This window comes from Triticum aestivum, chromosome 5D, assembly GCF_018294505.1.
Source record: "Triticum aestivum cultivar Chinese Spring chromosome 5D, IWGSC CS RefSeq v2.1, whole genome shotgun sequence".
NCBI lineage: Eukaryota > Viridiplantae > Streptophyta > Magnoliopsida > Poales > Poaceae > Triticum > Triticum aestivum.
Genome location: NC_057808.1, coordinates 541,604,071 through 541,676,159, shown reverse-complemented (window position 1 = coordinate 541,676,159; position 72,089 = coordinate 541,604,071). Strand labels below are relative to the sequence as shown.

Sequence of the window (72,089 nt, the reverse complement as noted above, 5' to 3'; positions counted from 1 at the left end):
CATGAATGTAATGTCGGTGAGAAATACGTACTCCCCCAAGTTAGGCTTTTGGTTGTCCTTGAATTTTACCTTAGGGTGCCTTGGGCATCCCAAGCTTAGGCTCTTACCACTCCTTATTCCAAAATCCATCAAATCTTTACCCAAGGACTTGAAAACTTCACAACACAAAACTTTAACAGAAAATCTTATGAGCTCCGTTAGTATAAGAAAATAAACCACCACTTTAAGGTACTGTAATGAACTCATTCTTTATTTATATTGGTGTTAAACCTACTATATTCCAACTTCTCTATGGTTCATACCCCCCCCCCCCCGATACTAGCCATAGATTCATCAAAATAAGCAAACAACACACGAAAAACAGAATCTGTCAAAAACACAGAACAGTCTGTAGTAATCTGTATTAAACGCAAACTTCTGTAACTCAGAAACATCTACCAAAATAGGACGACCTAGATAATTTGTTTATTGATCTAGTGCAATTGGAATCAGTATTTTATCACTTTCTAGTGATTTTTAACAATTGTTTTTGTGAGCAGAAAGTTTCTGACTTTTTCAGCAAGATCAAATAATTATCACCCAAGAAGATCCTATAGGTTTTACTTGGCGCAAACACTAATTAAAACATAAAACCACATCTAACCAAAGGCTAGATGAATTATTTATTACTAAACAGGAACAAAAAGCGAGGAACAAAAATAAAATTGGACTGCCTCCCAACAAGCGCTATTGTTTAACGCCCCTAGCTAGGCATTTTTTTATTGCAAGGATAATTCAGAAAACTGATAGAAAAAATACTATTTTTTCTTTATTTAATCTAAGTAACAGAAAGTAAAAGGAGGGTACAGAGAGTTGTGCTTTCTAACTTCATCCATCTAATGTCATCAAAAGGAATCCACTAACAAGGTTGATCAAGTCTTGTTAACAAACTCATTCCGAATTGCATGAAACCGAAGAATTTCCGAATAGCACTAGGTTACCTCAACGGGGATATGCACATCCCCAACAATAAGAATATCATATTTCTTCTTGACAGTAGGAAGAGGAAATTCAAAACCTCCAATAGTAATAGTTGAAATTTTTCCAATAAAATTGATACTGTGGACTTGAGGTTGTTTCCTTGGAAAGTGTACCGTATGCTCATTACCATTAACATGAAAAGTGACATTGCCTTTGTTGCAATCAATAACAGCCCCTGCAGTATTCAAAAAGGGTCTACCAAGGATAATCGACATACTATCGTCCTCAGGAATATCAAGAATAACAAAGTCCGTTAAAATAGTAACATTTGCAACCACAACAAGCACATCCTCACAAATGCCGACAGGTATAGCAGTTGATTTATCGGCCATTTGCAAAGATATTTCAATAGGTGTCAACTTACTCAATTCACATCTATGATATAAAGAGAGAGGCATAATACTAATACCGGCTCCAAGATCACATAAAGCAATTTTAACATAGTTTCTTTTAATGGAGCATGGTATAGTTGGTACTCCTAGATCTCCTAGTTTCTTAGGTATTCCACCCTTAAAAGTATAATTAGCAAGCATGGTGGAAATTTCAGCTTCCGGTATCTTTCTTTTGTTTGTAACAATATCTTTCATATACTTAGCATAAGGATTCATTTTGAGCATATCAGTCAAACGCATACGCAAAAAGATAGGTCTAATCATTTCAGCAAAGCGCTCAAAATCCTCATCATCCTTTTTCTTGGATGGTTTAGGAGGGAAAGGCATGGGTTTCTGAACCCATGATTCTCTTTCTTTACCATGCTTCTAGCAACGAAGTCTCTCTTATCATAACGTTGATTCTTTGATTGTGGGTTATCAAGATCAACAGCAGGTTCAATCCCTACATCATTGTCATTGCTAGGTTGAGCATCAACATGAACATCATCATTAACATTATCACTAGGTTCATGTTCATTACCAGATTGTGTTTCAGCATCAGAAATAGAAATATCATTGGGATTCTCAGGTGTGTCAACAACAGGTTCACTAGAAACATGCAAAGTCCTATCATTTTTCTTTTTCTTCCTTTTAGAAGGACTAGGTGTATCAACATTAGTTCTTTGAGAATCCTGCTCAATTCTCTTAGGGTGGCCCTCAGGATACAAAGGTTCCTGAGTCATTTTACCCCCTCTAGTCATAACTCTAGCAGCATTATCATTATTCTTATTATTTAATTCATTGAGCAAATCATTTTGAGCTTTAAGCACTTGTTCAACTTGAGTGGTAACCATAGAAGCATGTTTACTAATAAGTTTGAGCTCACCTTTAACTCTAGACATATAATCACTCAAGTATTCAATCATATAAGCATTACGTTTTAATTGTCTACCAACATAAGCATTGAAGTTTTCTTGTTTAACAATAAAATTATCAAAATCATCTAAGCATTGGCTAGCAGACTTGTAACGAGGAATATCACCTTCATCAAATCTATAGAGAGAATTTACCTTTACTACCTATGTCGGGTTATCAAGACCATGTGTTGCCTCAATAGGTGGTAAATTAAGACCATGTATTTCTTCAATAGGAGGTAAATTCTTAACATCTTCAGCTTTTATACCTTTTTCTTTCATAGATTTCTTTGCCTCTTGCATATCTTCAGGACTGAGGAATAGAATACCCCTTTTCTTTGGAGTTGGCTTAGGAGTTGGTTCAGGAAGTGTCCAATTATTTTCATTAGTCAGCATATTATTCAATAGCAATTCAGCTTGATCAACAGTTCTTTCCCTAAAAACACAATCAGCACAACTATCCAGGTGGTCTCTGGAAGCATCGGTTAGTCCATTATAAAAGATATCAAGTATTTCATTTTTCTTGAGAGGATGATCAGGCAAAGCATTAAGTAATTGGAGATGCCTCCCCCAGGCTTGTGGGAGACTCTCTTCTTCAATTTGCACAAAGTTATATATTTCCCTTAAAGCGGCTTGTTTCTTATGAGTGGGGAAATATTTAGCACAGAAGTAATAAATCATATCCTGGGGACTACGCACACAACCAGGATCAAGAGAATTAAACCATGTCTTAGTATCGCCCTTTAATGAGAACAGAAATAATTTAAGGATATAATAGTAGCGAGTTTTCTCATCATTAGTGAATAGGGTGGCTATATCGTTTAATTTAGTAAGATGTGCCACAACAGTTTCAGATTCATAGCCATAGAAAGGATCAGATTCAACCAAAGTAATTATCTCAGGGTCGACAGACAAATCATAATCCTTATCAGTAATAAAGATAGGTGAAGTAGCAAAAGCAGGGACATATTTCATTCTAGCATTCAAAGATTTTTCTTTCAGCTTAGCTAATAATTTCTTAAGATCATTTCTATCATTGCAAGCAAGAAAGTCTCTAGCAGTTTCTTCATCCATAACATAGCCCTCAGGCACAACAGGCAATTCATATCTAGGGGGAGAATCTTCAACATCACTTTCATCAATATTATCAGTTTCAATAATTTCATTCTCTCTAACCCTAGCAAGTTGTTCATCAAGAAATTCACATAGTGGCACAGTATTATCAAGCATAGAAGTAGTTTCATCATAAGTATCATGCAAAGCAGAAGTGGCATCATCAATAACATGCGACATATCAGAATTAATAGCAGAAGCAGGTTTAGGTGTCGCAAGCTTACTCAAAACAGAAAGTGAATCAAGTGCAAAGCTAGATGGCAGTTCCTTACCTCCCCTCGTAGTTGAGGGATAAATTTTAGTTTTCTCGTCTTTCAAGTTCCTCATAGTGACCAGCAGATATAAATCCCAAGTGACTCAAAGAATAGAGCTATGCTCCCCGGCAACGGCGCCAGAAAATAGTCTTGATAACCCACAAGTATAGGGGATTGCAACAGTTTTCGAGGGTAGAGTATTCAACCCAAATTTATTGATTCGACGCAAGGGGAGCAAAAGAATATTCTCAAGTATTAGCAGTTGAGTTGTAAATTCAACCACACCTGGATAAATTAGTATCTGCAGCAAAGTATTTAGTAGCAAAGTAGTATGGAAGTAACGGTAACAGTGGCAAAAGTAACAGTAGCAGTTTTGTAGTAATTGTAACAGTGGCAACGGAAAAGTAACTAAGCGGAGAACAATATGTGAAAAGCTCGTAGGCATTGGATCAGTGATGGATAATTATGTCGGATGCGATCATTCATGCAACAATTATAACATAGGGTGACACAGAACTAGCTCCACTTCATCAATGTAATGTAGGCATGTATTCCGAATATAGTCATACGTGCTTATGGAAAAGAACTTGCATGACATCTTTTGTCCTACCCTCCCGTGGCAGCGGGGTCCTATTGGAAACTAAGGGATATTAAGGCCTCCTTTTAATAGAGTACCGGACCAAAGCATTAACACTTAGTGAATACATGAACTCCTCAAACTACGGTCATCACCGGTAAGGATCCCGATTATTGTCACTTCGGGGTTAGCGGATCATAACACATAATAGGTGACTATAGACTTGCAAGATAGGATCAAGAACTCACATATATTCATGAAAACATAATAGGTTCAGATCTGAAATCATGGCACTCGGGCCCTAGTGACAAGCAGTAAGCATAGCAAAGTCATGGCAACATCAATCTTAGAACATAGTAGATACTAGGGATCAAACCCTAACAAAACTAACTCGATTACATGATAAATCTCATCCAACCCATGACCTTCCAGCAAGCCTACGATGGAATTACTCACACACGGCGGTGAGCATCATGAAATTGGTGATGCAGGAAGGTTGATGATGATGATGGCGACGGATTCCCCTCTCCGGAGCCCCGAACGGACTCCAGATCAGCCCTCCCGAGAGAGTTTAGGGCTTGGCGGCGGCTCCGTATTGTAAAACGCGATGAATCGTTCTCTCTTTTTTTTCTCCCCGAACACGGATATATGGAGTTGGAGTTGAGGTCAGTGGAGCACCAGGGGGCCCACGAGGCAGGGCGCGCGCCTCCCACCCTCGTGGACAGGGTGTGGGCCCCCTAGCCTTGATTCTTTCGCCTGTATTTTTTATATATTCCAAAAATATTCTCCGTTGATTTTCATGTCATTCTGAGAACTTTTATTTCTGCACAAAAATAACACCATAGCAATGCTGAAAACAACGTCAGTCCGGGTTAGTTCCATTCAAATCATGCAAGTTAGAGTCCAAAACAAGGGTAAAAGTGTTTGGAAAAGTAGATACGACGGAGACGTATCATGGCGCCTAGCTCTGAGGCGTCCCACTGTATATTGCAATGCCCAGCTTGCAGGCGTTGCAATATACAGTGTGGCCCCTCAGTGTTAGGCGCCACACCAACACTTAGCGATTTTTTGCCCCCAAATTGGGTGCAAAGTTTCTGTTGCTCTCTGTATAGCTCTTACCAGGCGTGCAACGCCCTCGAGCTAGGCATCGCACCACGCAATGCAACGCCTAGCTCGGAGGCGTTGCACGTCTGGGAAGAGCTATCCAGAGAGCAACAAAAACTGCAACCAGATACAGGCTGGTGTGGCCCTAGCTTCGAGGCGCCACACTATACAGTGCAACGCCTCTGCGCTAGGCGTTGCACTTGGAGTTAGCAATTTTTTTGGCAAACAGAGAACTGTGAAGACAACATATGCACACAGAGTAGTGTGATGACGTGCAGTTGGATTGATAGCAAGCAGACAACTGTGAAGACAACATATGCACAAAGTACTTCACGACACATAGTAGTTCTTAACACATAGTACTTAACCTTGAGGAGTATTTCATACAAACCAAATCAAGGAGGAAATACATAGTACTTCAAGATACATATTAGTTCACAACCAAATTGAGGAGGAGTCCAAAATACATAGTAGTTCACAACCAAATCGAAGAGCATAGTTTAGAGGATAACACGGTCATAGTCCACAAGCAAATTGAAGATGACATAGCTCTATTGCGTAGAGCAAGGCCCCTTCCCTTCTTCTTCTTCCTCTTCCTCCTCCCTTTTCCTTATGCGGTGACCCTCATTAACCACCCTCTCCATGAATATCTTGTCCTCCCTCTCTTTTTTTATCTTCGAATGCCCAAAGTTTCAAGGTTCTTTCTTCAAAATCCTTGAGACGCTTCTTCTGTGCCTCCTCACATTTCCTCTTCAACGCATGCTCCCTAGCACGACACTCATAATCTGCTCTCTCTCATTCCTTCCTCTTCTCTCCGAGCTCCTCTTCCTTCTTCTTCTTTAGTGCGGCTACATCCTCCTCTCTCAGCTTCTTCGCAGCCTTCTCCCACCATCCCGCCATCTCACATTCGCCATCCTTCTCCTCCACTCCCATCATTGTTGGTTTGTTGGGTTGAGAAGCCGCCATACCTACAATGAGTGAAACATAATAGTTAGTAATGACAATAAGAACAAATGGAAGAACATGTACACTGCAACATATTAGTGAATAAGGACAACAAGAACATATGAAAAACAAGAACATATGAAACATTATAGTTAGTGAGCAACTTACGGAAATGGTCCATCAGGTATCCAAACATTCCTCTATAATGACCTTGCCCAAGACCACCACCACGGCCAAGACCATCACCAAGGCCAAGACCATCACCAAGGCCAAGACCACCACCACGAGCTCTAGCACCACCACAGCCTCGACCACCACCACGAGCTCTACCACCACCACGGCCTCTTGTAAGTCCTAGTTGCCTCCCTCTTTGTTGCCTAGATCCTATTTGGCTACCACTTGGTTGCCTTGGCACTTGTTGGCTACCACTTGGTTGCCTTGGCACTTGTTGGCTACCACTTGGTTGCCTTGGCATTCGTTGGCTACCACTTGGTTGGGTCGGCACTTGTTGGCTACCACTTGGTTGGCTACCTTATGTAGCTCCTTGTTGGCTTGTGCTTGCATCATTTCTCTTGGACCTTTTTCTTGTTTTCGCACATTTTCCTTTGTTGTGGCCATGACCTTTGCATTCCCCACAACAGGAGCTCTCACGAGGCTCTTGGAATTGGTCATTGCCCGATTTGCGGCGGCCACCATGGCCCCATCCGTCCATGTCGCCTCTAAGACCCTAGAGGCAATAATAAAGTTATTATTTATTTCCTTATATCATGATAAATGTTTATTATTCATGCTAGAATTGTATTAACCGGAAACATAATACATGTGTGAATACATAGACAAACAGAGTGTCACTAGTATGCCTCTACTTGACTAGCTCGTTAATCAAAGATGGTTATGTTTCCTAGCCATAGACATAAGTTGTCATTTGATTAACGAGATCACCTCATTAGGAGAATGACGTGATTGACTTGACCCATTCCGTTAGCTTAGCACCCGATCGTTTAGTATGTTGCTATTGCTTTCTTCATGACTTATACATGTTCCTCTGACTATGAGATTATGCAACTCCCGTTTACCGGAGGAACACTTTGTGTGCTACCAAACGTCACAACGTAAATGGGTGATTATAAAGGTGCTCTACAGGTGTCTCCAAAGGTACTTGTTGGGTTGGCGTATTTCGAGATTAGGATTTGTCACTCCGATTGTCGGAGAGGTATCTCTGGGCCCACTCGGTAATACACATCACTATAAGCCTTGCAAGCATTGTGACTAATAAGTTAGTTGCGGGATGATGTGTTACGGAACGAGTAAAGAGACTTGCCGGTAACGAGATTGAACTAGGTATCGAGATACCGACGATCGAATCTCGGGCAAGTAACATACTGATGACAAAGGGAACAACGTATGTTGTTATGCGGTCTGACCGATAAAGATCTTCGTAGAATATGTGGGAGCCAATATGGGCATCCAGGTTCCGCTATTGGTTATTGACCGGAGACGTGTCTCGGTCATGTCTACATAGTTCTCGAACCCGTAGGGTCCGCACGCTTAAAGTTACGATGACAGTTTTATTATGAGTTTATGTATGTTGATGTACCGAAGGAGTTCGGAGTCCCGGATGAGATCGGGGACATGACGACGAGTCTCGAAATGGTCGAGACGTAAAGATCGATATATTGGACGACTATATTCGGACTTCGGAAAGGTTCCGAGTGATTCGGGTATTTTTCGGAGTACCGGAGAGTTACGGGAATACGTATTGGGCCTTATTGGGCCATACGGGAAAGAAGAAAAAGGGCCTCAAGGGTGGCCGCACCCCTCCCCTTGGTCTGGTCCGAATTGGACTAGGGAAGGGGGGCGCCCCCTTCCTTCCTTCTCTTTTTCCCTTCCTCTTTTCCTATTCCATATGGGAGGTGGAATCCTACTAGGACTAGGGAGTCCTAGTAGGACTCCACACTTGGTGCGCCCCCTCCTAGGGCCGGCCTCCTCCTCCCTTGCTCCTTTATATACGGGGGCAGGGGGGCACCCCAGAGACACAACAATTGATCCTTGAGATCTCTTAGCCGTGTGCGGTGCCCCCCTCCACCATATTACACCTCGCTAATACCGTTGCGGAGCTTAGGCGAAGCCCTGCGTCGGTGGAACATCATCATCGTCACCACGCCGTCGTGCTGACGAAACTCTCCCTCAACACTCGGCTGGATCGGAGTTTGAGGGACGTCATCGAGCTGAACGTGTGTAGAACTTGGAGGTGCCGTACGTTCGGTACTTGATCGGTCGGATCGTGAAGACGTATGACTACATCAACCGCGTTGTGATAACGCTTCCGCTGTTGGCCTACGAGGGTACGTGGACAACACTCTCCCCTCTCGTTGCTATGCATCACCATGATCTTGCGTGTGCATAGGAATTTTTTTGAAATTACTACGTTCCCCAACAGTGGCATCCGAGCCTGGTTTTATGCGTTGATGCTATGCACGAGTAGAACACAAGTGAGTTGTGGGCGATATAAGTCATACTGCTTACCAGCATGTCATACTTTGGTTCAGCAGTATTGTGAGATGAAGCGGCCCGGACCGACATTACGCGTACGCTTACGCGAGACTGGTTTCACCGTTCGGAGCACTCGTTGCTTAAAGGTGACTGGCGGGTGTCTATCTCTCTCACTTTAGTTGAACCGAGTGTGGCTATGCCCGGTCCTTGCGAAGGTTAAAACAGCACCAAGTTGACAAACTATCGTTGTGGTTTTGATGCGTAGGTAAGAACGGTTCTTGCTAAGCCCGTAGCAGCCACGTAAAACTTGCAACAACAAAGTAGAGGACGTCTAACTTGTTTTTGCAGGGCATGTTGTGATGTGATATGGTCAAGACATGATGTGATATAATGTGTTGTATGAGATCATCATGTTTTGTAACCGAGTTATCGGCAACTAGCAGGAGCCATATGGTTGTCGCTTTATTGTATGAGATGCAATCGCCATGTAATAGTTTTACTTTATCACTAAGCGGTAGCGATAGTCGTAAAAGCAATAAGTTGGCGATACGACAACGATGCTACGATGGAGATCAAGGTGTCGCGCCGGTGACGATGGTGATCATGACGGTGCTTCGGAGATGGAGATCACAAGCACGGTGCTTCGGAGATGGAGATCACAAGCACAAGATGATGATGGCCATATCATATCACTTATATTGATTGCATGTGATGTTAATCCTTTATGCATCTTATCTTGCTTTGATTGACGGTAGCATTATAAGACGATCTCTCACTAAAATTTCAAGATAAAAGTGTTCTCCCTGAGTATGCACCGTTGCAAAAGTTCTTCGTGTTGAGACACCACGTGTTAATCGGGTGTGATAGGCTCTACGTTCAAATACAACGGGTGCAAAACAGTTGCACACGCGGAATACTCAGGTTAAACTTGACGAGCCTAGCATATACAGATATGGCCTCGGAACACAGAGACCGAAAGGTCGAGCGTGAATCATATAGTAGATATGATCAACATAGTGATGTTCACCATTGAAACTACTCCATCTCACGTGTTAATCGAACATGGTTTAGTTGCTTTGGATCACGTAATCACTTAGATGATTAGAGAGATGTCTGTCTAAGTGGGAGTTCTTAAGTAATATGATTAATTGAACTTAAATTTATCATGAACTTAGTCCTGATAGTATTTTGCAAATTATGTTGTAGATCAATAGCTCGCGTTGTTGCTTCCCTGTGTTTATTTTTTGTTCCTAGAGAAAAATTATGTTGAAAGATGTTAGTAGCAAAGATGCGGATTGGATCCGTGATCTGAGGATTATCCTCATTGCTGCACAGAAAAATTATGTCCTTGATGCACCGCTAGGTGACAGACCTATTGCAGGAGCAGATGCAGACGTTATGAACGTTTGGCTAGCTCAATATGATGACTACTTGATAGTTTAGTGCACCATGCTTAACGGCTTAGAATCGGGACTTCAAAGACGTTTTGAATGTCATGGACCATATGAGATGTTCCAGGAGTTGAAGTTAATATTTCAAGCAAATACCCGAGTTGAGAGATATGAAATCTCCAACAAGTTCTATAGCAAAAAGATGGAGGAGAATCGCTCAACTAGTGAGCATGTGCTCAGATTGTCTGGGTACTACAATCGCTTGAATCAAGTGGGAGTTTATCTTCCAGATAAAATAGTGATTGACAGAATTCTCTAGTCACCATCACCAAGTTAGTAGAACTTCGTGATGAACTATGGTATGCAAGGGATGACGAAAGTAATTCCCGAGCTCTTCGTGATGCTGAAATCGACGAAGGTAGAAATCAAGAAAAACATCAAGTGTTGACGGTTGACGAGACCACTTCAAGTGTTGATGGTTGACGAGACCACTAGTTTCAAGAAAAGGGCAAAGGGAAAAAGGGGAACTTCAAAAAGAACGGCAAGCAAGTTGCTGCTCAAGTGAAGAAGCCTAAGTCTGGTCCTAAGCCTGAGACTAAGTGCTTCTACTGCAAAGGGACTGGTCACTGGAAGTGGAACTACCCCAACTATTTGGTGGATAAGAAGGATGGCAAAGTGAACAAAGGTATATTTGATATACAGATTATTGATGTGTACTTTACTAGTGTTTATAGCAATCCCTCGGTAATTGATACTGGTTCAGTTGCTAAGAGTAGTAACTCGAAAATGGGAGTTGCAGAATAAACAGAGACTAGTAAAAGGCGAGGTGACGATGTGTGTTGGAAGTAGTTCCAAGATTGCTATGATCATCATCGCACACTCCCTGTAATTTCGGGATTAGTGTTGAAACTAAATAAGTGTTATTTGGTGTTTGCGTTGAGCATGAATATGATCTGATCATGTTTATTGCAATACGGTTATTCATTTAAGTTAGAGAACAATTGTTGTTCTGTTTACATGAATAAAACCTTTATGGTCATACACACCAACGAAAATGGTTTGTTGGATCTCGATCGTAGTGATACACATATTCATAATATTGAAGCCAAAAGGTGCAAAGTTAATAATGATAGTGCAACTTATTTGTGGTACTGCCGTTTAGGTCATATTGGTGTAAAGCGCATGAAGAAACTCCATACTGATGGGATTTTGGAATCACTTGATTATGAATCACTTGATGCTTGCGAACCGTGCCTCATGGGCAAGATGACTAAAACGCCGTTCTCCAGAACTATGGAGAGAGCAACAGATTTGTTGGAAATCATACATACAGATGTATGTGGTCCGATGAATATTGAGGCTCGTAGCAGGTATCATTATTTTCTGACCTACACAGATGATTTGAGCAGATATGGGTATATCTACTTGATGAAACACAAAGTCTGAAACATTTGAAAAGTTCAAAGAATTTCAGAGTGAAGTGGAGAATCATCGTAACAAGAAAATAAAAGTTTCTACGGTATGATCACAGAGGTAAAATATTGAGTTACGAGTTTGGTCTTCAGTTAAAACAATGTGAAATAGTTTCACTACTCACGCCACCTGGAACACCACAGTGTAATGGTGTGTCCGAACATCGTAACCGTACTTAATTAGATAAGGTGCGATATATGATGTCTCTTACCGATCTACCACTATCGTTTTGGGGTTATGCATTAGAGACAGCTACATTCACGTTAAATAGGGTACCATCTAAATCCGTTGAGACGACGCCTTATGAACTGTGGTTTGGCAAGAAACCAAAGTTGTCGTTTCTTAAAATTTTGGGGTTGCGATGCTTATGTGAAAAAATTTCATCCTGATAAGCTCAAACCCAAATCGGAGAAATGTGTCTTCATAGGATACCCAAAGGAGACAGTTGGGTACACCTTCTATCACAGATCCGAAGGCAATACATTCGTTGCTAAGTATGGATCCTTTCTAGAGAAGGAGTTTCTCTCGAAAGAAGTGAGTGGGAGGAAAGTAGAACTTGATGAGGTAATTGTACCTGCTCCCTTATTGGAAAGTAGTTAATCGCAGAAACCAGTTTCTGTGACGCCTATACCAATTAGTGAGGAAGTTAATGATGATGATCATGGAACTTCAGATCAAGTTATTACTGAACCTCGTAGGTCAACCAGAGTGAGATCCGCACCAGAGTGGTAGGGTAATTCAGTTCTGGAGGTCATGTTACTTGACCATGACGAACCTACGAACTATGAGGAAGCGATGAGGAGCCCAGATTCCGCAAAATGGCTTGAGGCCATGAAATCTGAGATGACATCCATGTATGAAGAACAAAGTATGGACTTTGGTTGACTTGCCCGATGATCGGCAAGCAATTGAGACTAAATGGATTGTCAAGAGGAAGACGGACGCTGATAGTAGTATCACTATCTACAAAGCTAGAATTGTCGCAAAAAGGTTTTCGACAAGTTCAAGATGTTGACTACGATGAGAGTTTCTCACTCGTATCTATGCTTAAGTCTGTCCGAATCATGTTAGCAATTGCCGCATTTTATGAAATCTGGCAAAGGGATAAACAAAACTGCATTCCTTGATGGATTTATTAAAGAAGAGTTGTATATGATACAACCAGAAGGTTTTGTCTATCCTAAAGGTGCTAACAAAATATGCAAGCTCCAGCGATCCATCAATGGACTGGTGCAAGCATCTCGGAGTTGGAATATACACTTTGATAAGTTGATCAAAGCATATAGTTGTATACAGACTTGCGGTGAAGCCTGTATTTACAAGAAAGTGAGTGGGAGCACTACAGCATTTCCGATAAGTATATGTGAATGACATATTGTTGATCGGAAATAATGTAGAATTATTCTGCAAAGCATAAAGGAGTGTTTGAAAGGAGTTTTTCAAAGATAGACCTCAGTGAAGCTGCTTACATATTGAGCATCAAGATCTGTAGAGATAGATGAAGACGCTTGATAAGTTTTTCAATGAGTACATACCTTAACAAGATTTTGAAGTAGTTCACAATAGAACAGTCAAAGAAAAGAGTTCTTGCCTGTGTTACAAGGTGGGAAATTGAGTAAAGACTCAAAGCCCGACCACGGCAAAAGATAGAAAGAGAATGAAAGTCATTCCCTATGCCTTGGCCATAGGTTCTATAAAGTATGTCATGCTGTGTACCAGATCTATTGTATACCCTACACTGATTTTGGCAAGGGAGTACAATAGTGATCTAGGAGTAGATCACTGGACAGCGGTCAAAATTATCCTTACTGGAATAAGGATATGTTTCTCGATTATGGAAGTGACAAAAGGCTCGTCGTAAAAGGTTACGTCGATGCAAGTTTTGGCACTAATCTAGATGACTCTAAGTCTCGGTCTAGATACATATTGAAAGTGGGAGCAATTAGCTAGAGTAGCTCCATGCAGAGCATTGTAGACATAGAAATTTGCAAAATACTTACGGATCTGAATGTGACAGACCCGTTGACTAAAATTATCTCACAAGCAAAACATGATCACACCTTAGTACTCTTTGGGTGTTAATCACATAGCGATGTGAACTAGATTACTGACTCTAGTAAACCCTTTGGGTGATGGTCACATGACGATGTGAACCATGGGTGTTAATCACATGGTGATGTGAACTATTCATGTTAAATCACATGGCGATGTGAACTAAATTATTGACTCTAGTGCAAGTGGGAGACTGAAGAAAATATGCCCTAGAGGCAATAATAAAGTTATTATTTATTTCCTTATATCATGATAAATGTTTATTATTCATGCTAGAATTGTATTAACCGGAAACATAATACATGTGTGAATACATAGACAAACAGAGTGTCACTAGTATGCCTCTACTTGACTAGCTCGTTAATCAAAGATGGTTATGTTTCCTAGCCATAGACATAAGTTGTCATTTGATTAACGAGATCACCTCATTAGGAGAATGACGTGATTGACTTGACCCATTCCGTTAGCTTAGCACCCGATCGTTTAGTATGTTGCTATTGCTTTCTTCATGACTTATACATGTTCCTCTGACTATGAGATTATGCAACTCCCGTTTACCGGAGGAACACTTTGTGTGCTACCAAACGTCACAACGTAAATGGGTGATTATAAAGATGCTCTACAGGTGTCTCCAAAGGTACTTGTTGGGTTGGCGTATTTCGAGATTAGGATTTGTCACTCCGATTGTCGGAGAGGTATCTCTGGGCTCCTTGTTGGCTTGTGCTTGCATCATTTCTCTTGGACCTTTTTCTTGGTTTCGCACATTTTCCTTTGTTGTGGCCATGACCTTTGCATTCCCCACAACGGGAGCTCTCACGAGGCTCTTGGAATTGGTCATTGCCCGATTTGCGGCGGCCACCATGGCCCCATCCGTCCATGTCGCCTCTAAGACGCTTTGTCTTACGTCTACCCCGTTAACAACCTTCAACTCCGGATCCGGCCATAGTTGAACTCCATGGTACTCCAGCCATTGTGATTGGTCAAAGTATGGGTGAAAGCGGGGAGCCCATGTTTTCTTGACCGTCATGATTGAGAACTCTGACTCCCTCACGGTGAGGGGGTGATTGACGTCCACATTCCTAACGCGACCGGCGGTATACAAGTTTGAGCATGGGAGATGAAGCAACAATGGCCTCCCGCAAGAGCAATCACACCGTGTTAACGAGACTTTGAAAGCCCGACCTCCATGTTGGCGGCCATCGTTTGTGGTTCCTCCTGGCTCTTTCACTTCGTACTTCCACTCTTCGTTGTCATATAGTATAGCTTCTTGTGAGTCCACCTTCCGTGATTGAAATTCCAACCTCGACAATACGAAGCAATAGGTTGGTTATTAGTTAATTTTCTACAATTACTAAGTTTTTTTCTTAAAAAAAGAAAAAAATAACGAGTCTTCATCAACCTTGGGTGGGAACTTGTACTTGTACTTGCGCTTGTTCTCACCCTGTATCTGTGCATCCGTTTCCATCGAGTACTTTAGAAAGTACGCATTCCTCTTGTCAAATGTGTTGAACTATTGCCGTCACGGGTAATCCACGTGCACCTTTGAGCACCCTATTGAAGCATTCGGCCATATTGCTTGTCATTTGACCGTATCTCCGGCCATCCTCATCAAAAGCACGTGCCCACTTGTTCCGGTATTGAATGTGCCTATTGAGAAAGTCTTGACCCCCGGGATCAAGTTTTTGTGTGCGAGCTATTTGTTAAACAAAGTGGCGAACCGCTTGTCGGAGAAAGCGAGACAACAATCTTGAACATCATCGGCCAACTCCTTAAGGCCACATGCCCTATAGAAGTTCGAACAAAAGTGCCTCATGCACCATCGATGGTGCAACGGAGCATGCCCGGGAATGTCAATCTCCACCGCGTTAAGAATTCCTGGATGATCCGATATGACACAAATTTCCCTCTGAGCGGCTAACACCTTCGTCCTCAAAAGACGCAAAACCACTCCCAGTTGTCATTGTTCTCCACCTCAACCAAAGCAAATGCCAGTGGCAACACCCGGTTATTGGCATCACTTGCTATCGCAACCAACAAGGTGCCCTTGTATTGTCCAGTCAAGAACGTGCCATCAATGGTGATGACCGGCCTACAGTGTTTGAAAGCCCTCACGCATTGCTCGAACGCCCAAAATGCACGGCCAAATACTCGGACTTTCCTTCCGTCATGAACCGTTGTTTTTTTTCCATGAGGCTCAACCACATGAACCATGTCCGGGTTTGTGGCGGCCATGGCTAACAACAACCTAGGGATTCGGTTGTATGCTTCCTCCCAACTACCATGCAACATCTTAAATGCAGCTTGCTTCGCCTTCCATGCCTTGCCGTATTTCACCTTGTAATGAAAGATGGCTTTCACAAGGTCAATGACATGTTGGATGCTCATTGTTGGAAGTGTGGATATTGAGTTGGAGAGCCTGTAAGCGATGAACTCGGACGTGAGTTGTCTGTGGTCTTGGGACACAACCTTGCCATCCACCCTTTTGCCTCGGCACATGTGAGTTGGCACACAACTCACTACGTGCCAAGTGGGACCCCCTTTCCATGGTCTTGCACGCACAATCCACGGACATTTTTCATCTTCACATGCACATGCAACCGTGTAGCGCACATTGACGTCCGAGTTCACCACCTTTTGTGGACGATAATGCGTAACCGAGTAGCTGTCGAGACACATCTTCAATTCCAAGAAGGTTTCAAACTTAGACCCTTTAGCAATCCCGTTCTTGCCGTCTTCCAAATCACGGTGAGATCTTGGCGTAACCCCAAGAGATATACCTTGGCCACCATCTACCACAGCTTCATCCGTGAGACTAACATCCTTGAACAATGTAGTCCGATGATCCCGCCCGAATACCTTCTCGAAAGCTTCGGCCTCCATCGTGAACTCCTCCTCATCAACTTGTTCACCGGGACCTTCGTCATCCGAATCCGATGCGTAGCCACGAGAATAAGGGATGGAATGGTCCAGTGTCTCTTGCAAATGATATTTGTCGAGATCACCCAAATTGCTATCATGGGGATCAACTTCATTGTCATCGTCTGCATACTCATCATTCTCCTCTTGCAAAGCCTCATTTTGGTTGTTTGGAAACGGGCTCAATGTTGGCCTCACTTGTTGTGTCAAAAGAGGTTCAACAATTTCATCTTGGTTCAAGGGTGGGGGGCTACTAGCAACTAAAGGGGAGGGGTTCCGGTTCAAGTCCAAATGCAAACTTGAATCAACCTTCTTCGTTGCAAATAACTCAAGAGCCTTGTCTAGTGATTCGGCCACCGTCTCTTTGTATGCAACCCAACGTTGCTCCGAGTTGACACGCATTGTCTTCCAACGGATGTGCATTCCAAAACCACCATTATGCCTTCCCTCCAACTCAACGATATCACTAGGGTCCATCCAATTCAAATCTTTCCTCACTTATTCCAAGAGCTCCGCATAGCTAGGACTATTATCAAACACCATGTCAAGCTCATCCGGGTCTGGTTCAATATTGCCTTTCAAGAAGGCGTCTTTGTCCCCACGATGAACAAACACACATGTTCTTCCCATCCCTATAAGCATTCAAACAACACAATGCAACATTTCTTCCATGAGTACTAATCCAAGGATTAACACGGAATACAAACCCTAACATATATATGAAACAACAACCCTAACCCTAACCCTAACCCTTGCCCCAACATGACAAGACCCATAACCTTAACCCTAACATACTAACAAGCCTAACCCTAGCACCAACATAAGAACACCCATAAGAATAACCCTAACATACTAACAAGCCTAATCATAGGAAATTGGCAAACAAACATCTCACATCTCCATACAAATCTCTAGATCCATAAAAGACTAGGGTTTCCCAAAATTAGCAACAAATGAGCAATTTGTCGACATTTCTTGGATCAAAACAAGGGGATCGGAGAAGATTACCTTGAGGGAGGGATTGAGTTCGAAATCCACGGATAAAATCTTCAAATTTGAAAGATTTGGGGGAAGATTTGAGAGGGGGAGAGAGGAGGCAAATCTCGGGTGGGGATGCTTTGGGTGTTGGTGTGTGTGGGGGGGAGAGGGAGTGGGGTAGGGCGGCCAGTCAGCCAACTAGTAACAGACAGTGCAGCGCCTAAGGGCTAGGCGCTGCATATTCATGTGTGGCGCCTAGCTCGGAGGCCCCGCACTGCTGGGTGCGAGCCTCGGGGTTGTCACGCTGGACAGGGGTGCAACGTCCCGGAGCTAGGCGCTGCACCGTAGGGCGTCTGTGTGTCAGGTGCCACTCGAAAAGGTCAGACGAATGAAATTTTTTAGAGGCATTTCATTTTGTGAATTAATTTCGTTCACAAGTCAAAATTGTCAAATTTGCCCGAGTGCGCGGGCTGGGCACGAGCCGGTCCGGTCCAGCCTTTGGCTCGGCCGCGTGGGTGTCGGTGGCCGGTGCGTGCAGTGCCGGTGGCTGGTGAGTGTGTACCGTGTCAGAAAGATGAGTTGATGCATTGATTGACTGTGATGGATTGTCAGCGATGGTTGGTGGGAACTTTAATTTCAACGAGGAGCTGATTGACTGGGGTGTGGGTGTGTTTTTGTGCGCGAGCCAGAGAGGGAGGCTGATCGTGCCACTGAAGCAAGCCTCGTGCGTTGTGTCTCACTGTAGAGAGGAATAATTTCAGATCTTTCTTTTTTGTGTGCGGGGATAATTTCAGATCTACTACTCGAGATAGATAGCTCATGGAATAAGCACAAAGCACATGGCAGTGGGACACCCTTGCTTTTGGTTCCAGCGGGTGGAGAAGTGGCCGGGCGGCCATGCCGGCCGGAGCGCAGAGTAGCTGGAAGACGACGCGTCCTCGTCCTGGCCCGCCGTCGGTTTGCTGGCTCGTTGGGTACATGGGCCTCACCGGCTCGTCTGATGTGACTTTTTTTTCTTAGATTAGAAAACTCAAAAAACCACCCTTTTCTATTTTTTGCAGGTACTTTTTCCTATTTTAAAAAGGGTCATTTTCCAACCCGTGTTTCTTTCCCTTAAGATAAGAAAATGTATTCTTTTTGTCAATGAAATATATATACTTTCTCTGTAAAGAAATATAAGAGCTACTCGGGAAGTCGTCGTGCTAATGCCCCGTAAAACTAGCGTAATATAACAAAAACCGTCGCCGATAAAGACTAGCGTAAATCGAAAGAATCCAACCTGAAGAAACACAGACGTAGATTAACTAAACCAGATCCGAACAAATCCACCGAGGACAAATTCGTCGGAAACACACCTCTACACGCCCATTGATGATGATAGACACATCATCCAGACGGGGGCTAGACGAGGAGAACCTAATTCTATCTCCACGGAGTTGCTGCCGTCTCACCTTTCTGAGCCGGACACAAACCCTAACAAAACTTAAAGGAACATTTTAAAACATAGCCCTCCCGTCGGCAAGGGTCAGGATCCACTACGCCGTCATTGACCTAAGGCCATCGGAGACGAGACGAACCGGCAGCGGCGCTGGCAGAAGGCAGATAAACCCTAAGCTTTTCTTGGGTGAGGAGGCGATTGCGTAAAAAAGTTATACTCTTCATTAGTTGACCCGTCCAGTTTTTTGTTTGTAGCTCCGCCACTGGTTTATACGTAAGTTATCAGGTCAGTGGTACATAAGTTATCATCTTATTTAGACAGAAGTTACTGGGGGATGTTATAACAACATTTTCCCCTCGGGTGGTCAAAAAGTGGTATTTTATTTGAACTCGACACGAGCCAAGTAGTGGGTGAGTTGGCTAATGTGTTAAAGATCTGAATATGAAGTGTTGAGTTCAATTCCTAGCTTTAGCATGATTCTTTTAAGCTATAAAACTACAAGTATCGAAATTGCTAGCGCCGAGGAAAACATATCATGATTAACGCTCACCTGCCCCATGTCCCCATGTAAATTAGCATCGTCATTAAATGCCTAAATTAGGATCCCACAAAAACCGCAAAGATACCGAAAATCAGAAAAGAGGGAAGCGAGCGCGCCCCACGCGATCGGAATCGAACCACAAACGAGTCATTCGGATCTCCTGCAGAATTCCGAGAGTTCGGAAATTAGCTTTGTCGAAAAAATTCAGAAATTAGCTTTGTCCAAAAATAAAATAAAAGGTAGGCAGCTTCCCCAATTTGTTCTTACCACCCCCATGGTGCCTCTTCTTTTGCAGTTCACATGCCATCTCCCGCCGCTATATGCTCCATCCGCCGCGTGACTGCCCCTGCTGCCATCCACGGCTGACCCCGTCTACCATGCACCTCGCAGTCACAGGGGCATCAGCTCGATCCCGCGGCCGTGATGCAGGGATTGTCCCCGACGATGACGACAAGCGGTGGGCAGCAAGAGGATTCCGCACGGCCAGCAACATGGCCTGCGGCCACTGCCGACGCCGATGTCGTTCGGCGAGGCCATGGACGAGTAGACGCGGTGTGGTGCTACGTGGCCGCAGGCGACGAGATCGCTGGGCACCGCCATGGTAGAGAACAACAGGAGGACGAAACTAGCTAACCCTAATTCACTCGATTGTGGTAGTTGCGTACGTACACGCCAATCGGCAGCTTACGATATGTACACGGGAATGGGTTGTTGGGATTGAAAGCCGATGGTAGGCGGGATTCTTGTGCTTTGAGATGGTGGTAGCCAGGTGGCATCCATCCCAGATGGGTCTAAAAGCATCTTCAATAGATGGTCCATATGTAAAAATACCTAACTTTTGGACCGTCTCGGGCCAAAAACGCTGCTCCAACAGACGGTCCATATGCAAAAAAAATTGGATTGCGGCCTCCTCGTGATGTAAAATACAACACCTCGCGGTGCAAATATACATCACGAGATGCATCTAGTCCGAAACCAGCCGCCGCCCGCGAACGCCCAACCGCCATTTCATTTCCTTTCCCGCCCGCTCCCGTCCGCCCGCCCGAAGAACAGCCGGTCGGAATCCGCCGCCGCGACCGCGCAAAACCTCGTCGTCGGCGCCGCCACCACCTCACATCCCTGCCGCCGCCCTCCGCCGTCGCCCCCGTCGCCTCCCCGCCGCCGAATCGGGTGGCAGCCGGCGCGGGATTCGGCCCCTCCGGCGGTCCGGCTGCCGCGGTAGGCCTCCGCCGGGGCTTAGACTGCCGCCGACCACCTCCTGTCGGCTGTGAGCCTGTCCACGGCCGTTGCGCCGGCCGCAAGACCGCCGCAGCAAGCCCTCCGCCCGGCTGCCAAACTAGTCTTCGCCGCCCGCCGAGCTCCTCTTGGCCGGCCTCCAACCTCATTTCTTATCACCGCCGCCGTCCGGAGACGACCGCAGCCGTCAGCAGCAGCCAATCCAACCGGTGGCCATCTTCTTCCACCGCGCGCACAAGGTGTTCAATGGAATTCCCCAAGGTAAAAAAAAATGACAAAACTTGATGATTTAACTTGGGACATGAGTTCCCCAAGGTAAAAAAATGACAAAACTTGGTGATTCCCCAACGTGTTGTTTTGCATCTCCTGGATCTAAAGAACTATGTAATAATTTGATATTGTGGACGTGAATTTTTTTAATGTTATTTTGAAATATGTGCGGTTGCACAGTGGCTGGACAGCGGCTGAACAGCAGCCGGGCGGCTGCTGGCCGGTTTTGGACCATCTATTGGAGTTGCTCTTTTGGACCATGAATTTGGACCATCTGTTGGAGTTGGCCTTTTTCGGAGCTCCAAAACGCACTTTTTGGCGGTCCAAAATTTACATCTCCAGTTTTGGACCGTCAAAATTTGGACCATCTATTGGAGATGCTCTAACCTGCTAGGGAATGAGACCGGCCTCATAGAATTCTTTTGGTAAACATTTGGGAACGGACGACCGGCTGAGCGGTCGGCCAGTCGCGTCCCTCACGCGTATCCAGTGCAGGCCCAGAAACCTTATCTCCTCCATCACTTTTTTCTTATCCAAACGAAGCGCATCTCCTTGCTCTGTTCAATCCCCTCCCCTTTCGCTCCCTCCTTCTTTCAATCTGGCCAGCTGGTGAGAGCCCTCCGCCATAACATCTCCTCTATCCACGCCGGCAGGCGAGGTCGTCGGTGTCGAAGGCGGCTGGGCCTATGCGCTGCAACTGGCCAAGACGGGCAACCGCACGCTCGGGGCGACGGCCTGGCCATGCCCCCCCCCCCCCCCCATGCATATGTTGTCCTCCAGCTTCACGCTACATGCTCCGACGAGGCTGAGCTACAAGCGGCGACCGGTCATCGGAGAAGATGTGAACCGTAGCGAGACATGCTGCAACCAGTCTTGGCGGAAGCTGGGACCGCGTCGTGGCTTGCTGGAACCGGGGGCGTTGAAAGAGCTGCGACGACGCTGACGATGCTGGAACTGGCCAGCTTTTTGCTGGAACCAGCGACAGGAGGTGCTACAACCATGATAGTAAAATGTTTAAACCAACAGCCACGGCCTCCAACATGTTTTTTTTGCTTCAACCAGCCATTGGTTTTGTTGGAACCATTAAACAATTTTGCCGTGTATGTGAGTACAGAACCTTTTTTTTTTTGCCAGGATCACAACTTTTGGTGCGACCGGCGAGAAATTTTGCTTCAACCAGCCATTGTTTTGCTGGAACTAGCGTTTTCCATAGATGCGAGTATAGAAGCATTTTTATCTTTATTGCTGAGATCGCAACTTTTGGTGCGGCTGGCGAGAAATTTTGCTTCAACCAGCCATCTTTTTTGTTGGAATCATCATGTCTTTTTTGCTACCACCTTGTTTTGTTTTTTGCTGGAACCACGCTAAATTTTGCTATCATTATCTTTTGATTTTGCGGGTACCGGCATTTTTTCCGCTTCAATCGAGTAACTGGGGCTGCAACCAACCCGGGGGGAAGGGGGGGGGGGGGTTGCCGTGAATCCTGGCGATGAGATCTAGCATGGAGCGGTAGGGCCGGCGTGGTGCTGTGACCGCGGGGAGGGTGGGGCAGCCGGAGAGCACGGCGCGCGCACCCGACAAGCTGTGCGAGATGCGGAAGGCGACATGTGTTGTGCGAAGAAGGAGCTTTTGGGGTGAACCGTTTTTTCTCATATCCGATGGACTAGACAACTGCCATCTAACGGCCCACGCGTGACGAGCCGATCGGTCGGCGCCTATCACTGCCCCTTTTCCCCTTCCTCCCAGTCTCCCACTTCTCAATGTCAAAATAAAATAAAATAAAAGGTAGACAGCTTCCCTGTTTGTCCTTACCACCCCCATGGTGCCCCTTCTTTTGTACTCCAGTTCGCATGCCATCTCCCGCCGCTATTTGCTCCCTCCACCGCGCGACTGCCCCTGCCATCGACGACGACGACCCCATTTGCCATTCGCCTCGCAGTCTAAGGGGCATCAGCTCAATTCCACGGCCATGATGCAGGGATTGTCCCTGACGACGACAGGCGGCAGGCAGTGCAGATCTGAAGTACATCCACTTCTCCTAAATACTCCCTAATAGATCTGAAGTTTCAGCTTAGCGTCCTGCCTGTGGAGGTCTTAATACTGTATGTTGATATTTTGTTCTTCAGTTTCACATATCAGGAAACAATATCATCTCCACACAAGAATCAGAGAAAGAGTAACATGACACAGTTTTTACAGTTCAAAGGAAAACACAGCTGAACGGAACTTCAGCAACTCGGTACAGACCGAACCAACAACCCATGCTCAAACCGAACTGTTCTTTTGTGCACTCACACTTACGTTGGAATTGGTGAAATCATAAATACAATAATGCCGCTTACTAAATACGAGTCTTTGGGATTGGGGCCATACTTAGTTTTCAATTCCCTTCAAATTTCTCGGTGCTGGTAGCAAGCCAGGCCACCTCACACTTTAGGCACCGAGTGAAATCTATCAAGTTTCAGTTGGATTCCATCAAACATTTGTTGTTCTTGTTTTTGCTATCCCAACACGAAGTTCAAGACGAAGGTATTTCCACCGTGGCTATTCCATTGTGGCACCCAACCACCATCCTACACAAAGCAATATATCCATGTTACAAATTTCAACTGCGTCGCGTCGCCAAAAATTAAAGACGATATAATTGACCGTGACGCAAAGTGATACATGTATGGAGAACAGTATACAAGAGAGCTGTTAGTTTAGTTTACTGCAATATCCAGCAAAGCTTTTGAGCTGTTGAGAATTTCATTTTCTTCAAGTAAACAGAAGAAAGGACATACAGTATCAGTATGTTCATTACCTTCTCGAGGCCTTTACATATCCAAATGCAGAAACTGCGCCAGGTTAAAACCAATTATGTTCTCGATCCTGAAAGTTAGGTGAACTCACACTGTCAAGAAGCTCAATCGAAACATACGTACTACATGCTAGTCCTATATGTAGAAGAAGATATATAGAGCTGTTTGACAGTGAAGGTGAGGACAGTACTTGTAGGTAGTGGAGTTCCATAGACTGAGAGTGCCGTCAAGTGAACCTGTAATCAGCAGCGGAAGCTCGGGATGCAAATGGACGATAGTGATACGTCCTCCGTGCCCTTCTAGCCTTTCAACACATCCAGCTTCCATCTCCAAGTTCCAGATCTGATTCAACAAAAACCCAAAGCATTGTAACATAATGAGATGTGTGGGTGACAACATCATATTATTGTATATATTCTTAAATTGCACACCTGTGCAGTGCCATCCTTGGTGCCGGTGATCAGATGCTGCCGATCACGGCGCGTGAAGTAGTCAACGCAGAACCCATCCAGTGTGATGATTTTACCATCATCAGAATCAACACTCCACATCTGTCAATACCAACATTCCATTTAGGTTACAACCGCTAGTTATCAACCCCATGATGTGCACACGTGCTTGCAACAACTCAAAGATATACGAGAAAGCAAACCTGGACCGTGCCATTGGATGAAGCACTGGCAAAACTGTTGGTGTCGTCCAAGTTAAACGTCATTTCTGCCACCCTGTTGTGCCCCTCAAATGTTCAGAGTGCACACCCAGTCCTTCTCCCAATCCCAAATCTTAATCAGATGATCGTCCTGGGACGATGACACTAAAAAAGGCCTTGTCGGATGCACAGCCAAACATGTGATGCTAGTATGATGAGCAATAAAGCTCGTCACATCTTGGTGTTCTTCGTAACTGTACACAAGAATGCAGCCATTGCCATCACCGGCGACAACCCATTTCTCCTTTGCGATGAATTTGGCTGCATAAACTGTGCATAACGGAAATGTGATTTTAGCGTAATCATGTGTAGCCAACAAAACTTAAGCAATAAATTCAGTCCGAAAGCTTCCATGCCTGGTTCCTCGGTGACTTGAAAGGAACTCAATATTGCCTGCAAACAGATTTGAAATTTGAATGGGCATTAATTTTATTGAGTAAGACATATTAGAGCGCTGACATTGAAGATTGATCACTCACCATACTCTGGTAGTTCCAAAAACGAAGGCTCCCTCCCTGATGCGTTGTCATAATCCTGCATTACTTGCAGTACATTATGAAAAGATTCTGATGCAAGCACTAACACTGAAACTATAACATGCACACTCACCATGGCTCGGTTGGATGCACATCTATTGACGTAACTTGCTGAGAATTCTGTGTAGCAATGATCTGATTCAACAGACAGTCAGGTTAGTGGTTGTGTGGAATTAATACCTCTATGCCCTCTGTACCGAAAAGTATTCACTACAGCACAAAAGATAGAAATTAGGCATTTTGCTGACCAATAAACATTCATTTACTGGTTAAGATTTGACTGCATTTTGCTAACCAATAAACAGTTTTTCTACTGCATTTTACATCGCTCTATTGCATTGCATGTTGCTATTATATTTTTTCTACTGCACTGCATTCATCTCAGAGGGTGTTTATACAGTTAAAAACTGCAAGCATTTACTAGGAAGTTAAGCGTGAAATTAACAGGAAATCACCTCAATCTTCATCAATTGTGTTGGCTGCCGAGTGCCAGAATCCCCATGGAAGACAAAGAAACGTATTACATTACACAAAGTGACAAAACCAAAAATTTCTTTGGTAATTAAATTTTCTATCATCAACCAGACTTACTTCAGACGATGTCCCTTCAGCCGGTTGATCACGAACAGCCTTCAGCGTCACCTCCTGCATCTCATCATTCTCCATCCCTTTTGCTTTCTTAAACAGTTTATCATAGAAAGCAGTGGCAGAACCTTGGTAAAAATGCTGGAGGTCATGATCGCGCACAGCGATGATACTCAAAGCGAGAAACTCGACGCTCTCTAGTGGCCTCTTCGACTGCTTGCGCGTTGTCAAGGCGCTGGTGTAGGTGCACCTTGATGGAACGATGCCGCAGAGTGGAAGCTTTGCCAGGTAACTTGTCGGGCTCTTGGCCGTAAGCATGAAGGCGACACGGTCGTCTCCCTTGTTCTTTAGCTGCAGTGAGCAATAGGTGGCCTTCTTTGGATCCAAGGGGAAGCATAGCTGTAGAGGGTACACATTGAGCAGCTCAACGGTTCTGTGTCCTTCAACATATTGATAATGTCACCAATGGCGGGCCTTTTGAGTCTCTCATGACTCATGCAGTTGAATGCTATTTCGATGCATTTCTTTACTTGTTGGGAATATCCTTCAACCCACGTGCCCATACATGTTGCATGTAGCTGATTCGTCCATCTTTTATGGATCTTGAAAAATTAAATGCAAGATCAAATCACCACAAAAATTGTGAGCAAAAGTATTAGATGTAGATTTATGTGCAGCTACAAAAGGTAAATTTTCTTACACGCTCGATAAAGTCCTTGGAAGACAGTTCATCACTTTTGGGGAAGTGTCTGTTCCCTGTTATTATCTCTATGATGACAACGCCCAAGCTGTATATGTCATATTGTTTCGAGATTACTTGTTTATCAATGAATTCTGGCGGCATATATGCGCTTCATAATAAGATGGGCAAATAAATAGACAGTGTTAGTGTAAAGCGCCTGCAATTTGACCACTAGAAAAGAGAAGTTCACATAAGGGCATGGAGCTCACGCTGATCCCACCAAAGATGTTTCCCCGGGAAATCCCAAGAAAGTTCCTCCGAGGCTGGTTTGTTTGTAAACAAGTTTTGACATACCAATACCTCCTATTTTCGGAATCATGTTCTCATCAAGCAATATTGTGCTAGGTGCCAGGCCCATATGGATAATAGGACTTTCTAATTCCTCATGGAGGTATCTTAAGCCTTCACAGCTGCCCTTGATTATTCCGTATCGTAAGTGCCAATTGAGTCCAGAACACTCATCTGTGGAAGGGGAAGAGATTTTATATCAGATTAGTTGTGCTATATATATCGCAGTCAACTACAATTTTAGCAAACCACGGTACTTGATTTCTCACCCGTATTCTTCCCTTGTCAGAATGCCAAGGTAGTAATTTGTACTCCCTCCGTCCCATAATATAAGAGCGTTTAGTATAAAAAATGCTCTTATATTATGGGACGGAGGGAGTAATCTTCATCGAAAAAGTAATATTGTATTACAGTATAGGGTGAATGTTGCATTGCCATACCTGAAATGTGCCGTTCAAGAGATCCATTTGCCATGTATTCCAGGCAGAGCACCTCCTGATGAGGTTCCTCGACGCGAACAATACGGATACCTCCGTCACTATCTACCACTATGATCATCGTCGCTGGTTGTTGAACTGAGTGGCAGTAGCCAACTAATTTGACAATATTTTGATGCTGGGCCAGCACATGGTATCGGAATGCATCTTGGAATAGTTTACGGAAATGCTTCACAGCAATGACTTGTCCATCTTTACTGACTCCCTATATCGAGAGGAATCTCTTATTAGAAAAAAAAAGCTTATTTGATCAACGATGGAGGTATTTGCGTAGTTGGAACATGCAAGTATTGAACTATTTATCTTGCCTTGTACACATCTCCAAATCTACCGATACCGATTAGTCGATCCTTAGAGAAATCATCTGTCATATTTTGCAGTACGTCGTACTCGTATTTCACTGCAGTCGGATGATGGAACCTGTTCCGCTTGTAATTGGGTCTCCTGGTTTCACCTTTTCCTTCTAATAGAAAAAAGTATAATAAAGCCAACATTAAAATTGATAAAAAAAACTTCACTTAATAAGTGGCCAAAGAAGTGTTTACGTCGCACAAATTTTATTTTAAACTTTGGATCAACGCTCCGCCTTACTAATTAATTTTACCCTTTATTTGTTTTCAGGCTGCATTTTTTGAAGTGAATTCTTTAACTTTTAGGTGTGTGCATAGTTTTCATAAGTCAAGGCCAAACTCTTGTGTGGTTGTACCGGCTTGATGGCATGATAAAAGTGTGATAAAGTGTAGGTCTTATTTCATCATATAGAAGTCATTTTGGTTCTTTTGTCATGCGTGGTAAGTGTGATAAAGTGTAGATCTTATTTCATCATTTAGAAACCATTTTGGTCCTTTTATCATGTGAAACATTGCTTACGCATGTTGTAGGCTGGAATATGGATTATTTGAGATAGTTAGCAAATTGAGGGGCCTTTCTATAAAGCTGTCAATATATGCCTCTACAATTGTGTTGCGATTTAGAAAGTTGTTCCCATGCATGCTTTGGCTAGAGGTTGCATGGTCCCCTGAACCCGTGATTACTTTGGGGCACCCCACTGCATGCATGCTTTGTAAGTCCATCAATGCACTAAACTTTCACTCTGTCATGCTTTTTCTTTTGACTTCCAACTTTAAATCTAACATATTGTTGAACCGAAAGTCCAATTCATATTCCATTTGCATATTTGTGTTCCTTGCGACGAGGGCTTTCAAACAAGACTACCCTTGAATAGATTGTTACGAGTTTTAAATTTTCACCAAGTTTCAGCTATTAAAACTTGATAAAAACGAAAGATAAATTACCTAAGTTACAAATACTAAACCCTAAAACCTAAGCCTATAAATCTAAACCCTAAGCCCTCAACCCTAAGAGCAAATAATGGAACTTGGTAAAGTTGGCAAAAACTGAATATTACAATTATCAAGTTTTAAAATTTGGAACTTGGTAAAATGTTTAAACTTGTCATAACGTACTCAATGGTGGTCTTGTTTCAAAGCCCTCGTCGCAAGGAACCCAAATATGCAAATGAAAATAAATTGAATCTTCAGTCCATAATATATAATAGATCCAAATTTGAAAGTCAAATGAAGAAGCATGGAAGGTAGGGTGGGTGGACCATGCAACCTCTGACCAAAGCATGCATGCATGGGAGCGTCCCACGGCAATCAAAGATTAACACACATGCATCGGCTGACCAGCTTTCCGAATTGCGAGGCACATGCAATGGCTGGCCAAGTGTGCATGGGCCGATGCGTGCCTCTTCGGGTTTCTCTCTTCTCAAGTTCGGGAATAGATAAAGAGAGTCGAGTTCTCTTCGTTATTGAGATGGTACTAGAGTAGGGGGGAAGTGAGGCTATTTGATTTACAAATCCGCACAAATCTGAGTGCTGAAATGGGAGATTTGGGCCTGCCTTACTTGTAGGGAAAACATTTCATTTCCCCCTGAGCAAAACTGAGGTTGTGTACGCTTGTAGGGCATGGATAACACTGAGCCACATTGTTTTTGCAGGAACCATGCCAAAGGTTGTTATTCATGAAAGCCAGCACAAGTATGTATAGCAAACATTTCAGATAGCGCTAACCTGAAGAAGTTTCGAAGGTGATGCTACTCATGGAATGAGGGACGGAATCTCCACCATCGTCAAACTAAAAGAACAATAGCAAGCATTATGTGTTAGACCTCAAACCTTCAATCAGCAAGGATAAAAAGTATTGACATGTCACTGTTGACAGAGCATGCTAGCTTGAATCACACGTGCAACCCCTATTAGCTACCACTAGAAAAATTAACTTTACTTCTGCACAATAACTTTCCCTTCATTTTTAGGTCATTTATTCATGTTTCAAATATCCATGAAATCACGTCGTCAAGTTGGGAAGCAAGAGCTACCAAGAAAAACTTAAATGATTGACTCTAGTCCAACCGAGAGACTATTTAAAATACGGCCTAGAAGCAACCGTACAGAGGCTTATATATTGCAAGTGCATGATTTCGTGAATAATGTTTTTTTAACAATTTCCTTCAAATGGGCTACCAATTATGTGACCTGTTTGTGAAATTATATGTTTATATTTAAATTCTCAATTGATAAAAAAAATATGTAGACATATGGCAGTTGATGATCATTTTCATGGGTCATAGATATAAAGATATCAATCTACTATTGAACACTATGAGAACTCTAGACATGTTAGTAGACGGGATTGGATCCAGCCACTATTGTACACTATGAGAACATGGTATTCTGGTATGCCTTTTTTGTCTCATATGCATATGTGTAGGCTATATCCTAAGGCTTAAGGTTGTCGTATATTCACGAGATGTGAAAGACTTGCTTAAGGGTTACCAAACTTCATTTTATAATTGGTTAACGGTAGCTTCTAGCTTTGTCACCAACAAAGTTCTGCAATAGGTTTAATCAAGTGGATTTCATAAGATAGAATTCATCTGAAAATGAAGATGTTTTTTTGCAACTTTTTCGTCCAACGACAGCTATAGGAGCGAGGGAGGATGACAGGTGTGTGGCGGCTAGGTTCTCGTCTTGACAGCCATATGAGTGATGGAGGAGTTGTGATAATTCAAGGGAGCAAAACCTAGAGCAGTGGGTGCTTTTGGTTGTTGGTGTTTTACGAGCAATACAGACTGCTTTACGGGATGGCGTGGGGGTTTAAAGGGAAACTAGGGGAGTGGGCCCCACACAATTAAAATCCAATAAGACTAGCCACAGTGGGAGTAACTTCAGCAGTAACATCGAGTCCAATTCAGCAAATTTGCTTATGTGGCAATGAGTTAATGAGGAGAGAGGTAGTTTGAGTAACTTAGCTAGTTACTGTAACATCACATGTCCCAATGCAATATGAGTCTATAACCTAATAAATGAAGCTTTGCATGACACCACATTATGTTACTACCCACTATGAAGGTAGTAACATAGTCTAGGGATATGTGTATGTTACTCTCCATTGTGGCTAGTCTAAACGTACACCTACGGGCTGCTTTACAAACATTTTACGCAATCTTCCACCTAATTCTGCCCCCCACCCCATGAATTTCATTGGATGGGCCCCACTAAATCTAATCATGGTCTGACACCTCATCCAGTAACCCTCCTCACTATGTAATCCCTTCGCAGTTCGTAGATGTACCATCTCTCATAAAAATCAGAAGGGGGAGGGGAGGGGGATTGATGGGATGAGGACACGTCCCGTAGATCAAGCATGTAAGGAAATCCCCGTAAGTTTAGCGTTTTCGGTGTCTCACTCATTCTTTTTCCTGTTGGCTGCTTGACCATGTATCATGTGATCAAAATTATCTAGGGTGTTAGCAAGTTTTTGTTCCATAGGCTGCTGCTCCTGAGATCGAGGGGCGATACAAGTGTATCGGACTCACCTTTCATTTTCCCGCTACCCATTTTCAAATATATCTAAGAACCTTCAACCTTATTATCTTTGATCGGTTATCCTTTCAAAATAATAGGTTTTGAGACCCCTCTATTCTATTTGTCTAGGCTGGGGATTAGGTTTGCTATTGGACGTCTTTCTTGATTACAGGGGAAGACTTTCGGGTGGGCGAAATCACGTGACAGAATGAACCTCAGATTAATGGGGTCTGCGGTATGACAAAATAGCACTGCTTGCTGATCTGACAATAGCTGGTTAGTTAATAAGTTGCATATTTCCCGGGTCGCCTTTAGGCCCTCCCCAATGCTCCACCTTGTACAGGTGCTAAGGCTATCATGTAGGTAAAAAATATGATGTGGCAAGGTAATAAAGAGGAGAGAGGTGAGTTTGGTGACCCCAAGAAGAACCAATGCCAAGCACGTGAACCTAGGCAAAAGCAATTAAATGAAAGAAACCCACCAATGCATGAAATAGTTTAGTTTCTAAAGTATTAAATGAGAGGAGCTTAGCACCAACAAGTGAAGCACCTATGCATTATGGACATTAGTTGCTAAACTTTTTTATATGCTTAGCACCTTATCTAAGCACTTATGCATTGGGAGTGGCCTTAATGACCAGAAGTAATTATGAGGCTACTTGTAGTGGGAAGAATCATAAGCTAGTAGCATGATACTAGTGTATGATATTACCTTCATAGTGCATATTATCATAACTGTATTTAGATGACATCATTTATTGTTTGGGATGACACATACTACCTCTGTCCTGATTTATTGGTCCCCTTCGTATTTAGTGTTAAATTTTGACCATAGGTTTAACTAACAAAATGTCAATGCATGTCACAAAAAATTATACCATTGAAAACTATGTTCAAATACGAATCCAAGGATATAATTTTTTGTGACATGCATTAACATTTTGTTAGTTAAATCTATAGTCAAAATTTGACACAAAATACGAAGGGGGCCAATAAACCAGGACGAAGGTAGTAGTAGCATATCATTTATTATGATAGGGTATCACGATCGAACTCTTTTTTTTTCATTTAATTGCATGTCACCTCAACTAAATTGTTTAGTTGGCATGCATATACTTGGTATGATAGACCCACTACATTAGGTCCGAAAGAGTCGGTACCTAATGATTTGAATTTCTAAGAAACTTCGAAGTGACATATATGTGTCACAATTGATTGTTACCTGCTCTATCTGCAGCCCTTGGTCACCTATCATTGATTCTGTCTCGTTCAAACTAGAAACGATATTCTCTATAGTAGGCCTTTCTTGTCTGTTCGGTTTCAAGCATTGTAATGCTATCTCAATGCATCTCTTCACTTGGTTGCAGTATACTTCAAGTGATCTGGGCTTTGCTATGCCATTTAGTTTTCCCCTCCAGCTTTCATGTACCTCCAACATTCGTAATGAAGTTAGAATAATACAGAACCGAGATACTAAAAACAGTACCATAGCGATGTTCAAACAATATGATCTGTCGTGTCGTAACCAGTGGCGGAGGCCGGAACTTGGGGGGGGGGGGGGTAAAGAAAAATGGCCCAAAAAGTTACTTTTCACGTAACTAAAGAAGCAAAAGCAAGATCTTGGGGTGGGCCGCCACTGGTCGTAACTAGAGTATGGAGAAAAGTATTTCTTACATGATTAACAAATTTCCGAGTCGTCATATCAGCAATTCGTGTGTACCCTTCGGACCCGATCATTATCTTTACGATTATAACACCTAAACTAAATATGTCAGAGTATTCCGAGATTACTTGATGGTTTATGAATTCCGGTGCCCAATATCCACTGCATGCCATAAAAACAATGAAACTTGTTATTTAATTAGCTGATAAAAATAAATAAATCATAAAATAGTTATGGAAGATCGGTGCATTTTTATTAGTTCTAAATAAGAACTAAATGTATAGGACAATGCAGCCAACTTAATAGCATAAAATATCTGGCATTTAGCTTACCGTGTTCCAAAACAATTGAGGGTTTTTCTTGTTTTTTCTTCACGAAGGAGCCTTGATAAACCAAAGTCAGCAATTTTTGGTATCATTTTGTTATTTAGCAATATGTTATCAGGCTTCAAGTCCAGATGCCATATAGAAGATTTCAACCCCCCTCGAAGATATTTTAAACCCTCACATATCCCTTTTATTATTTTGTAACGTGTGTGCCAGTTAAGTCCTGTATATACTTCTGCAGAAAAGCAATGGAAAATGACACATATCCCTTTTATTAGTGTGCTAAGAAATGTAATCCAAATAACCATTTTCAATACATGAAAAATAGAGTACATGGGGCTCAGATCACCAACGTAATTACCTGAAATATAAGTATGAAGACTACCATTGTGTACATACTCAAAGCAGAGCGCCCTATGCATCTCAATAGCAACCACTTGTTTTCCCTCGTGCTCTACAAGTACTTCCTCTGGTTCATTGCAGAAGCCCACCAACTCCACAACGTTTTGATGCTTGAGCTCCCTAAGGATTTGGAATTCTTTTCGAAATTCCTCACCATCAAGTCCTGATATGCTGTTATGAAGTACCTTGACAGCAATATCTTCTCCATTTTCAAAAACACCCTGTTTGACACCTCTTGTTAATATACTCAAAATTGTTTGTTATACTAGTAGAGAAAATATATTGAAAGTGCAATAATATGGTGTGTGTGTGTGTGTGTGTGTGTGTGTGTGAGGATGGTGCATATATGATTGTATATCTGTTAATAAGATTTATTCTCTCTTTCTATCAATGCATCGAGATGTGAACTTTTGCATCTTCTCGAGAAAAGAAAGATTTCCATTAAAAAAAACGAACTATTATAAAGTTAGCATGACACGTCATAGAACGGTGACTCTGAAATCTGAATGTATGCAGAGCCAAATTCGTCAATGACTCTCCACCATTAATTACAAAGCTTGCATGAATTGTAGACTAAAGGCAAAAATGGTGTTAGTCATACCTTGTAAACTGTTCCGAATGTACCACTGCCAAGTATTCGCTCGTCATCGAAATCATTGGTAATTTTTTTAATCAATTGGTATGGTAGCCTCCTTTTCTCGATTTTCTCATCAACTGTTCCGTCCACTAACTTGTTTTCCATCCTACTGCGTCCGGTGCAAAGTTTGCTGAGTTAAGAGAGTGCATGATTTTTCTTTTACATGGAAATAAGAGGCATTAAATCAGACTTGTGGGTTGTATTTCTCATTTCTTCTGCCACTCAGATCTCTTAAGCCTTTTAAACTACAAGTACACATTAGCCCCGGTTCGTGACTGAACCGGGGCTAATGTGGAAACTGCTCTGTGACCTAAGCCCTGTTTTCTACTAGTGTATGAAGAGACATAGATGAAAACACCACACAAAGTAACAATTCGAGGGCAAATCCTACAGAGACTATCTACCAGGTTACTAAAAGTTAATGGAGCTTATTCTAATTTAACATAAACATCCATAAAACTTTTTCAGGGCCATCTTTCCCCGAATCTTGTAGGGAAAATGGCCGGACATTACAAAGCAAAATAGACAGGAAACGAGAGGAGCAAGTTGGACATACTAGCAGAAAAATTTCAGAATCATGGGAAACTGTAGCACAGAATTGAAAACACTAGAAAAAAAGGGGCAATAATCATAAAGGCACTTACCTGAAAAGTGGGAGAAGACGAACTGCAAACGCGATGCAACAATGCGAGTACAAGACGAGATAAGAACGAGCGGGTGTGGTTAGCCCTTTGATGGGTGAAGGAGGACAGAGTCCTGGGTTGGATTAAGACATTGAGCCTGCAAGGCTAATTAAAAATTAAAGAGCTCGCCATCTATTGGTACAGGGAAGGGAAGTCAAGATCTGGGATTAAGATGATGCAAGCTAGATTAAGATCTGGGATGAAGTTTTGTTTTGTTTGGGGTAGTAGCAGACCACTTGTTACTCCCACAGAGTTTTTGTAGCAGCAACTCGTAGTTTTTTGGCGTGCACTTGGGAGTTGGGATCTATTGTTTTCGTGGCCATTTAGCCCAATAAAATTAAACTCTGTTGTTTTGGTAACAAAATTAGCCCGACGTGGTGCGGTGGCCTGCAGGCTGCAGCTGATGACATTCTCGGTGTTCTTGCGCTCTGTCAAGCTGTTTATTTGGCACGCGAGGAGAATATTTACTCGGTCGACTTCGCCTCGGACTGCCTCTCCCTCCCTGGTGCAGCGCCTCAATTCTTGTACCCGTGGCTGCTCGTGGTGGCTGATGTGCTTCAATTGTGCGGCTTTCGAGTTTCAAGCACGTTCGTTGGCAGTATAATGTAGCAGCTCCCTCAAGTTTGAGAAATGGTGTATGAACTCTACCACCCTAGTGGTCTCTCTATTTCTCATTCATTCCACTCCGGATTGCATCCGGAGACGCTTTGTAATATTGTTGCTTGATCAATAAAGTTTCCAGCGTCCTCTCAAAAGAAAGAAGAAACTAGCCAAAGAACTCTCATAGACATGTTAGCCCGAGAAATCCCATGATGAAAAGAAAAGGTATATTTTCACAAGCAGCAAACAGAAAAGGTATGCACCATAAAGGAACGTATATAAACAGTATTGCCAATACCCACTAATGTGAGAGCCTAAATATAACTTCCTATATGACACATACCCTCCTGGAAAAAGAAATGAATGACACATACCCAGGAAAAAAATATAATTTGATTAGCAGACATTTTTTAGGCCAAACTTCTACATCCATTCACAAGGTCCGGGTCCATCCATGAAATCGCTCCCCTCACACCGCCAGTGGCAAGGGCCTCGGGCGTTTCAAAGAACGTGATTCCTGACCTGCGTCATCCAACAAAATCATTGCAAACATGGAAGAGCCATGGACTTATAGCCTAAAGCATCTGAAACTGAAAGCCATTTCGATAGCAAGAGTAGGTCGGCCTAATTTGCGGACAATTGATTTGGATGAGCAATTTATGTTCCCGTCAATGCCACCAACAAGCAGGAAACGGCAGGCTAGTTTGTCTCAGGGCAGCAACTAACAGCCCCTTGAGTCCTTGACCCATTGCATAAATATGCCTGGACTTCCTAGTTCCAAGCATAAAAGGTATTCCTGGATTGCCATCTTTGCGTACTTCTAGTGTTGTTAACTGGTAGACAATGAATGGAAGGCTGAAGAGAACCACAGATAAACACACATATGATATCTGAACAGGTCGACGGTTGCACAATGAAATGGCAAAGTTTTCATGAATAAGTACCAGGAACATTTATCAACAGCATGAGCAACAAAAACATAGCCATCTACTCGGTGGTGTTATTTGCCACATACATGTGCATAGATTCTACAAGCTATGTCAACACAAATTGACATGCAATGCCAGATCCAGCGTTGCTGTCTCCTGGTTGAGGCAGCTGCTTGTCAGAGAGGGAGAGGGGTTGGAGGAGTGAGGGTAGGGGAAGGGCTGGAACAAGTCGAAGCACCCACACCGTTCATCCACTAAGAGTCAGCTAGAGAGATCCTGACACAATAGTCAATGCAGTCAATTTCGGAGACACGTGGCAAAGCGCTATTGGCCTAAAATCGCCTCTAAGAGGGTTGACCTTCTCTTCTTGAAAGGGAGCTTTACTTCATTTGCACAAATAGTGACTGGACTCCCTGCTTCCGAGCATAAAGGGTGAAAATCCTGACACAATATATGCATTCTTGGACTGCCATCTTTGCACACTTTTATTTATTGTCTGAACTACTCCCTCCGTCCCATAATGTAAGACGTTTTTTCACACTACACTAGTGTCAAAAAGCATCTTATATTATGGGACGGAGGGAGTAGTAGACAAAGTATGGAAGGCTGGAAGAACCAAAGGATAATCACACACATGAAACCTAAGCAGGTCGACTGTTGCACAACGAAATTGCAAACTTTTCATGAATAAGTACCAGAAATATTTATCGCCAGCATGAACAACAAAATCATAGGCATCTACTCCGTGGTGTTATTTGCCACATACATGTGCATAAATTCTACAGCTATGTCAACACAAATAGAGATACAATAAGGAACAGGAGAAGCTTCAACAGTAGTTTAATAGAACAACTGGAAACTCAAACAAGAGGGACAGGGATAAAAAATATTAGGAAATCAAAACTACAGAACTAACCAGTGCTACACTGCTACTCATTATTCGGATCTGCACGAGGATGCATCCTGTTCCACAGATACATTGCCATTGAATAGACACCTAATAGAGCAATCGTCAGATGCTCTGAACTGTTGGCCTTGATGCTCACTCGTCCAGTTAGCTTGTTGTTCACATCAACATGAACTGCCATGTTTGAGGTCCTTCCCACAGAGAACTGGGTATCTAAGTTCGCAGCCATAGTCCATTCTTTATGCCACCTTACCAGTGATGCACCCAAAGTTGCAAGGCCTAGGCCCATAATGGGATAGTCTTTTTGAAGCAGGTTCAGCACCACATTCACTCCATGCGCAGTATCACCTTTCACGGACACAGCACCAGCGTTTGCTACCAGTGTTAACCAATTACCAACTGAAAGCTTGTCTTCAAGCTTTGCTCCAGTTATCATGGTGTTTCCTGCTAAAGTCATGGACAGACCTCCAGTAGTGGCATTGTTCTTGGTGTTCCTGAGCTTAGTTTCCCCCCTGAGAGTGTAAGCAAGCTGGTCCATCATGGTTTGTATGTCAAAGCCTGCAAGGGTTGAAGCATACTCGCTATGCTTAGCTGATATCGAGGACTCCGAATGAATGGTGAATTCCCTCTTGTCCTTGTTAACTTGGACCCACATAGAAGCTGGAAATGTTTTGGCAACTTCGTGGCTGTATTGGAGACTCACACCGTCAAACCCACAGTCATGATCCCATCCTTCAGGGTTGGTAACAGCACGTGCCAGAAGGTTCGTTGCAGGCTCAAGACACCGATAGCGGTATACTGGATCATCGGAATCAAATGTAGATGGCAAGGCCCAGTCTGGCATAAGAGATCTATCATTGTCATACTCATCATCAGGATGATCATTCTCCACAAGTACATCATAATTATTGCCCTCACTCTTCATTTCCTTTAATCTTCTGCGCTGTTCCTTCAACTGCTTCTTCTGAAGAAGCTTGGTTCGGTAGTCATACTCATCGAAATACAGTTTCTGCTGCTCTTTGGAGAGTTTTGCAACCTGTGATTTACTTAATGGCTTAAAGGGAGGAAGTTGGTCATACTCTTCATCCTCTTGATCATCATCCAACAATTCATCAGGATCAACATCTGAGCCCACACTCTCAACCTTCTGTTCATTTGCACGCCTGGGGTGCTCTCTAGATTGCAACAAAGATGATAAGAAGTAAGGAAGTGGAGGCATCTGGAGACGGAGATCAAAGAGTCTTGGAGAAGCAGCACGGCGGGTTGAAAGAGTATCAATCTCAGCAACCATCTTCAGTGAGTAGCACAGGAGGAGGAGCAGACGCTTCCAGGTAAGGCCATTTGGAAGCACCTTTTCACCCTCCATGTTCCTCCGACAAAGGTGGTGATTTTCCACAAGAGCGACTGGATTCTCAATCCGAGGATCATTAGTGGTCTGTCTGATGCTTTGCTGAAGCGCATGAGTCCGATGGGTCACAATCATCTCATAGTTAATTGGGGAGCCACTAGGTCCTTCAGGAAGAGGATCTGCTGCTGAGTGAGTAAGAGTGATAATGGCTTTCGACCATATTGACAGGCCTAGGACACTGGTAATGCATTGCAATAGGGATAGGTCGTCTGCACCTTGCCGTTGGGTATCGATCCGATCAACATACAAAACAATGTCAGGGGGGCATTTCTTGATATACTTCTTAACAGACTTGAGCATTTTCCTGTTTGATTTTCCATCCCTAACTGTAGTCCCAAGTCCTGGAGTGTCAATGACACGAAATTTAACACCACCAACAACTCCAGTAATCTCCTTCACGAAACATGTTGCTGGTAGAAAAGCATTTGTTTTGGATTTATCCTCACCAAAGATGGAGTTTATTGTTGCACTCTTTCCCACCCCTGTCTTCCCAAGGACCAATACATTGCAGGAGAATTCCAAGTCATCTGTTCCCTCTGTCTCAAGCTGCAAAGCCCTGCTCCAGGCATTCTCAAGTTCTGAGGAATGGTCTGCCATCCTTATGCGCCTGAAGCCTTCAACGAGACTGAGCCGATATAACACTTGTACAGGTACCTGATGTTCAGTGTCATACCCTAATCTATACACAAGACGCAGATACTTGATTCGTGCCATGTCCACCTTTATGTACAACTTCTTCTCCTCATCAGTCATCGTGTTCTCCGGGTCAGCAACTGCATCCAGCACATGGGTAGAAGCCACACTTGTCCTAGGGACACCGACCACGGTATGGGATGGTTGGATGGAATCAGAGGTTTCAACTGGAAACACCTTGGCCTTGCCCTGTGTAGGTGATCTGTTTGCCGCCCTGAGAAGCTCAGCTAAAGCTGCATAATCAAAAAGCTCAGTCTCCTTTCCGCTCAACTCCTCCGCTTCATAATCATCATCCAGCTGATCCTCATCTGAATCATCCAAACTGGAGGCAGGCACATTGTCCTCCATTTCTTTTCCAGGAGATTCTAAAGCATTGTTTGTCCCAATGATTGGTACAGATGCAGGTTCACCAGAAGGTTCATGATCGCCATCAGTTTCACCATCCACCTTGTGATGACCCGCGTCAACAGTAAACTGTGAGCTGTCAACATTGGTATGAACTTCCACAGGCTCAACAGTGGCATCTCCTGTGGCAACATGTTGAGGGCTGGCATCATCAGAATGTGTGACAACCTCATGCTTGGGCGTGGTATGTTCTGCATCAGAATCAGCATTGTGAATTTCAGGACCAGTAGCTTCTGCTTCTGTAGAACTGATCACATGAGGCAATTCAGCAACCTCATGCTTGGGTGTGGTATCTTTTGCATCAGAGTCATCATTGAGAAGGTCAAGACCAGCATCTTCTTCTTGTTGAGAAGAATTCACCGCAGGAGGCAATTCCACGACAACTTGCTCCTGCTGAGACCCCCCAGCATTCCCCTCTGAAGCATCCACAATGCGGGTGCCACCAGCGTCACCAATGGAAGGCTCAGGCTCCACACCGTTGACAGCCTCAGCACCAGAATCCTCAGCTCCCTGTTTACCACCATTCATCAAGGACATATCCGAGAGATTTACCAAATCACTGAACGCCGCGCCGTCATCCAGCACGCTCATGGAGCTGACGAAGCTCCCATCCAGCGAGCCCTCGGCGGCCGCGCCCGCGGAGGCCGCAAAGACGCCGCCATCCTCCTCCAGCCCGCTCCCCGCTCCGGCGTCGACGAACACGTCGGCGGCGGCCTCCTCCTCCTCGGCCCCCTCCGCCGCGCCGAAGTACTCGCTCTCCCAGGAGGACGCGGAGGAGCCGGCCCCGGCCGCGGAAGCGGGGGGCGAGGGGGCCGTGGCCTCGTCCGAGGAGGGGGAGGGCGGCGGCGGGGGCACCCTGGCGATGCGGAAGAAGCCGTTGGAGACCTCCTCGAGCACCTCGTCCCCGGACGAGCCGGCGGCGTCGTCGAACAGGTCGGCCTCGTCGTCCGTGGACGACGAGAGCTGCGCCGCCACCCGCGGCGCGCCGAGGACGGGGCGCGGGCGCGGGCGCGGGGCCTCGGGGGGCGAGGTCGATGGAGAGCGGGACGGCGACGCGGCGCCGGAGGAGAGCGAGGATGCGTACCCTTCGTCGTCGTCGCCGGAGTCGTCGAAGGAGGTGAGCGGCGCGCGGATGAGGAGCGCCATGCCGCCGCGCGTAGCCGGGGCGGCGGAGGGAGCCGAGGTGGAATAAAAATTGAGTCTTTTACGGCGGGCGGGTTTGTTTATTGGTCTCGGCCTCTCGGGTCTCCGTCCGGGAGTAGTGGTGGCAGTTGCGAGGCCGAGGGTTGAGGAGGACCGGATTCCGTCGGGTTGGTGGTGAGACCTCAGCCGCAGGGTGGGTTGGATCTTGGATGGGCTAGGGTTTGGATCCTTCGAGGCAGGAATTGGACTCTTGTTGGAGTGAAATTTGGGGTTTTTATTACTATCGTTTCTTCAGCTCCCTCCTCCTTGTGTTGGAACTTTGTGGCTCTGGCCATAGGATCTTGTGGTGGTGTGGTGATTTTAGCTGCTTAGGATTATCATCTTTTTCCCCTTCTTGTTGCCTTGCATTGGAGGGTTTTATTAATTCTTGGGGGTGAAGCAGTGGTGGACGTGTACAGCAAGGTGTTTTTTTAAGACAAGTTGTTCTTTTTCTTTCTTGTTTATTTTGTGTGGAAGAAAAAATTTAAATAATGAGAGGCAGGAAAATATGTAAAAATAAGTTTAACATGTTCCTTTTGAAAGGTTGCCACGTGTTATTTATTCAAAGCTATAGGACAAAACTGACACACCTTCAATAGTTTTAGGACCTAAAACTGCAGTTTCGAAGATATAGGACTAAACTGACACATCTCTGATAGTATTACGAATTATGACGCATTTTACTCTTTATTCAATAAGGCAGATTATATCACATGATGAGATGATCATCATAATCAAGTCCATTCAATCCAACTGTCCTTGAACTCCCTTTTTGCTATATTTCTTGGAGCATGTGTCTCAAACTGAATTTTTTTTATCCTTCGCCTTAATATTTCAAGACTTTATATCATTTACTAGATCTTTGATTTAATATGAGGTGATAGTCAATGTGAAATTTAATTGTTGTTTTTATTTACACCGCACAGTCTTGATATTTTAAATGGAACCCTCCCTTGTCAATGCCTTTATTTGAACCTCTAGATTTCTTGGCAAATATTATGCTTAGTACATTTGTTTATTTATTATTGTTAGGATTGCTTCCGTGTGGTTGAGAAGGTGTAATTATTTGTAGAAGATGATATGAAGGTATAAGTTACATACATGGATGATAGTGTTGGTTAAAGTTACATACATGCATGCTAGTGTTGGTTAAACGTACTCTACACTCCTGGGAATCATCGAGTCTTGTTTCCCAAATGAAAGTAAACTGAAGTCTTGATATTTGCATTATGTGGTAATGTTGTTATGATAAATGTCAAAATCCACCTCTTTATTTTCACAAGCTCGTTATCGTGAACCATATTTATTAGGAAGATGGACCAGTTGATGTTCCTATATATGTTTGCTTTGCTAAGGTATCCACCTTCCTCCAGCCATCCCTTCACCTGCAGATCCCTGTTTCTCTTGCCCATAATGGTGAGAGTGACACCATCTCGAATAAATTTGTCTTAGATATTTCACCATGTCAATAGTTGATGTGGTGTCGTCAAGTAAATGTCCTCGTTTTCTTGCCTGTTGTTCACACTGGCGATATAAGTTATTTTGTGGGTCACTGGTGGTTTGCTATCTTTCATCATCAACATCTGGGACAAGATGTTGGTCTAGGATCGGGATTTATGGTTCAACGACAGTGGAGTCGGCATTTCTTCTAACTTGCTTGTCTAGACGCGATGCATCGAGATCTAAGCCAGGTTTGATGAGTTCATTCTGCTCCATTTGTTAAGCGCGAGAGCTATATCTACTCTGTCTCGCAATAGGTGATCGCGAGATGGGTCGGCCCAATATGAGTTCCATTGGAACGGGTTTTAGGAAGCGTCTATGATCGATTCACATCGGTTTTAGTAGCTTCCATATGGATTATTCTTTTCTTTTTTATGTGTGTTTTCTCTTTCAGTTTTCTTTTTTATTTTGGTTTTCTATGTTTCTTTACCGATTTTCTTCCTGTGTTTTTTTCAATACATATTGTAATTTTTCTTGAAGACATTTGGAATATTTTTTATACACATTGGTCATTTTCAAATATATGATGAACATTTTCAAATACATGTTAAATATTTTTTAGATACACGTCGAACATTGTTTTTAATGCCACAAAACAATTTTTAAAAATTACATGAACATTGTTTTCATTGTAGTAACATTTTTACAAATACATGTTACATTGTTCTCGAATAAATATGAAAATATTCAAATCCATATTGATATCTGAATGGTATGAAATATATTTAAAAATTATGTAAATAATTACAAAAATGCATTAAATTTTTCAAAAAATCATGAACATATTGTAAAACATGTGAACATTCTTAAATGACACGAATGTTTTTCGAATGGTGCAAAATACTCCCTCCATCCCATAATATAATAGCATTTTTTACACCTCCGTCCCATAATATAAGAGCATTTTTGACGAAGTATTAAACTACATGAGCATTTTATTTATAATTTTCAATGTTTTCAAATGTCATGAACATATTTTTTGAAATATTTGAACATTTTTGAAATGTCACAAACATTTTTTTGAATGATATAAACTTTTAAGAAAATTGCGCGGACATTTGTTTTCACGGCATGAATATTTTTAAATGTGCGATGGACAATTTGCAAAATTGAAGTAACTTTTTTTGTAATATGTGTATTTAGTATATTTTAAAAATATAAAGAAATAAAGTTAATAATGAAAAAAGAAACAGAATGAGGCCATCACTGAAATACTGATGTTATTTCCAAGGGACAAGGTTGTTGAGCCCGGCCCATAAGCTGTGAGCTGTGTAGTAGGCGAGCACGACGTTCACCTCGCTGCAAGTGCGGTATAGGTATAGCCGTGCCCTTTGTCAAGAGCCATGATTGGCTGCAAATGTCCAAGCCGCTGCAATCTCCTCTTTCCATCCTCGATTGCAGAAAGGAGTCGACATCATACGATTCCACAACTCTTTTTTTCCAGGCAATATTGAGAGCTTTATTCATATGAATGCATTCACTGTATCATCGGCAAAAGGCTGCTCACCAGGAAGCTAGGGGTCTCTTCCAGCCAACTTTCTGTCACAGTCAATGTGCAAGCATGCTTAGCACAAAAATGAGCTGGATAGTTGGCTGACCGGATTATTACATGTTGAATATCAAAAGAAATGAAATTACTAGCTAGCTCTCCTATTTCAGAAAACAAGGGCGCCACAACTGAAAGGGAGTTGTGTCAGGTTTTTTTAGAGTTCTGGAACCTCCAGGCAGTCTGTCCCGATGATCACCTCCTGAATACCTATGAGCTTTGTGGAAGTGCATGCCTTCACGAACAGACATGGCTTCTGCTATTAGAGGATCGATAACACCCATGAGGGGTTTGCTCCAAGCTCCCAGTAGGTGATTTTTTGATCGAGCCACGCCTCCTGCTCCATCGTTGCCGCCATCAAAGTGAATGGCTGCATCTGTATTGATTTTAAGAGGGTGCCAACCATATCCTCACAAACTTTCAGGTGTTGCTTAGGAATCTCCAAGATTGCAAGATCTTCTTTGATACGCCACACAGAGTTGGCCGGATCGATCTTTTCCAGGTATTGGGGAAGGCGATTCCGAGAATGTCATATAGCCCAAATCACTTTTTTGATGATCACCCGCTCCCTCTCTGCAAACTGTTGGTCACATAGAACATCGCGGGCCATGTACAAGGATGCAACCACGACAGTCAATATTCAAACAACAGTTGAGCTTCTTCCCAGAGCTGTCTTGCATGCGAGCAATGAATAAGAGCATGAGTCTTTATCCATCGCCATACAAACTTTGCATCTTCCAAGTTCTTGTATTGCCGATGTCTTAAGGTGCATTCAACCCGAATGATCCCTTTTAGGACACGCCAAATAGAAGACTCGGACCTTCGGGATCACATTCCCATACTCGACGGATAGTTGCAGACGTGGATATATAAGTCGTGCACGATCGTACATGTGATTCAAATTTTGAGTCCAAACCCACGGAGCGGACGTATTCCGCTGCGTTCTGACCATGGACCAAAACACCGATCGCCGACATACAACTCGGATGAACCGGCTCCGGCGCCGGCAAGCTCAGCGAAACAGATCGCCCATCAGCCGTCTCCGCCAAGGCGGCCAACGACATGCATGACAATGGCTATCCGGCCGTCTCCACAGTATGGGAAAGAAAAGGAATACTAAGATATGTCAAGTAAGATATCTCCAAGGCTCCGACTTAGCAGCAGGGGCGGACCCAGGATTTGGCCAAGCCCAGGGCCCAAGCCGCTACAGTGTTGCTACAATATCACTACAATGCGCAATATGCTACAGTCAATGAAGTAATTCATTTTCACGCCACCCCCCCCCCCCCCCCCCCCGACCTGGGTCCTGGATCCGCCACTGCTTAGCACACACGGACAAACCACAATAGGCATCCAGTAGTAACCCCAAATGGCACAACCAGCATGAGAGGAACGTTCTAGTTTTGTGCCTCAAATGATACTTCTCGATTTCTTCAATATCATGAGCATGACATGCTAATCTACAACTTCAATGCTCACGTTTGAACATAACAATTACTTAAGTTCGAGATAATGCAACGGGCATATCCGTATATGTATATTTTATTTGTGAAAACACTTACACTGGTGCATTGATAGTTTCTCATATTGTAGGCAAATGACGACCAAATACATGACGGTCACCATGGGACACTCCAGCATGACAACGAGGCATTTTTTCTAGATCACAAGACAAGTCTAAATTATAATCACAACATATGCTTGACATACTTCAAGTGGGCATCCACTCTTCCTGTCGCTCGGTCACAGCTTTTTCCGGTACTCTTGAGAACTGGAGCAACTCCAGGTTTAGATGAAGAAAAGGTGTGAGGCATCGCATGATTCAGAGCAGGGATGGAGCCGGGATGAAAAATGGGAGGGGGCAAAGATGTATACGATTTTTTGTTTCAGAAATCTTGTTACGAACTAGTGGCTAGATCATTTAAAAAGCCAACCACACAAGCATACATATATTGTGTAAGAAGCAATATGATCACACAGGTAATTAAGATAAGTTCATTGTCAAAATAAAAAGTAAACTAACCACTTGAGCCACAATAAATTAAGAAACATCAGTATGAATAAATTGAAATACTACTTCCTGTGCTCAAACTAACCACTAGGACGTCAATTTAACACTGGAATTTATACACATGGATATTTGATACAATGTGCTGCCTTTTTAACACGGAAATCATGACAGAATAATAATGTGGAAATTGGAAGAAGAAAATAAGAACTAAACGCTAAACCTAGGGCTTACCGTGATTGAATGGTTGATCAGTACAACTTCTTCCATGGGGATGCCGAGCCGGCCGGCCGGCCGGGCTGATCGCTGGACGGGCGTCGTGTATGTCTACGTAGAGCAGCAGGCGGCGGCGACTTCCGCTCGTCAAGGCGATCACGCGAGCAGCAGATCATGTGAAATACGCATCTCAAACTCGACCTAAAGTCCTATACTCAGTACATTTATAGCGAGAACCACCTGATCGTATGCATGAGGCCTGCTGGTAGATGGGCGGCATCCTCCTTGTGGACCTATGTCCTCGGGCCCTGTCATTATGACGGCGTCGGCGCGGAGGTTGTGAGGTAGTCCAGGAACGGATGCAGATTGTGGTCTGCATCGATGACATCTAGAAGACGGAACGTGTGCTGAGTTCGTGGTTCGTGGATGACAGATATGGTTTCCTACTTCGACGTCTTAGTCGTGGTTGGGTGCCAGATATAGAGTTGGATGGCGTGTCCGGGGTGTTGCCCCGGTCTGATTCGTCCAATGGTAAAGGCTTCACTTTTGATGAGCTACCTTGGAGGTCCGCAAAGCTGCATATCAGTGATGGAGCTGCGTCGAGCTCCGTTGACGAGATGATCCCTCATTTTTTCCTTCGATGGCTGTTGTGGTGGTGCCGGAGGCAGGTGGCCGGCGTTGGTGTCAAGCTCAGAGATGTTCTGCCATCTTTTCACTTTTGTCATGTTGGTCCTTACGTGACTTGTACTTTTATCTTTATGATATGAATGAGACACATATTGCCATGCAAAAATTAATAATAACCCATCTATTTCCCAAACACGGGCTTTATACACACAACAGAAAAATAAAAGGAGTGGGGGCAAATGCCTTGGGCGAGAGCTCCTATTTGCCACCCGTGGGCGAATGGGCTGGCCCATTTGGAGCTATTGATCTTCAGGCGCACAAAAAATACTGAAAAAGTGCTACGCAAGTGGACTCGAACTCGCGACCTCCTTCTCGTTATCTGGTAGACATTAGCTAACAGAACTGGTAAGTTCAACTGATTGATTCATGGTGCGAAACATTAAGTATTAAACTTCTTTTGAAAAAATTCGAATAATACACATTGAACATTTGGTAGTATCCGTTGAACATTTTCTTAATATACAATGAACATTTTAAATTATGCACAATGAACTTTTTTTTAATATATGATGAACATTTTAAAAAACATAAATATATGTGTTGATTTTTTTAAATGCATTGAACATTTTTAATATACATTGAACAATTTTTGAATACACACTCAACATTTGTATATTATAACACTGATTTTATAATGAAGAATATAGGGAATACTTTATATTCATTGAACAATTTCTAATATATGATGAATATTTTATAATGCATGATGAACTTTTTGTAATATACTTGAACATTTCCTAAATATACAATTAACATGTTGGCAACACGCAATGAACTTTGTAATATAGGGAAAAAGAACAGTAAAAAGAAAAAATCATAAAAAGGAAAAAATAATATAAAAGGATATAGAAACAGAAATGAAAAGAAAAAAAAATCAGAAAAGAAAAAAACGAACAAAAAACTGAAGCAGCAATGTGCAGCACGTCAACTGGGCCGGCCCACCCGTGGGCGTGTTCTCGACGATTTGCCGCTCGCGGGCGGAAAATAGGAATTGCCGCCTTGGGCTGAGTGGGGGCAATGCTCTGTATCCTGGGCCTAGCATAGGTGGGCTGAAAAAACGAGTGGGGGCATCCCCCCCCCCCCCCCCCCCCCAACCCCCAAACAGCCTTGCATATAGATTCGCCCCTGAACATAGCACCAATGGTTTTGAAATAGAACTGTCCTATTTGAAACCAAAGCTTGAGGTACTACATACTCATAGAGTGGACCCGCTCGTCAAACCTTGTTCTAAAGCGCTTGTTCTGAAGCGCCTAAAACGGCTTTGGATTCTTACGGAGGATAATGATCAACATCAGGTGGTCCTTGATTTCACAATTGGACAAAATGCACATTGATATATTCCTATCTAACCAAGTAATATTCTAAACGTGCACAAGAAATTCAGAAAGGAAATTAGGTAATAAGATTACTCGAGGAAATCAACATGAATCTTGTTCTTTTCGGATTGCAAGGGTAAAAATATCCGAAGAGGCAATTGGCCAACTACAAACTTGTGATTTTCAAAGTTGCATAAATAGTTTGTGATTTTTAAGGTCTTGTCTTTAATTGTTAGCCTTTATTTTTCAGTTCCAAAATGTGTTAGCAGACACAGATGAGTCTAAGTCGGCATTTATGAATTACAAGTTCCTCGCAGATTTTAAATCCCAAGATCACTCAAAGTGCCTCGACGAACTGAGAGCTACCAACTATACACTTTACGTTGCAAAAAAAAATCACTATATTCATCACAAACTAGTCATGAAAAGTTCTAAGTCATGCCAAAGACATGGCATACAAAGTTCTAAGACAGTTTAACACCAGGAACCTGGGGTTGATTTTTCCCTTTTCCTTTTTGAGATATGGGGTTGGATGGCTTGTCCTATCTCTAGAAAGATAGAGATATTGTTGCTTTGTGGGCCGTGATATCAAAGATTGAGCTGGGCCGATATATTTGCCTCATAAGGAAAAAAAAAGTTATACTAGAAAAAAGGGGAAAAAGTTTCCCTAAAAAAAGAAAAAAAAGCAGTGGGGAATATATCATTATATCTGCCTTAAAAAACAAAACAGAAAACGTAGAGGAGATCTTCTCTTTTTCCTGATGGAAGTGCAACCGAGACGCCGCCTCAAGCGCTCGCCGCCGCCGCCGTCGCCGCATGGAGGTCGCCCGGTTTGTGATCCAGACGGAGATGACCACATCAGCGCCCTCCCCCAAGACATGCTCATCCAGATCCTCGTGCGCCTGCGCTGCGCCCGCGCCGCCGCGCGCACCGGCGTCCTCTCGCGCCGGTGGCGTGGCCTCTGGGCCGGCCTCCCCGATCTCATCTTTCGCGACCTCCCGACCGGCAAGATTATAGCGGCGCTAGACCGCGTCGGCCTTCCCGCAGCCGTTTCTCTTCTCGACATCCGTTTCCCGTTTTTTTGGTCGAGGGAGTGGGGCAAGGCCGAAGACTCCAGCGCCAAGTCGCTGCTGCGCGCCGCCGCGCGGGTCTCACCGGAGGAGCTCGTCTTCATCCTCCCGTGGTCTTCTGCTGTAAAACCAGGACGTCCCGTCGAGATCGCCATGCCGTGCTTCCGCCGGGCCACATCGATCGAGCTGGACACGTGTCACCTCCGCCTCAAGCCACCGCCCGCTGGCGAGCTCCCCGTGCTCGAGAGGTTGTCTCTCTCCGGCAACATTGTCGACCTTGGCACCATGATCAGCCGCTGCCCACGCCTACGTGTGCTCAGCGTCACCTTTCGCGACGCCGATCCGGACTCGCTGGAAGCGGCGCTGGCCTCGCTGGAAGCGGCTGCAGCTCTCGGCCTCGTCGTGTCCCTCCTCCGCATCAACCACATTACTATTCGTAGTATGAGGCACAGCATGGGGATGTACAATATTGGGGTCGCTCGCTTCGTGTCCCTTCTGGGTGCCATGGCAAGGCTCTCACCGCAGGAGCTCGTCCTCACCCAGGGCTACCAAGAATGCTATAATGTCGACCTGCCCCGCTTCGACCGCACCACGTCGATTGAGATGAACTTGTACGCCGTCTGCTTCACAGTGCTACCGGCGGGCGAGTTCCCCGCGCTCGAGAAGCTGTCCCTCGAGGGTTGCACCATCCCCGACCTTTGCACATTGGTCACCCGCTGTCCGCGCTTGCGCATTCTCAGGGCGGCCATAGATAATCATACAGACAACCTCACAGTCCACTCGACGTCGCTACAGGAGCTTTACCTTGATGCCCATAAAGACACGGAATGTCAGGGCATTGACATTGTGACTCCATTGCTTAAACAGCTGAACCTGAAGGTCAAGGCCGACATGGACCTCAGTGTCTCTATCGCGACGCCGATGGTGGAGAAGGTCTCATTGAGGCTCTCGTATACAAAGTTTCCTCTTTTATTTGGTTTTTTGTCGCTCGAGAGCATGAGGTTAGAGACCATAGAGTGCGACAAATACAAAGATGGGGGGCTCAGCAACATCAACGACCAGGAAGGGGCGTCTTTGCAGCCCCCTCGCATTCATGTCCTTGTCTTGAACATATTTCCCTATGTACGCCTCTTATCCACTTTGTCAATCCTTCAGATTTGTCGGCTGTATTTTCATACTTGAAGGCGTTTGTTAATTCTCATGCCTAATAACTATTTTGTTTTGCAGAATATTTTTCATTCTGGTGCAGCGCTGCTAAACTTTGCGGATGAGATGAAGAAACTTCTGATTACCAACTTTTCTGCGTTGGAGCTACATCTCAGCACAAAGGGGCATGTCCTTGGAGCATTGATGTTGCGTCTCCTAGGGATGCATCAAATTCGAACCGCTGTACAGAGGCTTAAGGTTATCCTATCAGAGTGGTGCCGGGTAATTCTCCATGATGCTTATATATCTTACGCTCACTACTTTTTCAAAATACATTCTAATGGTTTTTATGTTCTAGATTTCACAAACATCAAAATGTCTTGAAAAATGTCTTTGTAATGAGCCCAAGAACTGGAGGAGCCAAAGTATCTCCTTGACTCATCTTGAAGAAGTAAAAATTGAAGGCTTCAGCGGAGGGAGCAGTGAGATTGATTTCATCACAATGGTATTCAGATGGGCGCCAATGCTTAAAACAATGACCATCAGGCTGGCGTATGACATTAAACAAAGTGTCATCGAAGCTTGCGTCATGAATATCAGCAATATATGTTTGATGTATCCTTCTGTTGATTGCTTTATTTATCCCAATTATTATGGTGAACTGGTTTGGCGTACGCCCATAAAGTTGCCATTCTTCTAGCTAGATGCAAGGTGGTCATTGCTGGAGTGGTTATGGGGCATGATTAAAATCTTTATCAGGCATGGTTAAAATCAATGTGGGCTTTGTTTGCTTCATAGACAAGAAATGCTCCTTGGTGCAGCAAGAATATTTTCCATTAGGAGGATGCAAGCTGTATACTTGGTCTAGATCATCTCATGCTTAATGTGGAACCTATTCCCTGTAATATCCCACAAAATGTTTTCCGTATGGGAGGTGCAACTGTTTGTTAGTTCTATACTTGGTGATGTCTCATGCTATTTGTTTTTCTAATGGTCAGGGGGGGAAGGGCTCCCCACCTGGATATATTTCAAGAGTGAAGTGCATTCTAGGTCCTTGAACTATTTCGAAGGTGTCATGTAGGTCCTCGAACTATAAAAAGTGTCATCTTGGTCCTAAAAAATCCTTGAAGTATAATAAGTCTGTATACATGTGACACCTTTGAAATAATTCAATGGCCTAATTGAAATCTTTGAAATAGTTTGAGGACCAGGATGGCACACACATTGCACTTTGAGGACTTGGATGACGATTTTCATAGTTTGAGGACCTACATGACACCTCTGAAATAGTTTGAGGACCTATGATGCACTTCACTTAGGGGTGTTGCGTCGTTTTACATCTTATCCAGATACAACAGCTGACAGGGGATCACGCCATATGCCGGCGTGATCACGAAGAACATGATATTTTAGGCGATGAGCCTACATAGTCATGTCATCTCTAATGGCACGGATAGTATCCAGGTGTGTGAGAGACACCCCAGTGAATACCATCTGTTTAATTAGAAGGATAAAGGGAGTCAGAGTTGTAGGCAGGTGTGAGGGTGTTGTAGAGGCCCGAATGTTGCTCGTGGGGTTGAATCGAGGTCTGGTGCCAATTCCTCGCTATACTTCCTTGCCACCAAGCAGTTGAAGAAAATGTGATCTCTGCATTCAGAGGCGCGTGAGCATCGAGGGCAGCTGTCATCTTGTATGATATGTTTATGCAGGAGGTTGGCACGAGTGGTCAGGTGAGCAAAGTATAGCAACCATCTAAACACTTTAACTTTGTTTTGCACACGTGACTGGCAAATCTCCATTAGTCCTGGGCTTGATAGTTCAGAAGAAAGAGCCTTGTAGGCCGGAGCGCACTTTCAGCGCACAGCGTCCAGTGCACACGGTATCTGGGTCATGCATGTCCGGTTCGTGATGCGTGCTGTGAAGGCTCTACTCGGATTAGGCACCCAATACAAAAACAATACCAGCGGGAGTACGGTACAAAATGCGTAATTGCCGAGGAATGTGTACCAGGCCAGCACAATATGTTCCTATCCCGCTCCTGCCACATCACCCGCGCCCCACCCCCGGGCCACCCCCCACCACAGGGATCCCTCTCGATGCTCCCACTTCATCCTACGGCTGTTCTTTTCTTTTTTTTCTAATCTAATCATCTTCCCCCCTAATTTTCAGGCGGTGGGGCCGGGCCTTACTTTCTTCCAATCAAAATCAAGCCACGTATGCGGGAACATGGGAAGGAAGCAGGCAAGTCTCGTCCCCACCACAGCCTCCTTGCGCTCCCTCCTCCCTTCCCTCACTCATGTCAGAAGCCGGCGGCGAGGGACCACGGCGCCCAGGTCAGGCGAGACCACCGCCGACGGCGGCCTCCACCTGTTGTTCGTTCTCGTTTTTTTACGTCGGATCCAGGGCCGTAGAGGGCGACCACCACCTAGACACAACATGAAGATGCAGGTGCCAGATCCGGCAGCGAGGAAACCATCGCCGAGTCCCCAGCTCCGATCTACTGAGCTCTTCCCCGACCGAGAAATCTGCATCGCCGATTGGCCCTCGTCCACGCCGCCCCACCTAAGTACGCGAACAGCAGATCCCTGCCTCGCCGTGCCTGGTTTTGTTCCTTCTTTTCCCCTTTGTTTTTCCTATCTCGATGTTCAAATCTGAGCAGCACCTGTTATTGTTAGGTGTGCTTGGTCACGGCAATGATATTTGATGATTTGTGTCATGTGGGATCGACGACCAGCCAGGAGCACGACGTTTATCGGGAGCAGCAGGCCCGTCTGGGTGAGGTCCTCGTTGATGGCTATGTCCTCGCCTACACACAACAGAGCGCATCGAAACAAGTATCTGCTGCCAGCCATTTCCCCCAATTCGAAAAAAAAGCCGCCGCCTAACTTGATCTGGCTCACTCCCGCATGCTGATTTCTTGATGGAGTTTATGGAGGAGACGCGAGATTCTCAACCATGGTTCGGCCGAACCTATGGTCCACGCCGTAGGATTGCCCAGCCTTCTGCACGTGGATCCGTGTACCATTTGAATTCAAAAAAGGATCAATTAAGGCCCAAACAGCCAGAGGCCTCGTTAGTCTCTTTGATTCCAGCGATTAGCTGGCACAGCCCTAGGCCTGCGGAGGCTAGTTTTTTTTTTCATCATAATGATGGATGGCACACTTATCTAAAAGCTTTAGCACTTGAGCCGATGGATTTGGGCAGGACTATGAATAAAAAAGCTATCCTGTGCTCATTCATTTGTGGTACTGTTCATCTTTCAGGCTGCTACATATAGCGGATGAGGAGCCCATTCTGCCAACAACTCCTTTGCTCGCAGCATGAGAGCTCCATCCGGCATGGATAGCGAAGAAGACACCTCTTTAGACCATCAGCACATGGCTGTTGATCTCACTCCTGCCGGCATGGATACGCTCTCTAACAGGTATTTACCCCGTTCAGTGGCCATCAGAAAGATGCCGTCTCATGTTTGATTTACATACTTATCTTTTTTCCCCTGAAAAAATTACTCAAGCACCTGCGACCCCCTCCTTTCAGATCAAACAAAGGCATCACCGAGCTATCAGATTGTTCTAATCCTGGCTGTGGTGTTGTTGATTCAATCACAGCGAATCCAGAGTTCTCAGAACTGCATTCTGGAAGATCGGCACCTAAGCGGAAAAGGTAGTACATTTTGTTTTTTTTACACTGGGATTTTTTAACTATTGTTAGAAGTAGTTTTTCTGTGGTGTACGATGGTGATAATGGCATAATTTATGAACTGCCAAGTGTCGTTTGTGTTGTTAATTAGTCTTGTTCGATATTTACAGCGAGGTTTTCAATCGTGTGAACCATCAGCAAAACGTCAGGTTTTGTGTGTAAATGACAACTATTTTTTTATTAGTACTATTTTAGACTATATTTGCCGCCGTTAAAATTCATCAATGTTTGTGAGTACGACATGATGTTCTTCGGAAAACATATCAACACAGTCTTTTAAGCAACACAATCCAAAAAATCATGCTTAAAAAAATATTTAGCATAGTTTTGTAAGCACACTGTGCAAACAGGTCATGTTTTATTACTCCTCGGTTGTTTTGTTTCTCTACGTTTTTGCTGGGTCGTTACGTTATTATAACTTTGTTTCAATACTCTATAACGGTTTTGCCGAAATATGTAGTAAACGGGAAGCGTTTGAAGGAATGGACTACAGAATTGCCCCTGCAGTAAAAAGTCCGTTCCAGAAGTGTGTGGAGCGCGCTGCTTTTAGGGACGATGCAGATGTGTTCGTTCCAAGTGTTGGAACAATCTTTGATTCAAAGGATGAAGCCTACGATTTCTACAACATGTTCTCTTGGGAGTGTGGTTTTGGTATGCGCTATGGAAAGAGTAGCACTAATAACAAAAATTACAGAACAATGCAGGACATCGCTTGCCAGGGTGCGGTATGCATCATTTTAATCTTAATTGTTTGTTTTTGTCTCGGTCGGATTATTGGTTCATACTTTTTTTGTCTGCCTTTCACTCTGTGTCTTTACCATTATTACAGGGCAAAGAAGAAAGGCCCAACACAACAACATGCCGCACTGGTTGTGAAGCTCGTATAAGACTACATCGAACTGACGACCATGGATGGTATGTGACCGTTTTCATTAACAAGCACAATCACCCACTATCTGTGAAGTGTGGCGAGAAAAAACAGTGGAAATCACATAGCGTTATAAGTCCTTTAGCAAAGGATTTTATTCGTAACCTCAGGGAGAACAACATCAGGTTTGACCAGATATACAACATATTAGGGTCAGGTCTTGGCTCTTCTCTAGGCGTGCCTTTTAGGAAGCAGACATTGAGAACTCTGTGTGCAACCATAGCTCATGATTCCATCGCTGATGATATGGCCAAAACCACTAGTATACTTCAGGATATGAGTGCCACAGATCCGGACTTCAAAGTTTGTGTGCAAGTAGACGGTGAAAGCAGGGTGAAAACAGTAATATGGTGTAATGGTAAAAATCGGCTGGATTATGCACATTTCGGTGATGTGGTTACTTTTGACACCACTTACAGGACCAACCTATATAACATGCCATTTGGGCTTTTTGTTGGTGTCAATAACCATTTCCAGTCTATTATTTTTGGCGGCGTCCCCATGGTTGATGAAAAGACTCCCACATTTGAATGGGCATTCAGAAACTTTATTGACTTGATGGACGGGAAACATCCTACTACTATATTGACAGGTCAGATTATAAAAGTTGTCTTCATACATTGTTGTAGTTTGTCAGGTTATACATATGCTATTATATGTTCGCCTTAGTTTGATCATTCTTCTTTGGTACTCCTACAGATCAATGCAAAGCTATGCAAAATGCTTTACGAAGTACAATGCCCCACACCCGTCATAGGTGGTGCAGATGGCATGTGTTAAAGGTCTTGAAAGAGAAAATTGGACACGTGTACAACAAACATTCTGCCTTCAAGAAGGAATTCCACGCGATAGTAAATGAAGAGACGGATGTAGAATCATTTGAGCGAAAGTGGCATCAATTGATTAAAAAATACAAACTTCAAGGAAACAAGTACCTTCGCAGGATTTTCAAGTGGAGGGACATGTGGGCAATGCCATACTTCATGGGCACATTCTGTGCCGGGATGACCAGCACGCAACGGAGCGAGAGTGCGAATCATCTCCTCAAAAAGTTCATCAGCAGATCATCCCCAATGCACTTGTTTGTTAAGCAGTACAACAAATTGCTTGATTCCAGGAGCCAGGCAGAAGACGAGGCAAATTATGTCAGCAAGCAGGTATAAAAGGCATGCATGTATTTTGTTTGTATAGTATGAGTACTACTCCAGCTACTATCTGACATTATTTTATTTTATCTCACACATTATATACTTATTCCACTGAATAAAAGACACGGCTTGTAATTGGCGCTACTATCGAGATAGATGCAGCGGCTGTGTACACGAAGGCCTTGTACAAAAAATTTTCACACGAACTTTTTAGATCAGGCTCATTTGATGCACGCCGTTCCAAGCCTGGACACGTCTACAAGGTCAAATTGTCGCCGCAACTAGCCTTAACTGATTATGACAAAAAGGTATTCACCGTCAAAGTGGAAGACGGTGGGGACTTTGTCACATGTGATTGTGGATTTTTTGATCATGTCGGCCTGTTGTGCTGCCATTCATTAAAGGTATGCACACATTTTTTTCATTATGGTCCTATGTCATGCGTCTCAAACTCATTTTTACAGCACTACATTAATGATTTCTCATCTGACTCGTAATTTTGTTTTTTCAGGTATTAGTTTAGAACAATATTGGCAAGATTCCACCAAGGAATATAGTCAAAAGATGGACTTTATGGGCAAGGGAATCGAGACCACTGCACCTGGCAAACGAGGGTGAAATGGGGGAGCTGTCTTCCCAAACTACGTATAGAAGAAATGTTCTATATGTGGCTGCTATGGACCTTATCAAGGAGGCAGAATCCGGGTCTGAGTCATTCCAAACGGCGTTCGCAGCTATATGTGAGGCAAAAGAAAAAATTGCAAGTAAGAAGGCTTCAGATATGCTTATTGATACTATCGCCGAACAAGCAAATCCTGTCCGGCATACCATAACTGATGTTGGGTCAGAAACCCAACTTCTTCCTCCACAACGTGTGCTGTCTAAAGGACGACCTAGCTCCCTTCGCCCAAAGAGTCGTATGGATTACATTGTGGCTAAGAAAGCTAGAAAACACTACAAGGACGGCCCATGCCATGCTCATGAAGATACTGCCGGTCCAATGCCACCCCCTCCATCCAAAAAAAGGATTGTGAAGTGTAGCCTATGCAAGATTCCGGGGCACACAAAGGGTAATTGCACTGCTAGGGGAGTCCGAGCGCAAATGTTCTCATGTGGTTATGCAAGTTTATGTTCAGTGTCACTTCATTTAACCTGTAGCGTCCTTGGTGTACTATGTTTTGTACTGTATTTTATTTTTACATGAATCCGTATGTTCATGGATTTTTGTTATTTTTTTTGCGGCTCCATGCATGATGAATTTTCTTTTCTAACTTATATCGACAATCTCTTTTTGTTCTCTTTTTGTTGGTCCTATCTTTACCACGCCTTCAAGAATATAGGACAGGTTTTCACACCCGGCCAACACACGACGCCATAGAACGCCACACCCACGCCACCATGCCGCCCACATCCCATGGTCATCTGGCAGCACCGAATACACGGATTTTCCCATGAGCATACCGCTACCACCCCCATTGTCGTCCCAGGAACAAAGACCTTGACACCATCTCATCCGAGACCCGCCGCTATTCAAGAAAATAGAAGATTGGAAAGGCCCCGTCTTTCGCACCCCTGGCCAGCCCAAGCACAAATACCCGATAGGGCGGCCCAAATGCTGGCCTCATCGACCCGTCCTGTTGCACCCAGTGAGAGACTAGTCCGGTCCTACTACCGGGGCGCGAGACGAGCGACAGATCACGACTGGGAGATGTCCAGCCCTTCGACGAAGGCAGCACACGGACGACGATGGAAGGGAAAGAAGGACAAAACAAGCTGCTAATCGATGGCCGACGTCAAAAATCTCTAGCCGCCGCCGCAAAATGACCTATACAATCGCCACGAGCCACCACCATGTCTTACCGCCTACAGTATCGTCTACGGAAAATGGTCAGATCTAGTTACGCCGAATCGGCTAGATCCAGCTACTTCTATAAGAGGTCACCTTGTGAAGCCTAATGCGTCGACTCTCGCCGATGCCAGCATGCCGCCAACTCTCGCCGCCGAGCCACGGAGAAAGGGTAGAAGAAGCCTCGCCGCCGACGCCAGCTGGCCTTAGTCTGGCGGCATGCCCTCACGATGACTCCGAAGTACGAAACAAGCCGCTCGTCTATTGGCCGACGCCGGATATGTCCAGCCGTCGCCGTGAAACGACCTAGACCAACGCTATGAGCCACCACCACGTTGTGGTAGATGCCACAAACATCTCCATCTCCCTAGAATACCGGTGCACCGCCTATAGTCATGAATACCGAAAACTGCAATACTTAGCGCCGCCGCTGCTTTAACAGGCCATCTCGCGAGGCCTAACGCGTCGGCGCCACCGTGCGCCGCCGACCACCCGCGTCAGCCGCAACCAATAGAGGGTATAAGAAGCCTCGCGCGCTTCCGACGCCTGGCTTTAATCCGGCTGCGCCGAGGGGAGTGGGCGAAGGTAATATGGCTTGCGGCGCTAGGGTTTGCCCTCCGGAGCTGTGCGCGGGAGACATAGGCCATCCCTACAAAGTATGTGAAGGAACTTTTGTATCTTAGCGGCTGGTTGTCGTAAAACTATTGTAGTAATAAAAAATGTGGAGTAGATTGGTTTTCGAATATTTGTTTCATATGTCAATATCTGAATCCTTCGCCTAGATCTAAGTTACCTCCGCGGTAGTTGTATGTTCGTTTGCCACTCCTATGTTCGTTTGCGCCAGCATATACAATTTGTTTTTGAGAACATTTACAGACAAGACAAACATGAACACGTTATATTTGATTTAAGTTTCCGAATCAAACATCATTTCACGCGGACAACAAAGTATATGAAGAAGTAGAACTTAGGCATTAAGTGATGTAGAACACTTAACATAGTCATTAGCTGTCTCATGGACCAGCAAATACAAAACAAAGTGCATTTTACGACTGACAACAAATAGTCTCATACCAAATTACGGACACTAACACTGACAGACCACAACACACACAGTGTGTGAGGGCTTTTAGGTACACATGGCATCATAGACATACAGCAACTTTCAGTCGCAAACATTTTTATAGTGAAGAAAGATGGATAGTCTTCATGAAAATGTTGCTTAGACGCCGTTGATCTTCGTAATGTTGGAATCCATGGTCATGAGCAGGTATCCAAGCACCTTCCTATGTTCGAGCAATCCTTCCTGGAACAGTTTGATTGAAAAATAGTTGAGTTTTCCAACAATATTGTATATGCATTTGATGAACAATAAACATTTCATAGGACACCGAAAAATGCAGCAGCGCAAACAATCTGATACCTGGTCCAGCACAGGTTTGGCTTGGTTGTTCGTCATGTTCCTCGCGGCATATGCAACATATATCGCATCATTTGGGCTGTTTTTTTAAGAAAAATGATGAAGTATTTCAGCAACCTGCAGATATTTCTTACAAATGATAATTAAGACTCAATGTTTGTTAGAGCTAACCTCGCTCCTGGACCCCAGTGTGTTTGAGTTGTTAAAGCCCAGTGCACTAGGAATAGTTGCACCTAGCACAATAGACATGCAGTGACCCAGTGCCAGAAAAAGATCATAAGCTTTACGATGGTGGTTGTCCACAACTGTGGCGGGAAAAATCACCATTGACCACAGGGTCGTACACATGCACTGTTGTATGTGTTCCCTTAATAGTGTAAGCGTAGCAGACCCAATTGACTTTGTCACGTAGTATCACAACTACCTGATATTGGAAAAGAATTGTTATTGTTCAATACTACATTTCTCACAGATTTAGTTCTATCAAAAGATGAGGCAAAGAAAAAATTGTGTACAATTTTGTTGATGTATAGCAAGGTACCTCTTTGCAGTCCTGGACCTTGTATGGTACACTTGGACCCCTGAAGAAGTGCCCTATGGCCTCCAGAGGTGGAGTTCCATTGTAAATATCGCACAAGTCCTAAAATAAAGTTACATTCGTTAGTTGTTTTGACCACGCCGAATTATTTATTATCTTAGGTACTTACCACGAACTCTTGAGGAAGGAAATGACGATTGCGCAAGCGAGAAAGATGCTCACACGCCTTGTGGTCAACCTCATTGAACAGCACAGCTACAGCTGACATCATGTCATTCTCAAATGCACCGCTGAGCTGCTTCTTCAGACTAGTCCCTGTTATAATCAATGGCATTTGTCCAGGGATGTAGATAAAGTTCCTGCATGACACGGATTAGTTGATATCTTTGTTTTGCAAACTTTCGTGTGAGGCTAAATGCCAAATGAATTTCATGCAAAAAGAAAAAAATACCTTGTTAAGAAGTCGTCTGTAGCAGCAAACAGTATCCATCGGTATAGCACCCCAGCACGGGCCTGCTGATTTTGAAGGGACTGTGCAATCGTTTCGTTAGCATTAGATGGGCCAGCTTCCATCTGTTGAGCTGTTCATTAATTCATAAGAAAGTCAATATGTTTTAAAATTTCGTTTAAAATTACTAATTGACAATCTAGAACACTCACCAACAGGGTTCACGATAGGTGCATTGCGTATGTGGTCGAAGATTCTCTGGCTCATATTGTTTTGCCCAGCCGCAGCCATTGATATCATAGTGAGCACATGAGCTTCGTTTTGGAAAGAAAAAAATCTGTCAGCAATTGTTTACTTTGAAAATGAGTAGAAATAAAAAACATGTCACTCAACCAGGTATCTTACATGGTATGTTAGCTACAAACTGTTCCAGGTCTGGTTCATTGTCCATGATAGGTGGAGCCATATCAAGTGGGGTTGCATCGACAACATTTTCTGGAATGTTAGGAGCTGCTACTGATCCTCTTGCCCCTGTAGTGGCATCATGTTTTTTAACCTCATGGAGAAACTCAATGCTTGGGGGACCTAAATCAAAAATGTTTTGTAGATTATCAGTGATAAGCATTAGTTTCTGAAATATCCAACTGCACTAAACATAAGAAAACACTAAAGTCATTCCAAACAACAAGAAGTTTTATTTACTTTTATCACTTTTCTTGTTGCTACAGCTGCCTGGGCCATCATATATTTTGAAGGCACTGGCTTTTGTTAACTCAACAATCCCCTTCTTGATAGTTTCAAGAAGATTCTCTGGTTGCTGGACCGGCATGTCGACGTTTCCTACAATGACATGGACAAATACATGCGAGAGATAGCTTGAGCACTTTTATTCGACCATAAAGTATTGTTGACATCAAATTCACTTTGAAAAACACTTCATGTACCGTCATGCCCACCTTTCGACCCGCTCTCCACTTTAGCCTTTCTCTGGAACACTATTGTAGGCTTAGCTTTTTTGCCTGTAGAAAATTAAGTATTATGGTTTAAATTTTATCCCCTAAAAGGTTAGAAACCTCATGCATCAAAATAGATTTTGTTGTGGCGAACATTTCACCTTCGGTTGGCGGCTGTTGTTCTTCGGCACCTGCTCTTTCTTGTTCTCCGTCTACTACATGGGCTTTTCCCTTTGACATATCTATGCTGCACTTGCGGCTATCTGTCCCAATACTATCCTTTTCCTCGATTACCTTAATTAAGCCTTGCAAGGAGGTTACCAAAGTTTTCAGCTGCCAAATGTGTAAATGCACATAAAAATCAGTGAGATACATGCACCTATGTTGGCTCTTAAGCTGAATAATGAAAATATACTCGCTTACTTGTTCAGGAGAATAGTTAGCATGAGCAACTGATTGGGCTTGCAGAGACGCATCATCTGTCCCAATACTATGCTTTTTCTCGATCACCTTAATAAAGCTTCGCATGGAGGTCACCAGATTGTTCAGCTGGCAAATGTGTACATGCACATAAAATACAGTGAGATTCATGCACCTATGTTTGCTGAATAATGAAAAAATACTCGCTTACTTGGTCAGGAGAATAATTAACATGAGCAAATGGTTGGACTTGCGCTGGTGCGAGTGCATGAGACGCATCTGTTGTTGCGTTTGATGATATAAAGACACCGCCCACACCAGACTTAGCCGGGCATGACTGATTATCAGCTATTCGTGAGCATGGTGTTCCTTGATGCGCAGCACTGCCATTTGTAGCCTCTTCAGCCAGCAGCACAAACTGATAAGAAAAAAAATGAATAAGGTCCCGTTACTTGCTTTTTCAGCCTACAACAAAATGCAGTATGGTCCAATGGGGGGGAAGAAAAATCACCTTTCTCAATTTGAACTTCTCGTACAAACTCCAAGACCCTGCTTTAGTAATGTGATTTATTTGCGCCAAGAGCTTGTCGTTGCTGTAAGCCTTTGATCTTGGGACATACAGAGAGTGCATTGGCGTGGGTGGTCCCATTATTTTGTCGAGGTAAAAAATCTGTTTCGTATAAGACATGTACACATCAATATGTTTGGTCAGACGATGTGTAAAAATAAAAATTGTATTTAAAAGAGCAAACCTGCGGCAGTATTGGGCACGATTCTAGCTTGATGTTCGTCAAGCCTTCACGTTTAGCTTTTTGCACAGTAGCCACATCATCCATCGTGGCGTTGAAAACATGCTTCGCCCAGTTATATTCTGCTACCCTCTCGGTGTCTCCAGCGGCTCTAACCACTTGCACATCGATCTTACCAGGACACAAGACAAATCCTGCAGTGTAGTACATCACATCAAAGTTTTGTCATATTTTCATTGCTGTAAGTAATAGAGGTGTCAGCAACAAAAAGTTCGGACGGCTATGGTAAAAAATGACAAAGAGCGTACTCAAATGTATTTGTTCATACATATTGTAATAAGAGGGTAATTTTTGGTCAGGCGGTGATTTCATCTGGATATGCTAATGTCATGGCCATATTAGCACACATCCGAAAAACATTGTGCCTTCAAAAAGGATTTCAAAAAATTATATCACTTATGTTAACATTTTTTTGAGTGAAAAAGATATGATATGAGCATAGCCCAACATAAAAAGAACCACGGAAATTCGCTGTCTACACATTCTCATTACATACGTATCTGAATAATTTAACAGAAAATAAATGAAGCTCACGTGTAATCGTGGGTTTGCACGAGCGTATACTGCTAATCAAAATAGTAAACTGTTATATCACACTATGTTACCCTATAATAAAAATTCCGTATAAGAAAAGTGTATTGCGAAGCCATATCTACCCAAATATATACCACTATTCAAAAATCATGCCTTATAAAAAAAGCTTTCCAGAAAAAATAACGTATGACAGAGCCATCTCTAGCAAAATTTCTACTGTTCCATTGAACTAGGTTGGCAACAACGAACCTAAACACGGCATTAGAAAGTCGAAGCAGATCTAACAGCTAAAAAAAACAAAAAAAAAGCTAGTACTTTGTTAAACATATGCGTCTTACCAAAGCAAAATGCGAGGAATGACTGTATGAAGACCTTCTCATCGTCCTTATTCTTCTCCTTGCCGATGAGACGCTCGAGGTTATCCCTCGCCTACTCAACCGTCAAAGTGGCTGTTGCCACGCCCTCGACATCTGGTGCCTCCGCCAGGTCAATGGGACCGCTCGGAATGCCAAGAATTGTTACGGCATCTTCGCAGGTCATCAAGACACTATTTCCATGGCCGTCGTCCATGACGCCAGTGTGCTCATCTATCCTAGACAGCACGAAGACAGTGAATTGCCTTTTGTGCTCCTTGTGTGGAGGGATCTCTAGCAGCTTATCTAGTTTGTATCGGCAAAGCAGCTTACGTTCTGCCATACCAAATTTGCTAACTACAGCATGGTAGTGGGATGCGCTCAAACTAGATTGGATGGATGGCTTGTTTTTGTCTCTAGTAGCAGCTGCTGACACTTGACTCTCTGGAGAACCCAGTCTAAGGGATGAACGGGAAGCCATGACTATGTGTGCTCCTATTGCTCTTGCGGTGGGTGAACTGACATGCCTTTTACATTCACATCTACTATTTATAGCACCAGTAGCAGCTCGTCTGTTCAGTTTCCGCGTGGGGCTCACCGCCGGCTGTGGGCCCGCAATCCATACAGTTTGTGTACAAAATGTTGGTGGGAAAAATCAGAACGGCTGCCGATTCAACTTCCTTCTGCTCAAATCGGTACGGTCTCATGTAATACTTGAAAAGATGCTTTTCCCACTGCACGCTTTACTTACACTTAATTGTTGCTACCAATGCAAAATCTTTTCCCTAGGAGGAAACCTATATCCGCCTTACCATAAGTGCATTGGTTGGGTATCTTTTAGCTGGGGATTGCATGCATTATATTTATTTTTTCTTGAAAAGGTTTGGTAGTACTCTATAGTACTTGACCAGCGGGAAGAAAAGAATGTCTACTTGTATGTTTCCTTTAATTTTTGTTAAGAAGGACTAAGAAATCACCCGGCTAGGTACCTTCTATGGAAATCTCCTAATGGTAATTATCCCTGCAGTAGCCCCCGCGACCGTGTCGTCCCCGTGGGCGACCGTTCGCACCTCCCCACTACTCGCAGCGAGCGTTCTCTCCTCTCCTCCTCCTCCCCGCCGCTGTCGCCGGCGCGTGTCACGGGCCTGGCCCGGGCGACGCTGGCAAACTCTGGGCAGCGACGTCGTCGTTGACGACGGGGCAGCGCGGTGGCGCGGGCTGGCGGCGCCCGCCCGACGCAGATCTGGGCCCTTCGAGCCCCATCTAGGCCGGGGCGGGCCTGCATCGGGCGTGGCGTATGCGGGGCTCTCGGGCGACGGTTGCGAGGTGTCCGGCTGGTGGCGGGGTGGCGGCTTTGGCTGTCGGCGTGCAGCATCGCCGTGGCTAGGGCTTTGCGGTCCCGCTATGGGCTCGGCCAGGCCCGGGTCGCCTTTTTTGCCCTGGTTGCGGCGTCCGGTTGGCAATCCGCATCGGTGCGGGAGGCAGAGGCCTCCGGCGCGATGGCGGTGGAGGCGGTTCCCTCCCGTTCGGCTCCGGTGCTTCCGTCCGTGCCATCTAGGTGCATCTCGCATATGCTCGCTTGTCCTCGTGGTGGTGTTCGCAGCAAGACGGCGTGGATGGGTCCAAGACCGTGGTGGCGTGTGCTGGCGGGTGGCAATACAGTGGTTTGGCTCCGTTCTAGTGGGTGTCGGGGCATGGGGGTGCGGGAGAATTCTCTGCCGGCTCTTTTGGCTCCGACGTGGTGACGCCGGTGGGTGCCACCATTCATTCCTGAAAGGCGTCGGTGCTACCCATCCCCCGTTCCCCTTCTGCGTGTCGGGGGAAACCCTAGGACTTGTCCGGACAGCAGCGTCGTTGGCGTCGCATTCCTTCTTGGAGGTGTTGTTTGGTACGCGGAGGTCCGGTGCCATGGCGAGTGGTTGGACATAGATGGAGGGCGCAGCGGTGGCGGACCATTCATGCTCGTCGAGCTGCCGTTGTTGGCATTTTAGTCTTCTTCCTTTTTCTTTTGGAATTGTTTTGCCGTTCGCCCAGGCAGTTACCTTGTGATCGATGTTCGTGCTTTATAATATAAAGCGCGGGAAACCCTATTTCGTAATTATCCCTGCAGTACCTGAAGTTCTGACGGTTGCTAGAAATTCAAACATCTAGATTTTTCTTTTTTTGCAAAACTTTTTTTTTCTTATCATCATTGAGATAATAAAAACACAGGAATTGATCGAGAAAATTCTTCTAGAATTGTTTTTTTTAAGCTAACAATCCCTATATTGCAGCAAGGTGTTGTATGCTTGGAATAGGTAGTACTAATACTACTAATATTCTTTCGTTCGTATGTACTAGTAGTACTAGTATTTATAAAATTAATCTCACCTATACAGTGACCGCAGTTCACGCCTTTTCATCCATAGGCTCCGTTTCCAAGCAACGTTTGACAAGACGATGGATTGAGATGTCACCTACTGTGCCAAACGCATTAAATGCGTAGTTTTCGTTTCCAAAGCTAACGGGAGCCACAGTGCAGCACGCGGGCATCGGGCACGTACTATCATCATGACCTGACCTTGCAAAACCACGGTGACCAATCGGTAGTATACGAGCCGCACAGGATGCAGGCCCTGTTTGGACACTCTAACACAGTTAGAGTTAGAGTTATTTTCTAACCCACTCTAACTCAAATAAGCACCTCTCCACCGGGATAGTTGGGTTAGATGGAACTAACCCACTCTAACCCTCCCTGTTTGGATACTTTTGGGTTATTTGAGCCCCCAACTAACCCAAACTAGCTCTAACCCCGTGATCCAAACAGGGCCGTAGTGCTGCATGTTGACTCATCATGACCTGACCTTGCAAACCCACGGTGACCAATCGGTAGTATATGAGCCGCACGGGATGTAGTGCTGCATGTTGACTAACTGTGCTTGCAACCAACGCTGGCCGATAGAGCCGATAGAGTAAAATAGTAGCTGCACTGGATGGAGCACTGCGTGAGGCTTCTTGAGCAGGTACTGCCAAAGCCTTGTCCGCTAGGTACGAGTAGCACATTGAGTACCTAGATTCGTATTTTTTACCATGATGTAAAACAATGGGTTACTGTGCTAGCTGCACTGGATGAAGCGTTGCGTCAGTCGTCTTGAGCAGGTACCTCCAATCGTAGACCGCTAGATACGGATAGCACATTGAGTACCTATCTTCGTTCTTTTGACCATGATGTAAAAAAATGGGTTACTGTGGCAGTGAAAAATAGTTAACCAAGGTTAAAATTGGTATGTAGTCACTATCTTACCTCCTTTCACCATGATGTAAAATGGTCGGTTCTGTGGCTGGGAAAAACTTAACCAACATAAAATGTCATTTACTGAGGCAGTGAAAAACTTGTCCAAAAGGTTAAAAAATGTTTTGTAAAATACTAGTTTGACTTTTGTCTTCATGATGTAAAGAAAAAAGTGCTACTGTGGCAGATGAAATACTTACCCAAGGTCAGAAAGTTGGTATAGGTATCATCTTGGCTCTTTTCGCGCCCTTTGATGAAAAAAATGTGCCATTGTGGCAAAGAAAATACTTACACAAAATTATAAGAAAGATGTCAATTATGACAAGTAGCGCGTCTATATTGACCATAATTCAAGGATTTAGATAGCACAGTGGATGAAAAAGTTATCGGACATAAAAGAAGTTGCTACGGTTGATTTTTTTCTTATAAAACGTAAGCATTAATGAGTGTTATTCAAACAAGGTAACACATCGGGTGTTTTTATGTTTAATTATATTCGAATGACACGGGATTTTTTTTCTGCATACCATTTTAGAAGAAGACTCTGGAAACTTGAAAAAAAGGACTGGTTCGGGGAACCGCCCCTCCCTCTCTCCCGCCACCCCACCGCCCCCGCGGGCGGCCGGCTGCGCCCATCCTCCTCCCCCGTGCACCCCCTCCCTCTTCCTCCCTGCCGCCGGCGCCGGCGCCCGCTACGGGCCTGGCCCGGGCGGTGATGGTGGCGGCGCCCCCTCCCCTTTCCCCTCTCGGGTGTCTCTAGGCGGCGGCGAGGGTCCCTGGCGCGAGCGGGGTCGGGCTTACGATCGGTGGCATCGTCGCTGGCGGCGGGGCGACACGGCGGCGCGATCTGGCGGCTCCCGCTCGGCCCAGATCTTGGCCCTTCGGGGCCCATCTAGGCCTGGGCGGGCCGGCGGCGGGGTGTGTCTGCTTCGTGGCTTCCTGTAGGCGGGGGAGAGGCGATGAGCGGCAGGGCGCTGGCGGCGACATCACCGGCTTGCTGCAGCGTGGCGGCGGGGCTAAGCGGGCCCGTTTCGAACCTGGCCGGGCCAGGGGTGGTCTGGCATGCCTTGCTGCCGCGTCCAGACGGCTACCGCGACGGCGCCGGAGGTTCTGGCCTCCCCCACGATGGCGGTGCAGGTGGTTCCCTCCCGTTCGGCTTCGATGCTGCTTCTCCCTCCGCGGGGCGCTTCTCTTTGGTCCTCTTGGTCTCGTCTTGGTGTTCGCAGTGAGGCGGCATGGGTGGCGGCGCATCCGCGTTGGCGCATGGTGGTGGGCGGCGGTCTGGCTGGTCGCCTCCGGTCCGTTGGGCGGTTGGGTTGGAGTGCGGGAGAAATCCTTGCCGTTTCTTCGGCTCCGGTGCGGTGACCCTGTGGGTGCCACCATTCATTCCTGGAGGGTGTCGGGTGATATCCATCCCGGACTCCCTCTGCATGCCGGGGGAAACCCTAGGACAAGTCTGGGCAGCAGCGTCGTCGACGTCGCATTCCTTCTTGGAGGTGCTGCTTGGTGTGCGGCGGTTCGGAGCCTTGGGTTGTGGTTGTTTGTCAGGAGGGTGTACCGGTGGCGGGTGATCCGCGCTTTGTCGAGTTGCCGTTGTTGGCATTTGTTTCTTCTTCTTTTTCTTTGGGCTTGATGTTCTGTTTGCCACAACGTTCCTTGTATCGGTGTTGGTTGCTTTGTATTACAAAGCGGGGAACCCTTTTTCGGTATAAGAAGAAGTATTTGCGCTACAATTTTTCTGGTTCAACTAACACAAAAAAGATTTGCAGTTGTGCATGCTTTATACCATTTCGGAATAGCTACATTTTTTATCAAATGTTTTTTGAAGTTGGGTTAGTCAATTAAAATGTGAAGTTCGGTCAGTCGGCTAGTTGAAAGATTAGGTGACGAAGAAGAGAACCTATGTTGAAGATGATCCCCTGGACGTTGTATATTGATCCGTTTGGCGTGTTGTGGGGGTGGAAGAAGGATGGTGGTGTGGGGTGGTTCCGTTGTGTGCGTACCGGCGAAGCGGCATGGTTGCGCCGCTGGTTCCGGCGGGGCCGTGCTGGCCGCTAGGGGAAAGATACGATGACGAAGAAGAGAACCGATGTTGAAGATGTTGTTGGACGTTGGATCTTGATCCGATGGTTATATTGAAACCTATAAATCAATATTCCACTTTGGATTTTCTAGTTGACCGTTTTTTCTAGTCAATCCCTTAAGTTTTGCACAAGGGTCTGCCCTACACCTTCCTACTAGTTAATTGAAAAATATATTCCTTCTCGAAGTCTTTGCCCGGAGTCGTGACCCGTATCATTTATCTCTCCCCACAATATAGTTTTATGGTGCATTCTTCACCGTATTTTTTGTTTTGTTTTTTAGTAAGCATATAGTAGTAAACATGCACATTTTTTAAAAGTGTGTGATTTTTGCGAGTAGTTATTGTTTAAAAAAAAACATAGATATATTTTTCACACAATGATAAACGATGGCCCACTTAATCCATTTATTGAAGAAAGTTGACAGGCAAACATCTACAACACTATCATACACTTGTCCGTGTACAAAATGGATATCGATGATGCCATTTACATGATAGTCTTGATTTCCCAACTCATTAGCACATAGGCTATCTCTAATCAATAGATCAAACATTATTGAGGTCACGCGCTAACGATTCTAATGTGTAGAAGTCCGCCTCTGACCAATCCTCAATTTGCTGGGTGTAATCAGGTGCCTACAGCGACATTAAAAAAAAGGTTGTATGAGTTTTAATGAAATAATTAAAAATTGATTTGCAATAAAATGATATTTATTGTAAAAACGCAAAAAACACCGTGTAGTGCGAAGTCATTTCGTTGTCCTTTCCCACCACCTCGTCGTAAGGTAAGTAAATTTTGTCCCACGCTGCTGCGAGGTCCCTCATCTGCACAATGTTCAAGAAGACAAAAACAAAAATTGTAAAAGGCAAAGCTGGAAACGTAAATGTAAAAAGGATGAAGATGTGAGTCCGGATACTAACACTCAGTTCTTCCTGTTTGGATGACATGCTCTGCTGACTTAGGAACGCAAGCTATTCTTCTATGAAGTGCTGCAGAGTGTGACACTGCTCTCGGGGAAGCTACATTTATAGCATCTGTGGTCAGGCCACCCCCACTCTATACTCCACAAATGGCTTGACCCAATAGTCAGAAAACATTTAAAAATACCATTGCGTTACCTCTGTACGTATATAATTCATTGACGAAAAAAATGACACCAGTACGAATTTGAGAATAAAAATAAGAATTAAAAGTAACACATATTTTTATACGTGATGGCGAAATTAATGGGTGTATTATGACGGGGGTTCTCTACATGTGTAAACCAGATAAAAATTCCACCAACCTCCCTGCCGCACGTGTGAGGTTACCATAAAATCGCGATAGCTCGACCATTGCCTCCCCTTTAAGTTGTCGAACAAAAACTTGCATGCTCCTGTGATTGCTATACATCTGAGTGTGACGGCATATCGTCGTTGGGATGTGATATCGTCACAACAAGCTATGTGGTTGAGTACTTTATGAAACCTGACTAGCTTAGTAACATGATGCAATATAGTTATTGTTACAATTCTAGAATGGTTCTCGGACTCAGAGCACGTTGTCACGTTTTGCGTTAGTGGGATGACATCGTGGCAGGCAACGTTAGGGGTAACTAGCAGATGATATGGTTGGCTATGTATGAGGCTTGCTTGGTCGTGGAATCGGCAACCATTGGGTGGTGTCTCCCCTGGTTGACCCAGATGGGTCACGAGAAGGTAAGTGTTGGACCGAAAGATGTGGACCTCCCCCGAGCAGTACGGGCAGCCGAGCGGCGCACGCTCGGTTCGTGGAGCTCTTGGCGGTGCTGAGTGGCTCATGGTAGCGATATGCAAAAGGGAGGGCGCGATGGAGGAGAAGTGGAGGGTGCCAAGCAATGTGGCATGTGTGGATAGGTGGGCGGCTTGTGGTTCTCTTAATATAGTCGCACAGCCGACACGCCCGTCTGCATGCAAATCCATGTCGCACGTGGTCACCTAGCCTGAATGTTAAAATAAACACCTAATTTGTTGATGTCTGCAGCATGCAAACGTATCCTGAATTTTTAACCCACTACCCGATGCAGCATCTTTTGTGGTACCCAAGAGCAGTCGTACTTGTCTTCGGCTAGTCGGGCATGCATAGTTGTAAAATTGACGAATCACGCACGTGTTATGCATAGTTGAATTGGTGAAAACGCACTTGCAGTACGGGAGTCTCTTACCGGTAGAAGCAGTACCAAGCAAGTTGTGCTACTAGTACAACAAGGTTCAGATGGTATGTTCCCGAAGTAGTTCTTTGTACCAGCAGAAAAAAAGCATCCAGACGTACTCGCGGCATGCATCTTGGACAAAAAAAAAGTGCTGGCAAGCTCGCAATGCTAACTTGTCATGCACGGCTTTGGCAAAAACCGGGTCGGGTGTTTATTTTTTCTTCCGTCCAAACATAAATGTGCCAACTCTGTACTATAGTTAAGACATTTATTTTAAGACAGAGCAAGCATTTATTAAATCAAGAACCATATATTTTAAGATGGAGTGATTATTTATTAAATCAAGAACCATATATTTAATAGATCGGTATAGTAAAATGAAAAAATCACACGTATCATGGTACGCCTTTGAAAAAATATATTCGTCTGATACCTACTAAAACTTTTTTTTAATTCCAAAGGAGAACTAATATACACCTTAAAAAGGGATGTTATCAAAACAGCCTTTTTTTCATGTTGGGTAGCTTTTTTCTTTCCATTGAGCTAATATGATTATTTTTTGTGTGTGTCGACGACACACGTTTTATTATAAAAGTTCATCATAAGCACCTTAACAAACCGCACCAATGTGATACAAAATAAAATATGCATGATGCTTACAGTATTTGCTCAGTTGAAGGCGGAAATCTTCGATAAAAGGCATGGTTCTGTCGACCAATCGATACAAAATTCAAAAGCAAGCGGCAACTATCTTCCCTCTTATCACATGTTGCTAGCGAGCACCACACACATTATGACGTAATTATAGAATTCCCTGCACACCTAAAACCACCTTTTTTATTGAAGTCATAATCACAACGTCGGTGACTATGCTGCGGACAACATGCTCGATCTTACTAGGGCTCACTCCTCAAACTACCTTGCCTTGCATTGGTGTCTATGACGCGTTCCATTCTCATGGCTCAACTAAAGCTACATCCTCCAATCCAAACATTTATGTGTCTCCGGGGGTGACTGCTTCTAGAAGGT

General features: G+C 44.2%; 3 protein-coding genes and 1 pseudogene across 4 annotated transcripts; 2 read left to right on the top strand and 2 right to left on the bottom strand.

The window, feature by feature from the left end:
* Positions 1 to 23,885: 23,885 nt before the first annotated feature.
* Positions 23,886 to 34,248, bottom strand: LOC123121153 (uncharacterized; annotated as a pseudogene).
* A 2,762-nt stretch (positions 34,249 to 37,010) lies between these two features.
* Positions 37,011 to 41,060, bottom strand: LOC123123647 (translocase of chloroplast 101, chloroplastic). The gene has a single exon (XM_044544198.1). The coding sequence runs from the start codon at positions 40,912 to 40,914 to the stop codon at positions 37,285 to 37,287; it is 3,630 nt and encodes a 1,209-aa protein (XP_044400133.1). The 5' UTR covers positions 40,915 to 41,060; the 3' UTR covers positions 37,011 to 37,284.
* Positions 41,061 to 48,970: 7,910 nt separating this feature from the next.
* On the top strand, positions 48,971 to 51,395 carry LOC123126088 (uncharacterized). Its single transcript, XM_044546491.1, has 3 exons — positions 48,971 to 50,415; positions 50,521 to 50,721; positions 50,798 to 51,395. The coding sequence occupies exons 1-3, from the start codon at positions 48,985 to 48,987 to the stop codon at positions 51,137 to 51,139; spliced, it is 1,974 nt and encodes a 657-aa protein (XP_044402426.1). The 5' UTR covers positions 48,971 to 48,984; the 3' UTR covers positions 51,140 to 51,395.
* A 1,270-nt stretch (positions 51,396 to 52,665) lies between these two features.
* On the top strand, positions 52,666 to 57,415 carry LOC123126087 (protein FAR1-RELATED SEQUENCE 5). 2 transcript variants are annotated; one of them, XM_044546489.1, is made up of 9 exons: positions 52,666 to 53,005; positions 53,115 to 53,214; positions 53,703 to 53,863; positions 53,977 to 54,102; positions 54,599 to 54,863; positions 54,968 to 55,658; positions 55,766 to 56,223; positions 56,337 to 56,618; positions 56,726 to 57,415. In XM_044546489.1, the coding sequence occupies exons 3-9, from the start codon at positions 53,760 to 53,762 to the stop codon at positions 56,735 to 56,737; spliced, it is 1,938 nt and encodes a 645-aa protein (XP_044402424.1). In that variant the 5' UTR covers positions 52,666 to 53,005; positions 53,115 to 53,214; positions 53,703 to 53,759; the 3' UTR covers positions 56,738 to 57,415. The 2 variants fall into 2 exon arrangements, with proteins under 2 accessions (XP_044402424.1, XP_044402425.1); XM_044546490.1 differs by lacking the exons at positions 52,666 to 53,005; positions 53,115 to 53,214; positions 53,703 to 53,863; positions 53,977 to 54,102 and having other exon boundaries at positions 54,723 to 54,858.
* The last annotated feature ends 14,674 nt before the right edge of the window (positions 57,416 to 72,089 follow it).

Excerpts from the sequence above, each read along its gene's own strand:
- LOC123126088 (XM_044546491.1), top strand. The coding sequence starts at position 48,985 with ATGGAAGTGCAACCGAGACGCCGCCTCAAGCGCTCGCCGCCGCCGCCG. Across the intron at positions 50,416-50,520 it reads TCTTGAACATATTTCCCTAT|AATATTTTTCATTCTGGTGC; the intron begins GTACGCCTCTTA and ends TTTGTTTTGCAG. Across the intron at positions 50,722-50,797 it reads TCCTATCAGAGTGGTGCCGG|ATTTCACAAACATCAAAATG; the intron begins GTAATTCTCCAT and ends TTTATGTTCTAG.
- LOC123126087 (XM_044546489.1), top strand. The coding sequence starts at position 53,760 with ATGAGAGCTCCATCCGGCATGGATAGCGAAGAAGACACCTCTTTAGAC. Across the intron at positions 55,659-55,765 it reads TCCTACTACTATATTGACAG|ATCAATGCAAAGCTATGCAA; the intron begins GTCAGATTATAA and ends GTACTCCTACAG. Across the intron at positions 56,224-56,336 it reads CAAATTATGTCAGCAAGCAG|ACACGGCTTGTAATTGGCGC; the intron begins GTATAAAAGGCA and ends ACTGAATAAAAG.
- LOC123123647 (XM_044544198.1), bottom strand. The coding sequence starts at position 40,914 with ATGGCGCTCCTCATCCGCGCGCCGCTCACCTCCTTCGACGACTCCGGC.